We start from the raw sequence: 71597 nt of genomic DNA on the forward strand, positions 1-71597 counted from the left end.
TTATAAATAGCAGGAGTTTTCACACTTTCCATACTTTGGTAGTTTTCTCTAATCTAAAAGAAATAATATTTTGTATTAACCTATATACTTAGAAATTATTACATTTGTTCCATTATAAATTAGACTCGATTACAAGTCGAACCATATAAAGCACTTCTTCTAGTTTAACTTATACAATTTGTGGAAAATTTTCTAATTCAACCTACAAAATTTGCTTTGAGCAGAATTTGCTGTCCCAATTTCTGACCCCTTATCATTTAAAAACTCATATCTTTTTATATTCATTTCAAAATCAGTTTCCATTTGTTTTAAACAAAACTAAACAAGTATAAGAATCCAATAGTATAAGAAACGCCTCATATTACTTTTTATAGAATTTAGAGCAATTTTCCAAAGTTACTCTCCAGACAATATACTTTTGGTTGATTCTTGTATTTTGTGTCTTTAACTTGCTTAACACTTATCAATCCAAATAAACAACATATCCTTTCTTCATAACTTGATAAGTGAGGAGGGAATCCATAAGAAATTCTTTAGCACCTTTAATAATAATAAGAGAATCTTAATAAATTTCGAGTGTCGAATAGATTTTTAGGAATTTCTCAAATTATTCCTCATTAAGAGGCCGATCATCCTCCCACAAATTAGAGGAAAGTCTCTCATATCACTAACTTTTCTAGGGCGATATACTAAGGTCTTCTCTGATCTGTTTGGGTCGATTACAATCTCGATCTTATTTTTATCATTATCAACTTTCTTATCTTTAATCTTAGCTTCATCTTGAAACTCAAAATTGATCGTTCGTGATGATCTTTTTGCTTTACATCTAATTTAAGAACAAATTATTTTATGTTAATAAAAATCAACATCATTCATCAAATTACTTAATCACACTAGATTAGTAACACGGACATCCTAGTGACATGTACACACTTTTTGATACTTTTTAACTTCGGTTTAGGCCAAGAATCGGCTAAACCTGCAGCTTTGATACCTATAAATGTAACAACATTAACTCATATATGTACCCGTATACGAGTTAAAGATGTCACACCAATAGTATAAAACATTTACTATTTGAAAACCAGTAAAATTTTGTTTCTTTAAAATCTTAAAATGCATTTCTTTATTTTAAAACTAATAATCACACAACCACCATAATTTAATATATAAAAACATAATTTAATATTGTACTATTCATTTATATTACTAATAGTACTTAATATTATCTATTTTAAAACAATTCTAGATATTATGTTACAAACAGTTATATAACTATTATATATATCATAGCAACTAAAACTTCATTAATATACATGCCACTAAACCAACCATAACCGAAAAGAGAGGAAATCAAATTGTAAGTGAAATAAAAACGAAGGGAAAAGAAAGATGAGAGGGAGAAAAAGGCTTACCCTCTTCGCCGATCACCGGAGAAGCCCAAACGTCATCGGAAACCCAAGCTATCCGAAGGTAAATCTTTATATCTAAGTGTTTTGGTGAGTTTCATGAGTTGAAGGGTTGGTTTTCAGGTTTAGGGGAGAAAGTGGGTCATTTAGGGCTTTTTAACTCGAGCAACGATCACTGTAGATGGTTGATAAAGGCGGCGACACTCAGTGGCCAGAGATATGCTTTATCTCTCGCTTGAGAGAAAATGAAAGAGAGATGAGAAAGGTAAGAGTGAGAGGCTAAGTATGAAAAAAAAACGTGAGTCTAGGGTTAAACTTTTTGTATAAAAGGGGTATTTATATGTCATTCAAAATGACGTAGTATTGGGGGATAGGGTTTTTTGAATTAGTGCTTAGGATAATCGTGCGAGAAGGGCCTCTGATTTTGTAATGTTTTGTTTTGGTCACTAAATGCAAAATTTCATTTATTATGTTTTGAGTTTTAAATTTTGTTATGCTTACAATTCAGTCATTATTTGTTTACATTTATGGTTTGGTTTAATATTTGATCGTACCCTATAATTTGAGATTTATTTCATATTAGTCTGTACCTCTTCTTTAACATAGTTTTGATATTGTTTATAAAATTGGGTTGTTTGGTTTGATTAATTTGCGTTTTGGCCCTTATGTTTATCTCTGAATAAATTGGTTTAATGCTTGATTTAGGCTTTAAATGTACCCCCAAGTTTATTTTAGTCATTGTCATTAGGTTTAATATTTAGGATATGGGGTTTTACTCTCATTTAGTCCTTATTTATATTTATTTTGGTTGGTCATTTTTATTATCATTATGTATTTGCATTATATATATATATATATATATATATATTTACGTATAGTTATATATATATTATTTATTTTTATTTTTTATCTCTTTATCCTACTTTAATTTATAAAACAATGGTATGTGATCATGTTTTAGATTAAATAACCCAACCGTTATTTTTATTAGTCTTTATAATAATATATATATATATATATATGTATTACAGTTTAAAGTAGTATGTTTAATATATGGTTGCAAATATTTAATATTAAATATACATATTGTTATATTTAGGCTATATATTTTATTAAAGGTGGCATTTTTACTTTAATACATATGTATAATATTTTATCAATATGGCTTTTCAATGTTTCAGTATTGATAAAATCTCTAGTTGTTCGACTAACTTATGTAAGAACTCCAAAAATCTAGGGTGTCATTCTAAGGGTTATTCGAATAAAATTGATATTTTTATAGTTATTCGATATTTATTTATATTCTATGTTTATTTTTGAAAAAAGTACATAAGATATGTTTCATTCAAATAAAAGTATTTTTTACTTATCATATAATGAAATTATTTTCATAAAAATAAATATTCACGGTGTTTTTATTTATCTCATTATTTTAGTTTATTTATCATATACTAAAGCATGAGTATCGATAATGAAGGGTCAGTATTGATATCAACGGTCAAGATTTGGGCAAATAGCCCAAATTTTAACGTATTTTTATGTGAGGGACCCAAGAACTCTTATATTTATATACTCGGATAAGACTACAAGTGAGAATCGTAAATTATGAACAAAATAAAACTAGAAACCACATTAATTAGGATGAAATAATAATAACCTTGTTTGACTCTTGGGAAAACGGAAAGGACACCCGACTTACCTTAGTAGATGATGTTAGTTGTGAAGTATAGATTGTCCAGATATCCTTAGGAGGTGCCCAAGGCACTAAGACTAACTATGCCACAAGGCCTCAACACTCGCAAGGGGTGGGTTAGTTGGGTGTCGAATCTGATATAGTAATTTTGGATTCACATCCCCGTAAACTAAAGGGGTAAGTGAACTCCGAGATACAATAATCCCTCAGTCGTACCATGATGTCTACCCTAGAATAGTGTGAGTATGTGTGTATACTTACTTCTGTTATCGATTTGTTAGCATGAGCATTTATGAACACTTTTAGTAGTGAGCTCATCGTTCGGAATTGTGTTTCCGTTCGAAAGTCTATAGGTGGAGCATTCAAGGAGCTGATCACTTTGCAGATATTCCAAACAGTCGAGCAGTTATAGTACGTCTTGAGTCTATCTTATTAGAGGGCACATATAATTCATAGACCTTCTTATACTTAAGTCGTAACTGATCTTAAATACTCGATTGTACTTTTGATATATTTATTTTGGGAGCTCCCCAGTACTCTAAACTTATATTATTTTGTGTGATTTCATGGTTTCTAAATGGTTGTTAATCATTACATTATGGGTGTTTTAAAAGAAAACTTTTGGGTTACCACTCCGGTGGTCATGTGTGACGTTGTAATCAGTAAACTGTGTGTCGTATTGGATTAGGGTGTTGCATTTATTCCCCGTTCTGACATTACATGAGATTTATTCCCCGTTCTGACACTACATGTGATTAATTCCTCGTTCTGACATTGCATGGGTTAATTCCCCGTTTTGTTCTGTTTGGGATCCTCATCAGAGGGCTAAATCCCCATTCTGGTTTTTGTTTATGGTTGGGATCCTCTTTGGAGGGAAAGTTCACATTTTGTTTATCTATGGCGAAAAGTAATGTGCTATTGGTGTTGTATTATGTTGGTTAAATTTTGATTTATTATTACACTTTATTTGTACTATTTTAGAAATACTTCGATACATGTTTTATTGTAGAGGACACAACGGGTTTTACAACTCACTTTTTAGTTTTTGTCCTTTCAAATTACTCAGACACTTAAGACTACGACTGATATTTGGAGGATCGTTAGTAGCCGTTTACTTTCGGACATTGTATGGATTTTTTTTCAGACTTTATGTTATTTATTTTATGTTGATTATATATAGATATTTTTATGGGATTCGGGATTTCTTGTTTTATATGTTTCCTGCGTTAGAATTTGTTTATTTGATTTTGTTACGAACCAATGCTTTTGAACTTGAATTTATTCTTTATTTCTGACGATGCATGTCTTGAATTTGAAAGTTTCGTTGTTTCAATAAATCTGAATAAGAATGTGGTTTCTAAAATTTGGTCGTAACATCCAGGTCATGTCTAGAGGATTACATTTAGATCTTCGCAAAGATTAACTTGAAACTTGGTTCCTATCAATTATTTTTTAATAATAATTGATATTAAAAAAATTATATTCTTAGGAAATAAATAAAATAAGCTTTATTCACCCCTCAATTGAAAAAGCTAGATACTATTGTTGGAATTATTGATCATTAGATATTATCAAACCTTTTCAATTTTATTTGGGTCTTTCTAATAAATTCTTAATTTCGCCGGTATTATCTCCAATAATGCTTTCAAGTTAGTTTAACATGTTAGTTGGTTGGTGGGATGGTGGTCTATTTTACAACCAGATGAGACGATAGTTGAATCAAAGCTAGGATGTTAGCCATTTTTATCTGATTGTTTTAAGAACTCAAGTTCTTATTGACGTCGATAAGCGAGTGACACGAGAAGTTGTTGAAGGTGAAAGTGATAGTATGATTTGAGATTTAGAATTTAGGTATGTTTTTGAACTTAAATTTTATTTTATTATTTTAAATTTATGTGAAAAAAATACAATATCATAATAAAAATATTATTAAAATAGTTTATGTCATTCTAGTGTGATTAAGAAGAATTTCAAAAATTCAATAATTAAATTAAAAATATTTAAATTTTGATAATAAAAATAGGGAAAAAAAATTAATCAAGTGATGAAAGTTATAATCTATCTTAAAAAGTATAATCTTTTGCCGAACAGCTTACGTGTCGGATTCAAATCTGTGAAAAGCAAAAAAAGGAGCATTTATATCTACTTAACTTAAAAGTAGATAAATCGCTGGAGATCTCCATGATATTTTCATTTTGTTTGGTGCCAAATTAACGACCCACAAAGAGCGGTGCAATAATTACAACGATTCATCATCTCCTCCTCAACTTTCTCTTGTATGAGATTCCGCAAAGGAAGTCAAAATAAAAATCTACGTCTTTCCACTCGCTTTGTCCACCGACCATGGCGGCGGTTACCGTAGGCTCGCTTCTCCAGAATCCTACACTTTTGCTTCGTCCCAAATCTAAGACGTTGTTGAAACCGTCTCGCTCATTGGATTCTTCTCGAAATCGGAAGGTTCTTCACTCTCGGAGCTCTTGCTTTTGTAGCTTCAAGCCTAGCCGATCGAGTCATGTCGTCAGAGCCAACTCATCGGAAACAGCTCTTGTTGACAACTTCGATACCTCTTCTTCCGATGACGTCTTGTACAAGGAGACTTTTCCAGTCAAGAGAATTGAAAAGGTTTTCTAATCTTCGGCTTTATTATGTATTTGTTAGTACTTTGAAATGGCGTTGCTTGATATGTTTGGAAAATTTTAAACGTTTGATGTTAGTTTTGTAAGTCCGGCTGATCAGTGACGCTTAATTCAATACACTGTAATAGTTCCTTGGGAAAAGTATAGTTTTCAAGTTGAACATATCTGACTACTCTATTCTAGTCTCAGTGTCTCTTTGGAGAAAAGAAATTACTGGTAATTTGAGCAGAGATCTGGGATTAGGTTTCGGTTTGATTCAATGTTTTCTCTCTTTTTGATTGGCTGTGAATTTCTTTGATTTGAGATGTTAGGTGGAGGGAAATATTTTCATCAGGTTGGATCAATCGAAGAACCAGCAGGATTGGCAGCTTACAGTAGGATGTAGTCTTCCAGGAAAGTGGATACTTCATTGGGGAGTTTCTTATCTTGGCGACAGTGGCAGGTTAGCGTTGATTCTAAGAGTTCCTCGGATGTTTTTGTAGGTTAAGGATTTGAATTTTATTTGTGCACATAAAGATGGAACTTTACTGTTGGGGAGTTTAGTTACCAAAATAGAAGGTATTTAGTACTTTTTGTGTGCTAATAGATTGTCTGCGAATTTTGCAGTGAATGGGATCAACCTCCTAAAAACATGAGACCTCCTGGTTCAGTTCCCATCAGAGTATGCTTTGGCTTCTAATTCTTGTATTTCTGGCTGCCTTTTCATTTTGAACATAACTGCATTAAGTGGAATCTTTTCAGGACTATGCTATCGACACTCCCTTGGAGAAACGGTCTAAAGGAGAGATGTTTCACGAAGTAAAGATTGATTTTAACCCCAACAGTGAAATTGCTGCTATACATTTTGTTCTGAAGGTTTGTATTTCCAATATGAAGTGATCGAGAAAATGCTTTTTCTTTAGATATGCTAATCATCAGTCAAACTTATTATTTGTGGGGTAATATGTTACTGCAGGATGTAGAAACTGGAGCATGGTATCAGCACAGAGGTAGGGATTTTAAGGTGCCTCTGGTGGATTACCTCAAGGATGATGGCAATACAGTTGGAGCAAAAAGAGAGTTTGGTGTATGGTCAGGTTGCTGAAAGTGTTATATGTAGCAGTTTTATTTTGCAAGAATTCCAACTTATTCAAGAAATCGATTTCTTCTATTCATTTAAAAATTCATCAAGGATAACTTTTTCTTATTACCAAATTCCAGTGTGAGCTTTAGTCACCCCTGATATAGACTTAGGGATGGGCATAAGTCGGTTTTCGGCCGACCCGACCCAAAAATTTTACATCCTTCAATTGACCTGACCCGAAAATATATATCCTCCACCCGAACCCAACCTGATTTTTTGAGATAAAATCCGAACCCGATTCAACCCGACCCGAAATAATAATAAAAATATTATTTTTATTCAATAAAAAAGTGATTTAATTGAAAAAATAATATATAGAGGGGTATTATTGTAATTATTCCTAAATATATAAGATAAAATTATATTTTTCCGGGTCGGGTATTTTTCATCCTAAACCCGAATCTGACCCGACCCAAACCTCATTTTTAAAAAAATCCGACCCGTTCGGGTCGGGTTCGGGCCCATGCCCATCCCTAGATATAGTATATATTATAGATCATGAAATTCAGTGGTTTTGAACTGATAATAAACTTTTATTGTAAACTGAAGATGGCTTAATTTACTGAAAAGATGGGTAGGATTAACATCACTAAATCGCTTTATTGTTATATTCCTTGTCTTCTGTATGGTCTGTGACCTGTGCAAACATGAATTATAGTTTGTGTATCAGAGGTTGAATTCCGCCTCGTTCCCTAAAGCCTCCTAGGTGCAGTTACAGGTCAATATAGAATAATGAGTTAAGTGGCTTACATAAGATCCCATCCAAGCCTGATTCTTGGGAGGTGGTTCAGGGTGGGAATACAGTGGAATATTTTCCTACCATATATTTCGTATCCTCTTTGTTCGTTGTTCAGTGATATACTGATACTTTCCCTTGGCTTCTCCTGATCCTAGGTGCTCTACAGCAATTCTCAAATGCGCTACATAAAGCAGAAGCATCACCTCCTGATAGTCCAAACAACGAGTCCAAGGACTCTAAAAGTAACAATAGGCCCCTTGAAGGGTTCTATGTGGAGCAGTCCATTGTAAAAGAAGTTTCTGTTGATAACTTTGTGAGTGTCGCCGTTAGGAAGTCACCTGAAACTGCAAAACTTGTGTTGTATTTGGAAACTGATATACCTGGAGATGTTGTGGTTCACTGGGGCATTTGCAGAGATGATGCTAAAAGATGGGAAATTCCTGCTGCTCCATATCCACCGGAAACAACTCTATTCAAGAACAAGGCTTTACGCACTTTATTGCAGGTGTGAATTGTAACTATATTTCTCATTGAGAACTTAAGCGTAAGCTAAGTTCTTACTACAAATAAATAGTTCCTTCTTGCTAAAACATGCTAAGCATATGCATTCTTGTTGACATGTCAACAAATAATTTTATGCCAATTTCACACTGTTGCTTTGTTTTCCTTTATTACTTGTGATAAATCAAAGCATATAATTTTTTGGGGCACAGATTATAAGATTTTTGTTAGATTATTCCGGAACACATTTCTGTAGTTACAAAAGGATGAAAATATTAGAAGACATCACTAATAGTTTGCGAACATGCTATTTGTCAAGTGTAAATGTCTAAAAGCATCTATTTTCTGTAACCTTGTTATAGGGTTTTGACCAACTTCCCCCCTTTTTGACCCTCTTGATTTAGAAATTTTGTTTTATTCATTTATTGTTCTTACATCAAAATCCTTCTTTTTGCAGACAAAAGCTACAGGAAATAGATCAGGAGCATTATTCACCTTAGATGAAGAGGTTTTTGGATTTCTTTTTGTCCTCAAGCTAGACGATAACACTTGGCTGAATTTTAAAGAAGATGACTTCTATGTTCCCCTCTATGGTAAAAGTAGTGTTCTGGGTCAACATGGCCAATCTGATAGTACAAGTGAAGAAATTTCTAGTAAATCATATACTGATGGTATCATCAATGAGATACGAAACTTGGTTACTGGCCTTAGCACTGAGAAGATTCAGAAGACCCAAACAAAGGAAGCACAAGAAAGCATTCTTCAAGAAATTGAACAGCTAGCTGCAGAAGCATATAGCATCTTCCGGAGCTCCATTGTAACTTATCCAGAGGAAGATGTTTCAGAAACTGATACTGATACAATACAGCCTGCTGTTAAAATATCCACTGGAACAGGTGTAGAAATCAGAGTAATTCTCTGTAATTTCTTATTCTTTTCAATAGGACAAATTGCATATTTATATACAAATCATCTCTCTAAAGTAGGAAACTCTAAGAAAGGAAAGATACTAATCTTAGGAGATATGATCTCTTAAAATAAGAGATTGTAGAATATTTACAGAATCCCTTAATTAAAGGATATTTACAGAATCATATATTTCTATAATTCCTACACTCCCCCTCAAGCTGGAGAATATACATTGTATAATCCCAGCTTGAATAGGAATTTATTGAAAACAGGCTTTGACAAAGCCTCAGTAAGAATGTCTGCAACTTGTTCTTCTGAAGGAATGTATGAAAGTGTGGCTGTCTTTTTGTTAACTTGATCAGCAATAAAATGTCTATCAATCTCAACATGCTTTGTCCGATCATGTTGAACTGGGTTCTTGGTAATTTGAATAGCAGATTGATTATCACACAAAACTTTAAAGTGATCCTCTTGATTAGTGACAAGTTCTTTCAGTAGTTTAAGTATCCAAATTCCTTCGCATATTCCCAATGCTAGTGCTTTGAATTCAGCTTCAGCATTACTTCTTGAAACAACAGATTGTTTCTTACTTCTCCAAGTTATAAGGTTTCCCCAAACAAAGGTGCAGTAGCCACTAGTGGATCTCCTTTCAGTAAGGTCTCCGGCCCAACTAGAATCTGTAAAGATCTTAACAGTTCTGTCTTGTGTCCTCTTAAACATTAAACCGTGCCCTGGAGTTTTGTTCAAGTACTTGAGAATTCTATTTGTTGCTGCCATATGCTCTTCAGTAGAATTAGTCATGTGTTGACTTATCACATTTACAGGAAATGTTATATCTGGCCTTGTCAAGGATAAATAAATTAGTTTCCCAACTAATCTTTGAAATTTCTTTTTGTCTACTAAGGACCCATCTTCTTTGTTAAATTCAAGCTTGCCTCCATTGGTGTATCATTCGACTTACAACCAAGAAAACCAGTTTCTTTGAGTAAATCAAGTACATATTTTCTTTGGTTGATCACAAGTCCTTTTGACCTTGCCACCTCTATTCCTAGGAAATACCTTAGCTTTCCCAAGTCCTTGGTTTCGAATTCCTTATTTAACAACTTCTTCAAATTGCAAATCTCTTCTTCATCATCTCCGGTAAGAATTATGTCGTCCACGTACACAATAATGATAACTTTCTTATTTGTAGAAGTTACCTTGATGAAAAGAGTATGATCGGCGAGGGACTGCTTGTAACCGTTTTGTAGGATGACTTTAGTGAACCTTTCGAACCAAGCTCTGGGTGATTGTTTTAACCCGTATAGAGACTTGTTGAGCTTGCACACCTTGTTACTTCCTTCAACAGACTTTAAGCCAAGTGGCAACTTCATATAGACTTCTTCTTCTAGCTTGCCATTAATAAAAGCGTTTTTTACATTAAGTTTGTGTAATTTCCAATCGCAATTTACAGCCAAACTTAGGAGTACTCGAACAGTATTCAGCTTCGCCACAGGTGTAAAAGTTTCTGTGAAATCTATCCCATATTTTTATGTAAAGCCTCTGGCCACTAGTCTCGCTTTGTATCGTTGGATGCTACCATTGGAGTTATATTTTACAATAAAGATCCATTTACAACCAACAACCTTTTTTCCTTGAGGAAGGTCCGTAACGGTCCAAGTAGCATTTTTCTCTAGTGCACAAATTTCCTCTTCAACAGCCCTTCTCCATTTTGAATCCTTTAGAGCTTCAGCTATGCTTGTGGGAACCTGTTCTTTATCCAAGTTTTCTGTAAATGCTTGAAAAGACGGCATCAATGGATTATAACTAGCAAATTTTTCAATAGAATGCTTGGTGCACTGTCTAACCCCTTTTTTAATAGCAATAGGGAAGTCATCTAGAGTAGGGGAAGTGGACTTACTGATTTCTTCTTCTATTTCGGCAGTTGGACCAAAATCCAATTCTCGGCAAGCATCAGATTGCAAAACAACCTCAGGAATATGTTTTCTTTTCCTTGTATAGAAATGGAGTTGTTTGATTGGTGGTGTTTGTGGAATATTTTGAATGGGAGTAGGTGTATTTTCAGGAAGGGTATTTAAAGTGGGTATGGGTGAAGTAGTGATAGGTACTGCTGGTGGATCAATGGGAGTAGTTACAGGTGACAAATCTATAGGTAAGGACAAAATTGATGGCAATTCTGAAGGTTAAGAATGAAAAGTAGGAGGAGATACCTGATGTGGCTGAAAATCCTTCCATGTCTCCCCCTGAATTTCAGCCTGAGTGAAATAGGAATCCTGCTCATAAAATGTTATATCCATAGTGGTAAAAAATCGTTTGAAGGAGGATGATAGCATTTATACCCTTCTTAAGTGAAGAATACCCAACCAATACACACTTTAATGATTTAGGATCTAACTTGGACTTATTAGGAGCAATGTTTTGGATAAAAACAGTACAACCAAATATTTTAAGTGGAAGAATGGAGGAGATAGATTTAAAATGGGAAAAGTAAATATATATTGAGGTGTTTGAAATTGTAAAACCTTACTAGGATTCGATTAATTAAATATGTAGCAGTTAATAAGGCTTCCCCCCACAAATATTTTGGAACATTAGTGGTAAATAGAAGAGAACGAGTAACTTCAAGGAGGTGTCTATTTTTTCTTTCGGCAATACCTTTTTTGTTGTGGGGTGTCAACACAAGAACTAATCTGAACTATGCTTTTTTCCCTGAAAAACGCACCCAAAGACTTAGCAAAAAATTCACTGCCATTATCAGATTTAAAGAGCTGAATTTTAGACCCAAATTGAGTGAGAACCATGTTATAAAATTGGGTAAAAACACCAGCAGTTTCAAATTTATCTTTTAGCAAATAAGTCCAAGTTATCCTACTGTGATCATCATTGAAAGTGATAAACCACTTACAATTATCAGCATTCTTCACCCGATAAGGGCCCCAAATATCACTGTGGATCAAAGTAAAAGGGTGAGAAGGCTTATATGTAGAAGTAGAATAAGTTGATTTAGTATGTTTGGCAAGAGAGCAAACTTTGCAAGAAAAAGAATTTGGCCTTTTATGAATGAATAGAGTAGGAAAAACTTTTGCAAGATAGTGAAAACTAGGATAACCTAAACGATAGTGCCATAACATAACATTATCAACTTTTTTTAAAGCGGTGAAAGATTTCGAGATTTCGGTTTTAGTAGAGGCAGGAAGAATGTAGAGACCATTCTGCAAGTTGGCTTTATCAATCATCTTTTTCGAGTTCAGTGCCTGCAAAGTACAATCAATATCATTAAAAATTGCAGAGCAGTGCAAGTCGGTGGAAAGTTTACTAACAGAAACGAGATTGCAAGCCAGATTTGGTACGAAGAGGACATTTTTAAGTACAATCTGGTCATTGAGAATAACAATGTCATGTCCTTCTATTTTGCACAAAGAACCATCAGCCATTTTGACAGCTTTACCAAAGTTTGGAAAAAAAATTGCAAAACAAATCCTTATTACCAGTCATATGATCCGTAGCACCAGAATCGAGGATCCAATTAGGGGTCGACTGGGAGGAGAAAAAAAATTTAGCATGAGGTTTACCTTCTGGTTCTTTCATGACCAGATTACCTTCTGATTAAGCAGCAGAACAAGAAAAATTTTCTGGATTCGAAGTGATCTCCGAAGTAGAAGAAGAAGTTGTGGGCATCGTCTAGGTTGGAAAGAAACCGTAACCTAAGCTGATACTATGTAGAAATCATAGTAATTCTCTGTAATTTCTTATTCTTTTCAATAGGACAAATTACATATTTATATACAAATCATCTCTATAAAATAGGAAACTCTAAGAAAGGAAAGATACTAATCCTAGGAGATATGATCCCTTAAAATAAGGGATTGTAAAATATTTATAGAATCCCTTAATTAAAGGATATTTACAGAATCATATATTTCTATAATTCCTACAACAGGCACAGGTTTTGAGATATTGTTGCAAGGTTTCAACTGGGAATCTCATAAATCTGGACGATGGTATTTGGAACTCAAAGAGAGAGCTTCAGAAATATCTTCGCTTGGATTTACTGTGATTTGGCTACCACCACCAACAGAGTCTGTCTCACCTGAAGGATACATGCCAAAGGACTTGTATAATCTAAATTCCAGGTACATATTTCAAGTTTTTACGTTACCAATCTTTCAGGGTAGACCATTTGGTGCTTGGACTAGATCATAGAAGCTGAAACTTGCAAATATGAACTTTCAACTTCTTTTACATAACAAGTACTTTATGATAATTATAACTGAGAATCTCAGATAGGGAAAAAGAGAGATGAAACTGCATTCTTTTATGTTTGCTTCAGTGGCTCATATAACTGCCTTGGTAAAACTAAATTGAGACTTGTGTTACTCTTATTAGTCTAAGATATAGCTTGCGAATACCTATTGGACATCCAGAGATGTAGAAAATCAATAGTTATTGACTTATTTCTTCCATATGAAAGAAAATATATGTTGTGTTGCATGATCCTCAAAGGGATTAAAGCAAAACATTGTGTAATTTTTCTTGATTTATCAGATATGGAACTATTGATGAGCTGATGGAACTTGTGAAGAGCCTCCATGAAGTTGGTCTGAAAGTTCTAGGTGATGTTGTATTGAATCACCGTTGTGCACACTCTAAAAATCAGAATGGAATATGGAATATTTTTGGTGGTCGTCTAAATTGGGATGATCGTGCAGTGGTTGGTGACGATCCTCATTTTCAGGTAACGATGTTTTCTTTTGTTCTGGAAGCTTCGAGAAACATAGGATATTCAATTCAAGTAGTTCATGGATAGCAGATCTTAAATTCCTTAGTAAGCCGACTGATTTGTTGCCCAAGTTCCTATACGGCTTATGCATAATTTTGATTGTTATAGGCAAACATTGTTCAGCTAGCTTCATGCCAGTGTTTATGCTTTTTCTTCAAATTTTCGATCCAAACCTGAAGAATATTTCTTATTTTATGCTTGAGATGTTGCAATTTCTTATACAGGGGCGGGGCAACAAAAGTAGTGGAGATAATTTCCATGCTGCTCCAAACATTGATCATTCCCAAGAGTTTGTGAGGAAGGATCTCAAAGAATGGCTTGGCTGGCTGAGGTTAAAATTTAATTTAATTTCTTTCTACTATCTGACATGCATGAAAGGATTCCTAAAGTGTGTATTTTCTTAGTTTGATCATGATTTTGCCTTCTGTTCTTCCCTGTCAAAAGTTATGCAGTGGAAACAGATGGATATATGCTGAATATTTGGTTCAACTCTATTGATAACGTTGTCTTGTCTTGTGTCAAATCTTACTTAAAACCCTGTATATTGAGAATAGAAGATATACAATATAGGCATCATGAAATATTTACATATAATTTGCAGCTACTATGGATTGTGCTGTTTGCTCATATAATTCTATAGGCCGCCAATAGGATGATTACATAAATGAACTAGAAACACGGTTGCAGTTAATATTAATTAGTATTTATCCTTTGTTTCTAATTCAATACATTTCCCAAGAGAAACAAGGTGTACTGATGGAAAATTCCTCTGTACACAAGCAAGATGCAAAATAGTGGTTCTTTGTCACAAGTTTTCAGTCGAATCCTCCATATTTGAGAATTTACACCATCTCCTTTTTCAAAAAAGAAAAAAAGAGAAGAAAGTTTCTTTGTTCTCACTGTATGGCCTATTTTTACAAAAGGTTTGTGAAAAGAAGAAAAGTATCTTTTTCAGATGATGGATTCTCTTGGCATAGCTATTAATAGTCGTCTTGCATCAAAATGAAAATTCCTCTGTACACAAGCAAGATGCAAAATAGTGGTTCTTTGTCACAAGTTTTCAGTCGAATCCTCCATATTTGAGAATTTACACCATCTCCTTTTTCAAAAAAGAAAAAAAGAGAAGAAAGTTTCTTTGTTCTCACTGTATGGCCTATTTTTACAAAAGGTTTGTGAAAAGAAGAAAAGTATCTTTTTCAGATGATGGATTCTCTTGGCATAGCTATTAATAGTCGTCTTGCATCAAAATGACATTCCGTTGAGGTATTTGATTGTTTCAATTGCTTAATCTTAGGTTCTACTTTTTGGTTATTCTTCCCATATTTTACACTTCAACTATTTGAACTCCACCCGTCCCCCTTCAATGAACAAGTCATCTTCTGTTTCTTTGAAGAATATTTCTTGCTTCATGTTTCTTTGTAATGCATATGTCTGCTGCATGAGTTTATTGATTTGATATTTTGCTGTCATTTTGTGACATGCAGACAAGAAATTGGTTATGATGGATGGAGGCTGGATTTTGTCAGAGGATTTTGGGGTGGTTATGTCAAGGACTACTTGGATGCAAGTGAACCTTACTTTGCTGTTGGTGAATACTGGGATTCTCTTAGTTACACATATGGTGAAATGGACCACAACCAAGATGCCCATAGGCAGAGAATCATTGACTGGATTAATGCTACTAATGGAACTGCTGGTGCATTTGATGTCACAACCAAGGGAATTCTTCATTCAGTAAGTTTTCTTTCAAATTTCTTCTGTAGAATTTTAGTGAAAGAAAAATTACAACCTTGTTTATATTGGTTGGTGTTGCTGCTCTGCCTACAAATTGAGAACTCCATTTGGTGTTTCCAGGTGTATTGCACCTAGCTTTTATGGCATGCATGTTTTCTTGTTATCTTTTGCATCATTCAAATTTTTAAGAGGTCGAGGATTTGATTTTTTTACTTCTCTAACTAGCCCTTCCTCTTGGTCAATTCTCTTTGGCAATTATTTCTAATAATTTATTTCCTAAAGTAGTAAGGCAAATGTTATATTTACGGATAATTGTTTCCCTCAGGCTCTGGAAAGATGTGAATATTGGAGATTATCAGATCAGAAAGGGAAGCCTCCTGGGGTTGTTGGATGGTGGCCGTCTCGTGCAGTTACCTTCATAGAGAATCATGACACTGGTTCTACCCAGGTTGAATCTCACTCAAATGTCTTTCACTCGAACCATTTCTTTTCTTTTTTTGCCAACTGAAGTAATCCAAATGATGCATGCAAAATCAAGTGCATGTTATAATAACACTTCCACTGAAACTGAGGCATGAAATTGTTGGAGTTCTTTCTTTCTTTTTCGTTCTCATGTACAAAAATTAATTTTCTTTAGGTTTCAGTTGAACTTTACTGAATTCAAACATTTTATGGAAGAAAGCAGTGTTTACACGATGAGTCCTATGAATTTCTTAATTGATCCTAAATGATTCTTCTTTGTAAAATGCTTGAAGTAAGTCATTGTTACTTCTTTAAGTCCAAGGTAAGTCCAATTCACTTTTAATATTAAGTCAGACTGGAGAGTACTCGTCATAATATATGGTTGATTCATATATGTTCACTGCAATTTTATTTTGGAGAAAGAACCTTGAAGTTCAAACTTTGAGGAGAGATTGATTTTTCCCTTCTTATCCATTAATCCTTTGTTTTTGCAACCCTCCTGAAGGGTCATTGGAAGTTTCCAGGTGGAAAAGAAATGCAAGGATATGCTTATATCTTGACTCATCCAGGAACACCGGCTGTGTTCTACGATCACATTTTCTCTCATTATCGATCTGAAATGGCTGCCCTTATCTCTATCAGGAACAGAAACCAAATCCATTGCCGGAGTAAGGTGAGTATCATAAACTAAGGTTTATGTGGGAAGCGTTTCCTTATAAATTACTATTCTTTTATACTTGAGAACTAACACAATCTGATCTTTATAAAGAGAAAATTTTGGAAAGTAAACATAAACATTGTTTATTAGAATTCTAGTGTACGGTTTGTGAAAAACAGGAAACCTTTCCCAGACTGATTCGAGTGCTTCTAACTTGCTTATTCAGATTGCATGAATCCAATTGATTTCGGTTTTTCCAACTTATATGTGCTGTAAATTTGCTACCTAACTGCAATCATTTGTGCTGAGTTTAGCCAGTTGTTTTTCTAACTTCATTTTGTGAAATATATGGCAGATTAAAATTGTCAAGGCAGAGAGAGATGTGTATGCAGCCATCATCGACGAAAAAGTCACGATGAAGATCGGACCAGGTCATTATGAGCCTCCGAGTGGTCCCCAAAGATGTTCTGTAGCCCTTGAAGGGAAAGATTACAAGGTTTGGGAAGCATCTTAACTGTAAACCATGAGCATTATTTATTTTTCCAGGTGTATATAACCTATATGGATGTCGATCATCGAGTAGAAAATGTATTGTTGAGTTTGTTCGGGATAGCGGTGAGGGGTCGGCCCTCACTGATTATTTGGCATTGTTGTACCATTTTTTACTCCTACATACGTTGGGGTTGCCCCCCCCGGGGGGGGGGGGGCGTATTGATTAAAGGCATGCCTAGACAAGGTGACTATTGAAGCCAGTGATATCGTAGGAAACATTATCCTTTATATAAACAGGATATGTATTTTAAGAACATATTGTATTCATGTTATTTTGTAATGAAATAAAAACTATACTATTATTCAACATGATGGTTTATACAGATTTAATTATTTATTTTCTTTTAAGGATTTGAATTTGATTAGTTGTATTAGGAGGAATATGTATATCATCAATAAATTTTATTGTTAAAAATAAAATAAAATTTTAGATATTATTCATTAATTATCTTAGAATAATTAAAATTGATATTTATAATATAAGAACAATCGCACCCTGGAAAATATTTGTTTTGGACCGCTTGTGTCCACAGGCTTTGTTAATGAAAGTAATACGCGGGCATCTTTTTCACAATTCTAAAGAACATTCTAGAAAAAAAAGTGATTAAATTAATCTTTTTCATACATAATAAAAAATTACACGTAGGAATATTCATGCATGTCGTAGTTTCGCTATCAACTTGGCAGTAAGGGCCCCATCCAAATAAAATAATAAAAAGATATTGGCTGGCTGGCTTCTTCCCATATGTAATGAAGTAAGGGGATGTAAGATAGTAAGCTGCCCCCAACATCAGATTGAGAGCAGTTTTCGTAGAAGACCTCCGAATTATGAATTGTCTGTCCAGCTCAGTTGGTAGAGCGCAAGGCTCTTAACCTTGTGGTTGTGGGATCGAGTCCCACGATAGGCAATTCATAATGCTAGAGGTCTCTCACAGAAGCTGTTCTCAACCTGACGTTAGGAGCAGCCTGCTATCCTACCTCTCCTTACCCCATTACATATGGAAATAAGGTCAGCTAATAAAAGGATATTTGAATTGTTATAGAAAAATTTTCCATTAAAAAAATAAAAAAATATAGATATGAAAGGGACTGACCTTTAGTTGAGCTAATCCTTCGTCTGTCTTCTCAAAGCATAAAATAAACTATAACTCATTTGATTATATGTTTTAGTTATAAATAAATTATTTTCTTTAAAAGTTATAAATATTCAACTTAGTTAAAATATTATTATAAATAAGTATTAAAAAATAAATATTATATAAAATAATAATGTGATTTGGTATAATAATAATCTTTTAATTTTTTATATTTTATCAATTTAAAATAATCAAATAAATTTAATCATTTATATTAGAAATCTTATTAATTTAATCTTTATTCTTTTAAATTATTTATTCTTTATCTTATAAATGTTATAATTATTTTATTATTTTTCATATAATAACAATTTAACTATAATTTATTATTTATTTATAAATTAATATAGTTATTAAACTACTATCTTTATAAAAATAAATTGATAACTTTTTAAATTATTTTGAATTAAAATTTATTTGATAAAACTTTGTAATTTTAAATTTTAAAATTGCTATTATATAAAGGTTACATAGATATTTGTTTTAATTTTAATAATTTATGATTAACTTATAATAGTTTTTTAATTAAATAATTTGTATATAAGTGTTTTAAAATTATAACTCATTTATTATCGAATACAAGTATGCATTTTATTTTTTAATGTTATAATTATAAAAAAAAACTGAAATCTTCATTTTTGGAATCAATTGGCTTATATAATTGCCAAGAAAAGAACTTTTTTTAATTTTGAGAAAATGATTCTCTGATAAAATTTTCCGTTTGTTTCCTGAGCAAATATCGGGAAGGAAAACACTTTTTTTTTCCTGTTGTTAACTCGTTTGTGATTGTTAAGCTTTCTTTTGGAGAAACCTGGTTATCTTGCTGCGTTTACTCTGTATGAAAGTCTTTTTGTTCCCTTTTCTTGTTCTTTGATTTCTATTTCTAGAATTAGATTTTGTTCTTTTTGGCTTGTTTTTCTTCAATTTTGCTTAGATTTGTGTATGATAATTACATATCTAAGGAAAATTCTAGGTTTGATCGCTAAGATTTGTTGATGCTTCTATTATCGTTGTTGTTCTAGTTATGGATCTTGGTGGTTTATTAGATTTGTGTTTTTAGCTTATTTTCATGGCGATTTAACCTTTCTATGCGTAGATTCTCCCGGTTTTTTATGCTAGGTGTTAATTTGTTCTGATTAGAAATGATTGAATTACAATCTTAGTTTCATGTTTAATGTGTTGTGATTTGCTGAATCACCGTCTTGAACAGAATATAAAAGCAAAATTGTTCTTTCTGTCATCTTTGGTCTTTTTTCTCTCAATTACTTTGTCTGTAAGCAATTTACTACCTTTTTCTGTATGATTAGCATTTAAATTGATGTTTCCAAGTTGTGAATGTTTAATTAGAACCGTGGGATGTTTAACTAGAGTTTACGGGATTGGAATGAGTTGCTTCTTGTTGTGTTGCCCTTGACTTAGTGGTCCTTTCATCCTTTGCATGCACCTTAAAGTCAATATTGAGGTTTGAATGTCGGTCTACATATAAAGTTATAGAATTTATGTTCAAAACTTGGTTTACTTGTAGAAGTCTGATTTTAGTCTGGTTTGGTTTCTTTTAATGTTAAATTTGATTTTTATAATTCAATTTTTTTTTCATTTTTGTATTGATTCTGGATTGGCTTCCTTTAAACCTACAGGAGGAGGTGAGGATGTCGACCCCTGCGAGGAAGAGATTGATGAGGGATTTTAAGAGGTTGCAGCAAGATCCTCCTGCTGGAATTAGTGGTGCTCCTCAAGATAACAACATTATGCTCTGGAATGCTGTTATATTTGGGTATAAGATAAAATAAGAATGGACCATAATTTTCTTTTTAGATTAAGATTCAATATAGTGTGCTAATGTCTTGATGGATTTGCAGGCCTGATGACACCCCTTGGGATGGAGGTAAAGTAAATTGTGGTGCATATTTTGGTTTAAAGTATCAATTTGTCTATGGATCTTTGGTTGATTTGTTTAATCGACTCTTTAAAAGATTTCTATGCACACTATATGTTGATATAATCCATCGAATTGGAGACTGTTCGTCAGTAATTCTATACTCCCGTAATGATGTTGCCAATTTCCCATATAGTAATTGGTTAAATGCTTCAAAGGTTGAAGGTTGGATTTGTTTGATGGGGAGTGGCATTTTTAATGGCCTCGTATACTTAATTTTCATGTGAATAGGTGAAGCAGAAGTGGAACAATCTTTTTCATTGACTTGAACCTTAGGAATTTTTTTAATTCAATGGCCTCAAGATTATTATTGTTAAGGATGTTCTTGAGAGGAAGGCCATAGGATCTCTGCGTTAACCTTAAAGCGAGGACGGAAATTGGTCATGCATATTTCTGTTGTGAATTATAATTTGAATAGTAGAATTTAAGTATCATATATGCTTTGGGGAATTATGAGTGGATATTTTTATCACGAAATGCAGGTAAACTGCTAACAACTATAAATTAATATCTGTTTTTATATTTTTGAGTCTTTTAGGTACGTTCAAGCTGACACTTCAGTTCACGGAGGATTATCCAAACAAGCCACCTACGGTTCGTTTTGTATCTCGAATGTTCCATCCAAATAGTAAGCCTCTAGACAAATCCTATTCTTTTTTGCTGGATCCACGTTTTTAGCTTGCATTTTCATTTATAGGTGTAATACATTGGGTGCAACTATAGCAATTTTGCTTTCTCACTTGCCATGCTTTTATTTTTTATTAACTATACCTGTGAATAAGTAGACCTAATACTGAGAAAGTGATTGATACTTGTGCTTTCTGAATGAGTTCCCTAAGTGGGTGTTTATTGTTTAAGGAGTACATGTAGCATTTGTTTATGAATCTGCAAACATTCGCGAATGTGTAGTAAACACAATGCCATCATTTGCTATCTGGTTGTGTCATAGACATCCGTACAACTGAAGTTTTGAAGCTGATTTTGACTTGGCAAATGTACATGTTCAGCTTTAGTTTCTGGTTTCCATCTTTTGATTCTATATTATATTTTATTTTGTTATCATGATATTAAGTTTTATCTATGTGCTTTTCTGTATTTTGGTAATCAACAATTTTGGCTATTCTTGATCTGATCCCCATTTTATCCTGTAAATTTCTCAGTATATGCTGATGGAAGCATCTGTTTGGACATTCTACAAAATCAATGGAGTCCAATTTATGATGTAGCTGCGATACTGACATCTATTCAGGTACCATATAACTTCTTCAGGCTTTAATTTGTGGCTATCTAAGGACCATGGAATAAAATATTATTAATTCCAATTCCACCTGTCATGGTATATGCTTTGAAACCACCTGCCTAATATTGTAAACTTATGGAAGAAGTTTGAAGCAAAAATATCGGTTACCATTGCGAAGCTCTATGGACAACCAGCTTCTCTTATTTTGTTGGAAGATCTATCATTGTAATGATGATATTGGCATATATTTTTTTGTCCTATCATTCATTCATGTGAAGGATCCAGATCTTTAACCATGTACATGCATCATTTATGATATTTCTTAGCATTGACCTTTTGTGCGTATACACAGAGAACGTATAGAAATTGGAGGGAAAAAAAGTGACTTTTCTTGTGAACATGTTGGTCCCTCTAAATTAAGAATCGTTGGTTCTAACCCAGATAGGTTGTTATAAAACTGTGGTATTAATGCATTTAACTTGTATGACACTTATGGTGATCTCTCTCCCAGACTTGTTTTAAAGCCCATCTTATTTTGTGTATGCAGTCATTGCTTTGTGATCCAAATCCAGACTCCCCTGCAAATTCAGAAGCTGCTCGGATGTTTAGTGAGAACAAGCGCGAATACAATAGGAGAGTACGTGAGATTGTCGAGCAGAGTTGGACTGCCGACTAAGATCTCATGTTCGACTCCATAGTAAGAACGAAGCGTGAATACAATAGGAGAGCATGCGAGACTGTCAAGTGGAGTGCGGACTGCTGATTGATAGCTCGAGGTTTGGTTTGTATGGAACAGCAAAAATAGTCCAGTGGCCTGTCTAAATAACATTGAAAACTGAAAATGTGTTGCAAACTATTTTGACTCTATTAGTTGTTTGTCATGAAAATGAACGCTGCTGCTTGGGCAGCACTTTCATCTAATACTCAAAAAGCATAAATAAACCTCAAGTCGGTTAATCAAACATGAAAATTACATTTAAATGAACTTCTTGATGATGGTGATTTGTGTAAATACAAGTGGAACTATCGAGTTTATTATGCTACAGATAAAATTATACTGCTATATGATAATATATATAGGCATAATATTCACTTATACCGTATATAGCTATTCTTTAATTTTATAATGATTTAGGATTTAACAATTTAGGATTATTGTTAAGGTTAAAATTTTGTGCATTCTCATTAATCTCTTTTTTCACATGCAAAAATATTTGTTTTAGTTAGAGTTTCTTAGTTTATTTTTATCAATCGGATTACTCTAAATCAGTGAGAGTTTAAAGAACTCTATACAATTTTGCCTTGTAATAAAAGGACTAGTCCCGAGAAGAGGTTGCATAGAGCTTGCTTAAAAGCGTTGGATCATAAAATCATTTTCACGATTCTAAACAACACAAAAAGAAAATGAAAAAAAAAAAAACGGAAACCAAACCTGTGCCTTCAAATCCTTCATAAAAATTTGTTAATAACTATATCAACTCCTCCGTTAAAAGTTAACGATAAATTATTTAATTAATAATGATAAAATGATCTAATTATAGATAAGAAGTAAGATAAGTATAATTTACTTAAAATAATAATACTAATTGATTTAATGTTCGATTTGCGAGGATGTAAAAATTTACAAATGAACCAGAGACAGGTAGGGATGTAAAAAGCTAATCCGACATGTAAAACTGACTGAAATTGACTAAAGTCAAAATTGTTTATGACCTGAGCGGTGGTGATCCGAAACTGATTCGAGTATGAACTGGTGTTAACTTGAACCGAGTTAGACCTGGAAATTATGGATCTGAACCCAACTTACACCCGATCTGAAAATGACCTAAACTCGAATTGAATTGATAATATGATAACCGAACCCGACCTGTATCCAACTGATATGAACCTGAATCCGAGATTAACCTAGAAAATAACTAGTATTACCTGACCTGTTATCAACCTGACCTGTAATTGACTCAACCTGTAAATAATCCGATTTGTTATTGACCTGATCTGATATTTACCTGACTTGATATTTATCTAACTTATTAGTTGTAATTGATGAAGTTGTGAGATTTTGAATTATTAATATGATTACTTTTAAAAGTTAAAACAAATTTTTAGTTATGATAATTAAATTAATAAATTTATTTTCAATATTAATTATAATCTTTATGTTATAAATTTTAATTATAATCATTAAATTAGTTTCACTAAATAATTTATTTATTGAACATGATTTTATTAGATTATATAAAATTAATTTAAATATTTATAAATTTAATTTATTTTTCATTTAATAATTAATTAATAATTTAAATATATTTTAACATAAAATTTTAAAATATACATATTAGATGAATTTATTTGAGATTGAAAATTATATATATATATATTCAAAGTGAGTGGTGAGAAAAAGTTTGTTTTGTGTGAAATTTTTTGATTTTATTTGGAAATTTATAGGGAAATTGGGAAATTTTGGGAATAGAGGGAAATTAGGAATTTATAGGAAATTGAAAAATTTTGGGAATAGAGGGAAATTGGGAAGATGGAACCAAGTGGGATGAGATAAGTGTCCGATAGATTTTTGGGTTAATTAGGCCCATATGCCTCCAACAATTATCGTTTTTCTACTTTATAAATTGACTTTTGATTTTTAATCATGGTTTAATTGTAAATTTCTTCTTGAATTTTTAATTCGATGCAATTTAATCCTATATACATTCTAATTACTTTTAATTTCCCTTCTTTCTTTAACGTGCATAATTATTAAATATAAATGTTAATTTTATAATCTTTTATTTTAGTCACTTATGTTTAATACACACACACATACATATGTACATACATGCGTATATATACTTATATCATATAGTTTATATACTTATATATTATATACTTATGCTATATAGTTTATATAGTATATAATTTATATATTTTATAGTTTATATGCATAAGTATAATGTACATTATAATATATATAAATGTATTGTATTATCATAACATTCAACATACATATTATATTATTATATAATATATACATTAATATATATTATAATTGTTTCAATTCTTTTCTCAACTTTTGAAATGAATGCAATTCAGTTTATTTTACAAGTTTTCTTCATATATTACAATTATTTTGATTTGACCCTCCTGTGTTGTTTAATTTATTTAAATTTTAATTTGTAATTTCATAGTTGTTCAATTTAGTCTTTAAAATTATATTTTATATATGGAATTGACACATACTTATTTATATTTTTTGTAATTTACTTCATACCCTATAAATCACATAATAAACTTTATTTCAAATTTTATAAATTATATTATTATCTCCAAACCCTATAAACTTTTATTCACCAACTTTTAAATGGATACAATTTTGTCTAATTTTATATTAATTTCAACTTCACATTTTAAAATTATTTTGATTTGACCCTCATCAATGCTTGTTGTTTAATTTATTTTTTTATAATTTCATGTTTGTTCAATTTAGTCCTTCAAATTATATTTTGATCAAAATTGATCCATAATTATTTATATATATATTTTTAATTTAATCTCTAAATCATATTCATTTACAAATTGCAATTCAACGTTTATGAAAAACGAAAAATAATTAATTTAAAAATAAAAAATGATTGACCTGAAGTTAATCAATATTCAGTAAGATCTGACCTGAATTTTGTGTGTCAATGATGTGATCCAATCTGAACGAGATCCGACTGAAGTCCATCCGAACCTGAATATACCTGGTATTGAACTGCTTTGGACCTGAACCGTTTTTACCTAAACTGACATCGATCCGAACTGAAATTAACCTGACCTGAACTCGAACTGAATTTGATGTTAAATCAATCTAAATATGATCCGAATTAATTTGAGTTGAATCCAACACGATCTAAGTCAAACCATTAAATTAACCTGATATGATTTATATTCGATTTTACCTAATCTACAAGATTCGATTAAATTTTGAACAATTACTTGATTTTCCATCCTATAGACAGGTCACCTATATATCGCCTTTTTATTCGGACTTGAAAGGGGCCCACTTTTGAGGGTCAATTTCATATATTTATGTATTTGATTCTCTTGTTTTTATTTCTTACTGAACTTTCTTCTGCTTTTATTTATATTTCTTATGTTAAATTAACTTTTGAGATTGTATAAGGAAAGGCGGATTAATATACGATTAATATATAGTGTTATCGGATACATTAAAAGATATTTGATAAATTCAGTTTAGCGCTACCAGAAATATCGAGTAATAATAATGTAATAGGTGAAAATCATGAAGAAATATTAAAAAATTTGGCAACCGACAAACTTAGCTTATCGGTTTGTGTCGATACTTTATAAAAATATATTGATCCATAACAATATAACATGTAAAAAATGATAAAACCGATCTATAAATGACAAAACAGGTAAAGCACTACCGGATATATTGAAAGTGACGATACTTTATAAAAATATATTGATCTATAACAATATAACAGGTAAAAAAATGACAAAACCGATCTATAAATGACAAAACAGGTAAAGCGCTACCGAATATATTGAAAGTGTCGATACTTTATAAAAATGTATCGATCTATAACAATATAACAGGTAAAAAATGACAAAACCGGTCTATAAATGACAAAACAGGTAAAGCGCTACCAGATATATTGAAACTGTCGATACTTTATAAAAATATATCGATCCATAACAAATATAACAGGTAAAAAAATGACAAAACCGATCTATAAATAACAAAACAGGTAAAGCGCTACCAGATATATTGAAAGTGTCGATACTTTATAAAAATGTATCGATCCATAACAATATAACAGGTAAAAAATTGACAAAACCGATCTATAAATAACAAAACAGGTAAAGCGCTACCGGAAAAGTTGATGGTGTCGATATTTTATTATAAGTATCGACACTTTTGGAATTTAAAAGAGAAGAAGTTACAGCGCTAATAAAGTGCCGATACTTTATAAAAATGTATCGATTCATAACAATATAACATGTAAAAATATGACAAAACCGATATCGAAATGACAAAACCGGTAAAGAGCTACCGGATATGTTGAAAGTGTCGATATTTTATTATAAGTATCGACACTTTTAGAATTTAAAAGAAAAGAAGTTATAGCGTCAATAAAGTGTCGATATTTTATAAAAATGTATCGATCAATAACAATATAACATGTAAAAATATGACAAAATCGATTTCGAAATAACAAAATCGGTAATAAAAAAGTGTGTTTGTGTAGTCATTTTTATTTCAGAATTTTCATTTTTTAATTCAAAAAATTGGATATTTTAAGCAAAACCCAGTAAGAAAAAAACAAAAACTTTGCAGTAACAAAAGAATAACATAAGGAAGCCCACCATGTTATCAGTTTCTCAAAGAACAAAAACCCAGAAACATACATTTATCAATACAAACTTATGATATACTCTTATTATCTCCATAGGATAAAGTTATGTCAATTTTAGTTTTATTTTTTTTGTTAGGATTTTGTGTCATTGAAACTGTTAATTGAAGAACTTAAACTGGTGCATGCATAAGTGTTTATGCATTTATGAAAAGTATCGATCAAAAAATATCGAAATCGATAATTATTATATAACAGGTAAATTTATAATGTAACCGATAAAAATATACTGATTAATTAGTAAATATGTTTACATTATGTATCGACACTCTTTAAATATATGTCGATATTTTTTTCTCAAAATGATAATACAACAAGGTGCACGCATAAAGTGTCGATACATTTAAAATTGTATCAATCCAAAAAACATCAAAACCGATAATTATAATGTAATATGTAAATTTACAATATTACCGATTTAAATATACCTATTTAGTTAAAAAATAATTTAATATAAATATTACCTAATACATTATATAAACGCTATGTAATATATTATTGTAATTATTTTACAAGTCAGACGTTTTTTTAGCAGAAGTTCCCACAAGTTTCTTTTATTTACTGTCAACACTTTATCTTGTTTGAGGAAGCCTATGTTCCGTATTGATCTTCATCCCTAACAGTACATTTTCTTCTTATCGTCTTTATAAGCTTCAAAATTGAAGTTCTCTACAAAAGGGAAAAAAATGAATTTTCCTTTTTCAGATCCCTGAATGTTCACTTTTCTTTTCCAGTTCTCTTTAGTGGCTCTCTTAACTTCTCTTTTCAGCTGCGACGACTTACCAGTGCTTCAAATTTGATGCATTTTCTGGTAAAAGCTTTTTATCTTCTTCTTTACCTTACTCGTTTTTGCCGCCATGCTTGCTTTTGTTTACGGACAAGAAATCTGCTTCTTGTTCCATTTTGGCGTTTTTACTGGCTTTTAGTTATATTATTTAGCTTAACTAGATGTGGAATTTAGTTATGAAGCTTGCTTATTCTTTTTTATTTTACTTTTGAGACCATGAAGGAATCTGAAAAGGAAAGTAAAATTTTGACCTTCGTTTTTAGTGTTTTTCTTCTTCTTCTTCTTCTCTTTTTGGGTGTAGAATTTTTTGGCTTCAAACTTCAGTTGTTGTCTTGTTCATGTTTTTTGTATTTTCTTTAAAGAAAGGTTTTAGTGCTTCATCTTTTATGGTACCTGACAACTAACAAGTTATTGGTATGCAGTGTAATGAAATTTTATCGTCATCAATTGCAAAATGTATTAAGAAATTTAGAACACTGGTTGGTGTTAAATTCTATGTTTTTAATTTTATTTTATTTGCTGCTTACATGCAATTCTGGAATCTGGATAATATCGAGGTTTTGGTTGGATATGATTTTCACAGATTTCCAGGTTTAGCCACTTGTGGATTTTAATTATCTTTTGTTTTAACGAATATGGGAAAATCCCCTGCAAAATGGATCAAGACCTTACTTCTTTGGAAGAAATCTTCAAACTCCAATTTGCCGAAAGGAAAAGATATGCTGGTAAGAAAGTACTCATTATGTTCAAATACTTTATAGGTGTTTCAAGATTGAACATGCTACATATATATATATATATATATATATATATATATATATATATATATATATATATATTTTGAGCAGAATTGTGCACATAAAGGAGAGGTATTGGCTTCCAAAGTAACTTTGTCTGAACTATTAGCGGATCCTCCATCAATTTCGGCACCTATTCTGATCAGTGCTAGTAACTTTGAGGACTCTAAGAAGGGTATACCTACACAATTGCCAAAGAGTGGAACAAATAGTTCGTCTTCACAAGCGGTTGGAAATGATAATGCAATTAGCAACTTTGGCAAACCAGAAGATCCTGAGAGGATTAGGCTTGACCGAGCCGCTGCAAAGGCACAGGCTGCTTTTAGAGGTTATCTGGTAGCGTACTCTCTCTTTAAAGCCAAGGTTACTGTGTCTGTGATAGTTAAAGATCTTGGGGAGTAATAAAATGGCTAAGCCTTTTACTGCTGTAGTTTCATTCAGCCCTTCTGATTATGTTGGAAGCAGCATTACTGTTTATTTTATTTGATTTGGCATTTGGATGGTAACATTGGCCTTTGTCGCTCTGCATCATGCCTTGTGTTAATGTTTGCTTGACCTTATTTTAGGACTACTATCATTCTAAAGTCATGTAGTTTTATTGATGGAAATGTTATTTGTGGAAGGCTTGCGGGGCGTTTCAAACCCTCAAGGGGATCATAAGGCTGCAAGCACTTATCCGCGGTCACTTGGTTAGGCGACAAGCTGTGTCTACTCTGTGCTGTACATGGGGAATTGTTAAGTTCCAGGCATTAGCTCGTGGTCAAAAGGTAAGATGTTCAGATATCGGCATTGAAGTGCAGGAAAAACATCTAAGACTGCCTCAGGTGTTCTTTTTTCTTATAAACCATTGTGTGATGATACAAGTTGTTTGATGCCCTAGTTATGTTCATTGCTTATGTGAAAGTGCTTTAATTATAAAGCATTAGTGCCTATGACATTAAATTATCTTGCTTCTAAGATAAATATCATTTATTCATTTAATCAGGGTTCTAAAACCTCAGATCCATTCAGGATTAGTGCATTTTCTCGGGTGAAGAATTCAACAAACAAGGTGTTTGTTCAGAAGGTATGGTCTTTTTCTTTCCTTTACTTTCCAATACTATGTAAATGTGATCTTCTTTGCTGATTGTGAGTCCATGATGATATTTAGCCTTTAGGACATTTTTCATGCTCCTAACAAATTTCCAGCTTGTGCTTATGCATTCCATCACTTTCAGCTTCTAGCTTCGTCACCTTCTGTGTTTCCTCTGCGACTTCAATATGGTCCAGAGGAACCTAACTCGTTATGGCAGTGGCTTCGACGCTGGACATTTTCACGTTTTTGGGAACCCTCTTCACAAATAATTAGGAGTCTGATATTGAAGTCTCAAACAAAGAGAAGTGTGTGGAAAGTCTCCAATGCGAAAGTAGAAAATGGAGCTTGTTTTACTTCAGAGCATGAAAAACTGAAATGTGGTGTAAGCAAAGTTTCTGGCAACTCAACAGCAGATACAGTTCCAGAGCATCCTCAAAATGAACTCGAGAAGGTTAAGCGCACTTTAAAAAGACTTACCACGAAGGAGGTTTCTAAAAAGTCCGAGGTTGTTAGGGATAAAACAACACAGACTCTGACAAGAACTACTGATGCTTCTGATGTTTCAGAACAGGAATCCGATGAGAAGATGATGAGAGATGTTAGTACACTACTATCAAACCCATCAAAACTTCAGGCAGATATGATATTATCCCAAGAAGACACCTCTCTTGACGAGCCTAGTGTCTCTCCTGCAGTTGACTTGGCACCTGCTGAAAACGATGCTAAAATTGAAAACATGCCGGTACCAGAGGAGTCAAGCTCTAAGGATGAGAAGATCGGTGGTATGAGCTCAAAAAAACTAAACCAATGGAGAGCTTCTTTCCCTGCAAAAACTGGTAATCTAGAAGAAATTGGATTAAACAAAACGCCAAAAGTGCCCAGTTATATGTCACCAACTGAATCTGTGAAAGCTAGGCTTAGGAGTCAAGGCTCTCCAAGGTCTGGTGCTTGGGAAGTGGTCGATAAGAATGGGTTAAACAGGCGATATTCGCTGTCATCTTCAACCAATAGCAATCTAGGTTCACTTTCACCGCGTGCTCAAAGACAAGCTCATGTAGCTGGTAAAGGAGGTAAGCATGAGTTAAGATAGATGTTTTATGCCTCTGCATTTGTGTTGCCATATCAGTACTATCTTGTATGCGGCTTAGTTTACCCTTTTCTTTCAGTAAGACACAGTGGTCCTTCACATCTTTGTACTACATTCATGTCTAGTTAAGCATGATCATGTTGGTTGTTCAAATTTCATATCGGTATTGATTGCTTGGCATTTTCAGATAAGGTGGTCAGAGCGGAGTGGAGGAGGTAATCCTCACACAAGGAAGCGTTTCATGTTCTCTTGCAGTTCAAGGAGTTGATGCAAGTTTCATCACACGTCCATCGAACCAGGAAAATTAACAATCTAATCGTTTGTTTGGTGGGTGCATTTTTAAGTGCACTAGTATTTCGAGGTGTGTAAATTGGCAAATAGTGGTATTAGTTAATTTCCTTTTCACCCTTTTGTATCAGAGTTGAAACATAATTGTAAGCAAGTGTGTTTATCTGCTTTTGTAGGTGTCGATGTTTCCCTTAGAATTCTTAACAAAGTGATTTCTTTTAAAATAAAAATCCATCTTTTAGTCACCATTCTGGTTAATAGTTGCTTTAAACAAAAAGTATCAATTACTTGAGACAAAATTAATAAGATGAAACTCACTTTCACAGGTTATCCAAGAATTACAATGTCTTCACGAGGTACAATATTCGATGAATATTACAGAGAATAGAAGCTACATGACAGACTCAGAGAAGAACGAAAATCAATGGCCAAAGAAAATACAAACCAAGATTAAATCATAGAAAATATCAAGTAAATTCATTCGTAGGAATTTTGGAAATTACAACGTATGATGATTTTTTTGGCTCAGTCAATATGATTTTTTTTAATATAATCATAAAGTCATGACCAAAATAGAATGCCTCGTTAAAATCTTCTCTAAACCTAACAAACCCAAACTCCGTCTAAATTGGCATCTCAAATCGGCAAAGAGGACAGTAGTGACTTCTTTCAACCACTTGTCGATGTAATGATCGGGAAAAGTATGAGAGCACGGTATTCGAGAAGCTGTTGAGCCGACCTCGATTTCCTCGAGACATATGAGGCAGTCTTCGCTCTTCACTCGCCTCTTTTTCCTACTTCGTTGGTATTCATCTTTGTCTTCCACTCGAACCCTTTTCAACATCTTCTTTACCGACGACTCATTCGCCGGAACCATGCAGTTGTTTCCCGCCAATGCCGATTCCGCCAAAGCTCTCCTTAGCGAATCCCTTTCCCGGATGAAGTGTTGAGTAACTTTGTCGATGATCTCAAAGGCAGAACCTCTCGTCCCGTGTTGGAATCACGCTTTCCGAATGTGAGCGCGTGATGGATGATGTTATCAACGATCATGCCAAATTCAAGAGATGTTGGGTCGACTGGAAATCTCCTTAACATGTCGACAATGATATCGCGATCCTGTTTCTTGTGTTTCAAGATACGGAATTGAAGCGAAGAGTTTGTTGAGGGAAGTGAATCAAATATTCAGTAAACCGATGATGTAAACAGTCATGAAGGCAGATTACACTATCGAAGGTGATGGTTACTTCGATTTGAACGGAATGACGGATGGGATATTTTTCTGGTACAGTATGAGCTTGGTAAAGGTCAATCAGGTGTATGCCATCAGGCAGATGAGAGAACGAAGCCATGGAATGGATTAAACTTGAGCAGTAAGTTTTTCTCTGTGTTGGGTTAAATTAATTGTGTGGTATTTATAGAAGTATGTGTGGCGATAAGTGTAATTTATCAACGGTCAACAACATTTTATTGATATATTTTTTAAGTTGAGAGTTTAATTAAATGTAATTTTGATGAAAATGCTCGCTTCAAATCTTTAAAAGGAAATGTAAAAGCTTACATGAAAATATAGAAATAATTCAACATATTTTGATTAATTATATATATATATATATATAAAAGGTTATGATGTAATTTTGTGTTTTCATTTTAATTAAAAAACAATTAAATTCATTACACATATCTTAAACAAATCGTCAATAAATTTAAAATCCATTAAAAATAAAAATATATAAAGTTATTCTAATTTTTTTAAATTTTAAGGATATAAAATTTAAAATATATATTAAAAATTATTATATGAAGTATTAATGTGTTAAGAATTATATAAATTTTAACAAATATATGAAATGTTTTTATTATTATTTCTAGATAGAAAATGTTATTGACTTCTGTATTTGTTCTGATTGTACGTTTGTGAAATGTTTTTCTTTTATTATTTCTACATAGAAAATGGTATTGGCTTTTGTATTTGTTCATCTGATTATACGTTTGGTAATTGATTAACTTAAAAATTTGCTTACATTTTTTATTTTTATTTTCTCTTTTTTTAAAAGAAAAAGGATATAACTAAAAGTGTTTATTAAGTGAGTTGAGACCGCGAGTTGATCATTGCTTTGCTTAGCTCATGCGATATATATATATATATATATATATATATATATATAATATATATATATATATATATAACTCAATAGAACTACGTGTAGGGATTAAGTAATTTATATATCATTGGTTAAAAGCATTTCATTGATATAACTTTTTAAGTTGAGAGTTTAATTAAATAAATAAAAAACCCTACTTACCTTTTTTCCTCTTCTTCTCTATTCTCTTTTTTTTCTTCTCAACTTATGTAACTTTTATTGATCAATCCAATTTCTTCTTCTTTAATTTTGTTCAACTGGCGGCGGTACTGGTTTTGAAGTTGGTTACCGCCCACTGATTGTCTTTTTTCTTTATTTTTTATTTGTTTAACAAAAATAATTATGTCTTTGTGATATGTTCTCTGTCTTTATGGCACATTTATTTCTGCCATTGTGAAACATTTTTCTCTATCTTTTGGTAGCTTACGGTTTTTTGCCGTTGTTTTCGTATATTTTTTCTCAGGGTTGGATTTGACATCGCCACGACTAATCAAGATGACACTTATTTGTTATCATGCTGATCTTCCCTGTTTTGGACCTCGGATTGATTTGGATATGCGTTTTACATTTGTGGATATTTTTTTCACGTCGCTTGACTCTAATTTGTGATTTTTCGGTGGTTTTTAGTAGTTTCATTCCTTTTTGTGGTTCGTTTGCCAATGCAGTCAGTGTAATATCCCGAATCCCGGGTTAGTAGTTCAGGTCAACCCGAAGCCCAAAGTTGAGCCATTGTACCTTATATTATATTAGTTAGACCAAGTTATTGTTAGTGGGCTTGAGTTAGGGCCCAAGAGAGTTAACGAAGGGTGATGAGTAAAATATGAAATAAAAGTAAAGGGGCTAAAAGTTTAGTTTACCTAGAGCTATTTTGGAAGCTGAAAATCCCTCCTTATATTATGTTTTCATCGTGAACAACCCCATTACACAACTCACCAAACACTCTTCCTATCTTTTCATCTTTTTCTCTTCTTCTATCTTCTTTAAGTAAGAATCTCAAAGAAATTCAAGCCTAGTTGGATCCATCCAAGTTAAGATTATTAAACCTCATCCTTCTAGCTTCATTTTGAGCTCCTTTTCACTAGTTTTTATCCATAGAATCAAAAATCAGTTTTGAGAGTTTTGTGGGAATATGTAGATTTTAGCTAAGTTTTGAGTTACAAGGAGTTTGTTTATATGTTATTCAACCCCTAGATGGATTGGTAATCCATTTTCTCATTTTTTTAGTGAAGGAGATAGGAGAAAGCTCAAGAGCTAAAGAAAAATAAAAGTTGAATATTGTGAGTTGAGAAAGTTTCTAGCCATCCAAAAAGCAAGGTAACACCTTTACAACTCTTCTATACTCTTAGTGAGTCATTAGAAGTTCAAAATAGTTTAAATAGCTGAGTTGAGCATGATAAGCATTTCCATGATGAAATTCTTATTTTAGAGTTTTAAATGTGTTTAAAGCCTCTATTATGACCCTTGTTGATCAAATAAAACTTTAAGCATGTTTTGGGACCTCACTAAGGTCTTTGGGATTGAATACATTTTAGTATGTGTTATATGATTTTCTACAGTTAAAGTATCAATACTATTGAGATAATATCAATTCTAGTTCTTCGTTTTGGACAAATTCGTGAGTTTCTGAAAAAAGTATCGATACTCTTTCAAGAGTATCGAAACTTTGGGTCATAGTTTCTAGACTCCCATAAAGTTTCGAAACTAGGCAGAATAAATTGTTTAAAAGTATTGATTCTTATATAAAGTATAAAAACTTTTGCAGTAGTATCGATACTCTTGGGTTAGTATCGATACTTTCAGTCTATTTGGGCAAAAATGTCAGTTTTTAAGGGAATTAGACTTGAGGTACCCCAACACTTCTTTTTATCATCAAATAAGACTACAAGTGGGAGTATTAATGATATTAATTACACTTAGAAACAAGATTTATTACGATGACATAAAAACAACCTTGGACGATGCTCGGGAAATGACCAGGACACTGAGTCTCTTTAGAAAATGCTAGCATTATCGAAAGTATAGATTCAGTCCGAATATATCCTTAGGTAGGGCCGAGGACCTTCTGACTAACTATGTTTACCGAGGCCTTAACACTCCTTAGAAGAAAGGGTGGGTTAGTCAGGGGTATGGTTTCCGATGCAGAGAATTCCGGGGGCCATATCCAGGGTAGACTAGAGGGGTGTGTGAGCTCCGAGATGCAGAACCCTCAGCCGCACCATGATGTCTACCATAACGTAGAGAGTGAGTATTTGAAAATACTCACGAAAGCAATTTTAAAGTAGACTAGCTTGGGTGCAAAGTCCAACACTCAAGTACTGGGCTAGTAGAATATAACAGATAGCAGTAGACTTGATAACTTGAGCATGTCATGGACACTTTTAGGATGGCTAAGTTGTTAGTGTGGCACTAGACTAGTTAGTTCAATGTTTGGAATTTGCTTCCTTACGCAGGTTAGTCGAGGAACAATCCGAGGACTTTTTGACAGCAGTGATCCAAACCCAGCTAGTGCAGAGTACTTCTCGAGTTCATCCTTAGAGGGCATGTATATTTGTAAACCCCGATTTGTATATTTTTGTATGATTCGTAACTCATTTTATACTATGGTTTGTATGTTTTAAACATTTTTTGGGAGCTCCTAATGTAAATATTTTATTTAAATTGTAGTTGACTTTTAGCATGAGTGGTTACAAATAGTCATTTTAAAAGAATTTTTTTATTAGTCACTCCAGTGGTTCCGTGAGGTATTCTGATCGGTCAATTGTGTGTCGTACTAGTTTAGGGTGTTACATTCGGATTTGTTTGTATCATTATTTTGTTCGAGTATTGATTAGATTTTTTAATCTTTTCTTTTTTCGGTCCTTGTGTGATCTAGGTGTCTAATTTTTGTGTCAATGGTTATAGAAAACTGTCCCAATTATAATTTAGTTTACGGTTATGCTTGTAAATCTTCATTATAATTCTAAATATTTTTTATTTTTAATAAAACTAGCGGTTTTCTATCGAAAAAAGTTAAATTTAATTTTAATGAAAATGCTCGGTTGAAATCTTTAAAAAAATTGCAAGACAAAAGTACTTGTTAAGTAAAAAAAATTATTCGCACACAATAAATATATAAAAGCTTACATAAAAATATAAAATAATTGAACATAATTTTTATTAATTTTAGTCATATGTATGTTATGCCTATATTATTCATGCTGTCAAATTTTATGAAATCTTCTGTTGGAAAATAAAATTTCTCTCATATAAAAAAACTACCCATTTCTTGTGAAACAATTTGGTTAGTTTTAAAATTCATTTCGTTACTCATATTTTGATAAATCATCAATAAATTAAGGTTAATTTTGAAAAATTATTATAAATAAAAAAATATATATTTAAATTCTTAATAATATAAAATTGAGAATATATATTTTAAAATTATTACATCAGGTGAATATTTTAAGAATATATATTCTAGTGAAACAGGTCGAATTGGTTTTTTTGCCCTTAAGGTGGATTTGAACAATGCGTATGATAGGGTGGAGTAACACTTTTTATGGGAACTTATGTCACGGATGGGATTTGCACAAGATTGGATCCGTCTTCTCGAACGGTGTGTTTGGTCGATCTCATATGCTATAGTGCTAAATGGGACTGTGGGATACTTTCCTTTCCAAACGAGGCCTTTGCCAAGGTGACACACCTAGTCCGTATTTGTTCTTGATCTGTAGTCAAGGTTTATCCTCTCTGCCCAAGCGTTCGATGGAGTTGGGCACGTTGCAGGGTGTGAAAATCAATAGGTATGCTCCGTCGATCTCACATCTGTTGTTTACGAATGATTCTCTTATTTTTGGTGAAGCTACTGCAAGAGTGGCAGGTGAGGTTAAAAATATTTTACGAATCTATGGGAGTAGCTCGGGTTAAAAAATAAATTTTGAGAAATTGGGGTTATTCTTCAGTTCGAATGTGAGAGATGAGAACCGCTCTGACGTTAGACGTATTTTAGAAGTAGAAAGCTCAGCCAATCCGAAAAAGTACCTTGGCTTGCCAGCTCTAGTTGGACGAAATAGAAGAGGTTCGTTTGCCTATTTTAAAGATAGATTTGTAGCTCAGATGAATACCTGGAGTATCTGGCACAGCTCGCAAGGAGGTAAGGAAATCAATATAAAATCAGTACGTCAAGCTTTGCCTGTCTATGCTGTGAATTGTTTTTTACTTCCTGAGACTCTTTGTGAAGAGTTGGAGGGACTAATGGCCAGGTCTTGGTAGAGGAAATATGCGGGAAAAAGAAGAAGGGGAATTCATTGGTTTAAATGGAAGTCCATGTACGAGTTAAAGGGGAAATGAGGGTTGGGTTTTCGGGATATGGCTAAATTTAATGTGGCTTTATTAGCGAAACAAGCGTGGCGTCTCGCTACCTCCCCTTATTCACTTGTGAACAGAATTTTTCGAGCTAACTACTATCTGGGGACTGATTTTATGCTTGCGAGATTGGGTTCCCATGCCTCGTATAGTTGGCGAAGTATTTGAAGCGCTCGGGGCATTCTGGAAAAAGGGTTACGGTGGCGTGTGGGTACAGGGACAACAATTTCTATCTGGAATGACTTGCCTCCCGGCATTTCCCCCTATTCGGGTATCATCACAACACTCGGAGTTTGTTGAGTGGGTTTCCGATTTGATCCCGGCTCGGGGTAATAATTGGAAAGAGGGGCTAATTAGGAGCATTTTTTAGGCGAGGGAAGTAGATTTGATTCTAAGCATTCCTATTTTCGAGATTGCGGAGGATAAGATTTTTTTTTTGAGCAGAGAAAAGACAGGGATATACTCTATGAGAAGTGGGTATAATTTGCTGTTAGAGAGTTCCCAAGATAAGGTCATTCCAACGAGGAGTTATGCAAAATTTTGGACGAGCGACTGCCAAAGGAAGATCAAGCATCAGGCCTGGCATTTTGTACATAATATAGTACCCACTAAGTGAATTTGTACAAAAAACATGTTGCGACCAACCATTATTGTCTGAGTTGTCCATCTCAACTCGAATCATGTGAGCATGTGGCTCGCGAGTGTCGTGTAGCTCAGGCAGTTTGTGTTAGAAAATTATGAATTAATTAAATAAAGTTGATGGTTTTTATGATAAATGGTGTCACTTGATGAAAATACTTATTAGTAATAAGTTGTCTCTTGGTTTAAAGTTACATTCATTCAATTATACATATTAGCTTTTCAATTAATCATTCATCAAATGATCTTAACTCATCGTCAAAAGGTCAAAACCTTTTGATTAATTTTCTCTTCTCTATAAATAGACTAGTTAATGCACAAATCTTAGAGACACAAGTTACAACATGTAAGTTTAGAACTTTGAAATAGGAAAGTACTTAGAAAAAAATAATTCCAAATTTGCTCTTTCAGGTGATAGAGTAAGACAAGATTGTATTCGATTGATCACTATGATTGTGCTTATTGTTATGATCGCTTGTTCTTGTATTCTGGGATACCGACGTCCAACGTTACTCAAAGCACCGAGGAGATGACATATTTGTTTTATGGAAACTGTTCATACATGCCTCAACAAAACTTCCTCTTCTATTTATCTGACTCTGCTTATTCTCGATTTCATGTCAAAATACGAGTAAACAATTTCATTTCTTTACTTTATTGCTTTATTTATTTTGCTTCGTTTGATTATATAATAAATATTTGGTTATTATTATTATTTTATGTATTGGATTAACCATTTTATCTAACAGTTTGGAGTGAGTTGGGCAGAGTTTCAAATAGCGGTCCGCGACCGCGATAGCGTCCCCGAAGTAGCGGTAGCATTGCCTTCCGATATATCCGCTATGGCTGCAATAACGGTAAACACGAAATGACTGAAAAAGCGACTGCGACATTGACCGTGATTTAAAACCCTGGAGTTGGGTTATTGCTGGCCTGGTAGTGGGAGACTTTGGACTGTAAAAGAATGGCTTTCTTGGTTATTCAATCAGTATCGTAGTGTTAAAACATGGCGAGATTTTGACAACGATTTGGGCAATCCTGTCCTTCAGAAACAATTTCTATCATGAAGGTAAAAGACAATTATGTGGAGAACTCACTTCTTTTATCCGTGCTCATTGCATGGAGTATAGGTTCGTTCACGCCTATGCAAAGCCGTCCGATGTGCTACATGAGATGCAATGGTCTTTGCCTGTGGCTCCAATCGTTAAGGTGAACTTCGATGTTGTCGTAACCGGTTTTCGTCCGGGCACGAAATATTTATTTGGCGGGAAAATTGATGTGAATAAATGGTTTTGAAAATAAATAATTTGGGAGTCGCCATCGGCCTTTTGGGTTAGGTAGGTCGAATACCTAAAAATTATCTTTTAACAGAGTTTTTAAGAAAACATCAGTTAAAAGATGAACTGATCTGCGTTTATAACCAAAAATTCGTTCTTTTTAATAATAAAAAGGGATTCGTGGTCGGTTACGTTTAGGGAATGATTAGCACCCCTACAACGCCCAAAATTAGTACTTTTTAATTATAAATTGTCTCTATTATTATAAATTTAAAAAATTCAAAATATATTTAATTTATAATACTATTATTTCAAAATTATAAAAAATATTTAAAAATATCTGAAAAGGACTTCTAGGTGCCTTAAGACAGCTCTTTTCTTTGATATTTAAATTAAATAATATTTTTTATATATTTTTTTAATTTTAAAATACCAAAATAGGACATCCAGTTGTATTAAGACAGTTCTTTTCTTCGATATTGAAAAATAAATATTAAAATAATTAAAAAAATATTATTTATTATATATTTATGAATACATAATAATAAAAATATTTAAAAATAGACAAGTAAAATTAAAACAATAAAAATACAACTAGAACGATATATTTAAAAGCAGTAAAATAAATGAAAACATTTAAAATAAATGACTAAATTATAGTAAAAGTAAAATTAAAACCTAATTCATAATTAATCAAAATTATAGGGATTATTCATGCTATTTCTTTATTTTATTTATTTAGTGACTAAAATAAAACTATATAAAATTCGGATATTAGATTAAAATAAATTAAAATATAAACTCAGGATTAAAATATTTTTATTAAAATTAAGGGATTAAATATGTTATTTATCCTAAATATTTATAAATACGGTTAAGGGTTAAATATAAAAAAATAAATTTAGAGACCAAATTGAAAGGATTATAAATTTGATTTAGTGACTAAAATGTAAGAATTACAAGTTAGGATGGCTGCGGAAAGGGTTTAACCTTTACCAAATTACACAGATACCCCTCATCAAAACGGCGTCGTTTTGATGAGGGTATTAATACCCAAACGGCCGGCCTCCCTTGGGCTATTGTTTCATTTGTCTGGTTTTGCTTCTCTCTCTACAGAGAGAGAAGCTCTCATTTTCCTTCATCGGAGAAGAGAACCGGTCTCCGTTTCCGGCGACGATCGCCGCTGCCGGCCACCGTCTCCGGTGGCCGGAGATTACCAAACTACCCCAAATTAAAGATATCAACTCCTAAAGGCCAAATCCAACCTCCTTTTACCCTAAATCCCCTTAGATCGACATAGATCTAAGGTTTTTTTACCTTTGACTCTCGACTTTCCGATGGTACGAGGAGGCTCTGATGACTGCAGTTTCCTTGGTAAGTTTCTCTCTTCCCTTCTCTTTCGATATTTGACTGTTGGGTTGTTCTGTGTTGGCTTGCTGTGGCCCCTCTTTGTTTTTGTCTCTCCGTTTTTCTCCTATTCTTCATTCCTCTTTTTTTTTTTTTCAGGTTTGGTGGTGGCTTTTTATAGCCACCACAGTGCTCGGATCGGACCAGTCCCAAGAGGGAAGCTTTGGTGAGTCACCATAGCTATGGTGGTGACTCACCATAGGGCTTCAACGTGTGTGGCTTCATGGCAACGGCGGGCTTAGACATCTGGAAGTGGAGGTGTCGGCAGTGTGACATGGGGCAGAGTGGAGGTTTCTGGCGAGGCGGCTGGAAGCTAGGGTTTGGGCCGGTTTGTAGTTATTATTATTATATTATTATTATTTATTTATTATTTTTTTGATAATAATAATAATATATATAATAATTATAATTATAATAATAATAATAATAAACAAATAAATAAAATGGGTAAAAAAATTAGTATCTTCAGCTGCCCCTCTTTGCTCATTCTTGTGTTAACAAGAATAGGGCAAAGATGAAAAGATAATAAATTTTTTTATCCATTTGGTTTCACTTGATTATGCATGGAGATGTTGAATAACTTCTTCTCTTTCTTTCAAATGAGTTCTTCTCATTATGAACTTTCCGCTGGGGATGATGTTGACCTCTTTCTTTCTTTTTTGTGATAGAGTCATTCAAAAGGTTGAATAAGCTCTTGATGAGTTCTTCTCATTATGAACTTCTTCTTCCTTCTTCAGATGAGTTCTTTTCATTATGAACTTTTTCTGGAAAGGCTGATCCATCAATTGATGAATTCAGGTAAAAGGTTGAACAAATTCTCATTATGAACTTCTTCTTCCTTCTTCAGATGAGTTATTCTCATTATGAACTTTCTCTGGCAAAGCTAATCCATCAAGTGATGGATTCAGGCAAAAGGTTGAACAAATTCTTCTCATTATGAATTTCTTCTTCCTTCTTCAGATGAGTTCTTCTTATTATGAACTTTCTCTGGCAAAGCTAATCCATCAAGTGATGGATTCAGGCAAAAGGTTGAACAAATTCTTCTCATTATGAATTTCTTCTTCCTTCTTCAGATGAGTTCTTCTTATTATGAACTTTCTCTGGCAAAGCTAATCCATCAAGCGATGGATTCAAGCAAAAGGTTGAACAAATTCTTCTTATGAACTTCTTCTTCCTTCTTCAGATGAGTTCTTCTTATTATGAACTTTCTCTGGCAAAGCTAATCCATCAAGTGATGGATTCAGGCAAAAGGTTGAACAAATTCTTCTCATTATGAATTTCTTCTTCCTTCTTCAGAGGAGTTCTTCTTATTATGAACTTTCTCTGGCAAAGCTAATCCATCAAGTGATGGATTCAGGCAAAAGGTTGAACAAATTCTTCTCATTATGAATTTCTTCTTCCTTCTTCAGAGGAGTTCTTCTTATTATGAACTTTCTCTGGCAAAGCTAATCCATCAAGTGATGGATTCAAGCAAAAGGTTGAACAAATTCTTCTCATTATGAATTTCTTCTTCCTTCTTCAGATGAGTTCTTCTTATTATGAACTTTCTCTGGCAAAGCTAATCCATCAAGTGATGTATTCAGGCAAAAGGTTGAACAAATTCTTCTTATGAACTTCTTCTTCCTTCTTCAGAGGAGTTTTTCTCATTATGAACTCGAACTGGAAAAGATAATCCATCAAGTGATAGATTTGAACAAAAGGTTGGACAAATTCTTCTCATTATGAATTTTTTCTTCCTTCTTCAGATGAGTTCTTCTCATTATGAACTCGAACTGGTACTGTTGATCCATTGAATGATGGATTTAAATCTTTGCTAAAATCTTTGAAATTCCTATCAAAATTCAACATGGATAAAATGAATGAAAATGCACATATTTTTGCAAATGCCTAAATATGATGCATGAATGTTGATGCAATCTTCATTTGACTTCAAAATGGTGAACTTGGTTTTCCTCCACTTCATCATTTATTGTCAGGGTCGCCTTTGGATATCAGTGTAGCAATTTATGCTATCAAGCTTGCATTTTTGAAGAACCATCTGATCAACTTGTATCTTTATGTCTTCTTTGCTTCATGAAAGTCTCAGAAGAATTGTTTCATTTGTGGAACTCTTGCCGTAGTCAGAACTATGACTTTGATGCCCCATTTTGTTTTGGATAAAACCAACTTTCTTTGCTTGGAGTTGTGTAGAAATCTGATAAAGCTTTCATCTTTGAAAAGAGAATCTGTCATCTTTAAAAAGGGAATCTATCATCTTTAAAGAGAGAATCTATCATCTTTGAAGAATGTAGATGTAGATATGTTTGACTCAGCAGGGATTAATTAGGAGAGTAGAGTCTGTTCTGATTTGACTCTTGAAACACATCATAAGGAGAATTTATCTCAATTCCTTTCATGTCTCCATATTTAATTGGTTCCCGAACAAAGCAACTTGGACCATATAATATGTCTCCATATTTAACTAGTTTCTTGTGGTTAAAATTTCAGCTCTCTCTGTGGAAAGAAATCTTCATCATATCTCATCTTATAGTCTTGAAGTTGAAGAAGACAAACTTCATCTTGGATCAAAAAATGGAAAACCATATGAACAATATTGGTTCAACACCATAATCACTGGTTCGTAAAACATTTGACAACATATTCATCATCTCATGTGGCTTCTGCTTGGATTGCTGGTCAAGAAAATTCTTTGCACAGTATTTAAAACTTTTGTATGATGTCACAAGACCATTTGAGAACAAAACTCCATGGGGATTCAAGTGTGATGTTGGTATGACCAAAAAGTTGGTCAATTTCTCAAGATATGCTAGTGTTGAATTGAATAGGAGACACTAATTGATCTTGATATCATCTCGGGCAAAGACAAATGTGATACTGATCACGTTTTCTTCTATAATGATCTTTGTAGGAAGTAGAAACACTTCAACTATAGGATCAATGTACAGAAAGATATTCGTGGAATTATTGCTGCTGGGGATGAAACAATCATGATAAAACCAAAATAGATGAAAACTCAGTTTATCTTGGCTAGCAATGATGATCCCAAATAACAACTGGAATAACAGTAATATAAGTGAGAGTCGAGTCTCCCTTTTTCAATGTCATCAAGCAAGCAAAAACTGATGTGAAAAACAGCTTCATAATCTCAATAGTATGGTTGAAACTATTTGCTAGGAATCTCAAAGAAATATGAAATTATCACCGACACACAGAAGGCCAAATTCAATGCTGAGATCTTAAGGAACTGAACCCTGGATCGAGTGGTCTGTCTGGGGATCATCTTTATTCATGCAACCGTAATGTAGTTTATCAAAGAACACACTATCATGTGACACATGGTTAAGAAGATTGGGTATTTGAAAACATACTTGCTGAGTAAACATTTGTTCAATAACATGATCATAATGTAACTGCCTGATGAACGAAGCAATTTTGTATAGTCAGCTCGACTGTCCTTGTTTCAACATTTTCATTCTTCATATCTTTCTGTCTCATTGGAAATATTTTCTTAAATCAATGATCTTTAACACATGATGATATGGGCCTTCAGCATACCCCAACATGGGCTAATACAAGCGTGCAAAATACATCGACATTCTTGATTCTGATTGAAATGGGCTTTTATCATGCACCAACATTTGCTTCTTGTTAATCTGAGCCTTCAAAATGCCCCAACATTTGCTGATACAGATGCTAAAAGTAGACTTAGTCATTACTTCTTGTTGAGATGAGCCTTCAAAATGCCCCACATGGATCTGTCTGAAGGAACCTTTAAAATGCCCCAACATTTGCTGATATAGATGTTAAAAATGTTCTCAACATTATTTCTCTCTGAGATGAGCCTCCAAGAATGCCCAAATATTCATATTGCTGTGAGCCTTCAAAATGCCCCAAGATTCTATTTCTGATTGGAATGGGCCTTCACGATGTCCCACATGGATCTGTCTGAACTGGGCTTTCGAGATGCCCTACATAAAACATTTCTGTCTGAAATGGGCTTTCGAGATGCCCCAATATTTGCTGATGCAGATTCACTCTCAATGTCTGTTTGACTTGAATATCATGATCCCCACGAGGTCTAATTTTGACAATACACTGTTGTAGGTACTTGTGGCTTTATTCGTGCCTCAAATCTGTTTATCTTGAATGCTCTCATTCTGGTGTCACTAAACAGTAGTGTTGTCAAGTAACTGGAGGAATTCTCTTCTTGTTGTCATAGAATTAATAAGTGCTCAATCATTCTGAAAGAAACGTCTGAAATATGTGTCTTCTAAATGAGGTGACCATTTTCTGTATCTGGAGGGATTTAGTCAGATAGTGAAGTAAAAATAGCTTGCTAATCCCAGGCTGACACAGTGGCTTATCATCTTTCAGTGAAGGCCATCTTTGAAATATATTTTTCTGTGGGAGAGAAACCAATTTATGCAAACAGTAATCTGATGCAATGGCAAGACTACATATACAATGATACAAGTTCATCAAAAATCCGCACACATGCAACATGTTGATCCTGATAACAACTCATCTGATTATGAAGCGATCTTTCAGGATGATTTCACAGATATTGATAGTTCTTCTGATATCGAGGAAATCATGAATTCTGATTCTGATGAGGAGAGTAAACTGTTATACTTGACAAAAATGGGATTCTCAGAGGTTGAGGCTTCAATAACCATGGAGAGATGTGGTTCAGATTCATCAATTGCAGAATTGACAGATTTTATATGTGCTGATCATATGGCTAAGGTTACTGATGCACTTCTTATGGTAGAAGATAGGAAGTCATTATGCAATGATCCCAATTACAAGCAAAGGCGAAACTTGGGCTATGATTTGTGGAAAAGGAAGAAGCAGAGGAAGCTTGAAAAGAAGCTTCTTAATGAAGATGATCATGCAGTTCATCTTTCAATTCCAATGATTGATTTTGGAGTTCATACCGAATCAGATCAGATAACTCAAAGAACACTTCCAGAAGATGTTATGAACACATTCCTCTCAAATTCAATGATTGGTTTTACCAAACCAGATCAGATAACTCAAAGAACACTTCCAGAAGATGTTATGAACACATTCCTCTCAAATTCAATGATTGGTTTTACCAAACCAGATCAGATAACTCAAAGAACACTTCCAGAAGATGCTATGAGCACATTATTCTTCCAAATTCAATGATTGGTTTTACCAAACCAGATCAGATAACTCAAAGAACACTTCCAGAAGATGCTATGAGCACATTATTCTTCCAAATTCAATGATTGGTTTTACCAAACCAGATCAGATAACTCAAAGAACACTTCCAGAAGATGCTATGAGCACATTATTCTTCCAAATTCAATGATTGGTTTTACCAAACCAGATCAGATAACTCAAAGAACACTTCCAGAAGATGCTATGAGCACATTATTCTTCCAAATTCAATGATTGGTTTTACCAAACCAGATCAACTAACTCAAAGAACACTTCCAGAAGATGCTATGAGCACATTATTCTTCCAAATTCAATGATTGGTTTTACCAAACCAGATCAGCTAACTCAAAGAACACTTCCAGAAGATGCTATGAGCACATTGCATTTATTCCAGTTAAGGTTTGGACTGGGATATCACAGTACTTATTAGATGTAAAGCCATAATTTGTAGATTTGAAACATTTTCATGCTACTACACTGACAATGACTATATTCATAATTCTGCCAATTAAGAACAGATTTTCTCTTTATTCTGCTTCTTCCATGTGCTGATGTTTTTCCATTGACAAAGAAATGATGGCCTTCTTTTGAGTGTCCAGAAATATGTTCTTAATGAGTGCTGAAAATGGAATCTAGTATGGGTTGGAAAGAATAAAGTTGCTCCACTTGAACCTGATGAGGTGGAAATGCTTCTAGGTTTCCCTAAAAACCATACACGAGGATCTGTATAGAGACATGTTCCATGGTGGTATCAATGTCCTGTCTTTTTTCTCTGGGATCAATGATGCAGAAGTTGCATTTTACTGTCTTGGCATACTTTTGAAAACAGATGTGCAAGAACTGAATGATGATCGGTTGGAGCAATTGATGAGTAGTTTTGTCGATTTTTTGTTTAATTAGTTTGACAATCGAGCTTACTTTCAAAATTAAAATGTTTTCATTTTAAAAAGTTAACGTTGGTTTGGATTTTGTTTTAATTTGTAGTTGGAAGGAAAGATTGACCTATGGCATACTCGACTTCCTGTGAACACACTTAGCAGCGGTCTGCTAGGAAAATCAAGATCGAATTCGATTCTCAATGAGATAATATAATCGGAGTTGGGCTTTTCCAAAACTTAATTTGTTTCTTCTAACGGTAATAGTTATGGTTAGTCCATTCAAGAATCGACTTTCAAAGAGTGACTTGGAAAGATCGATTACCAAAGAGAAAGGCAAGTTACAACAGGTTAGACCTTGTAGACTGTAACTGACATGAATCCTGGAGTAAAAATCCATTTCGATGATCAAACAAAATTGAAACGAAGCTAGCTTGAGGCGATTTTCTCATTATTGTTTCAAATCTCTATTTACGCTTTCTTTTATTTTACTTCAATTTTAATCTTTATTTTCTACTTTTCTTCATCTCTAATTCGCAACCCCCTTTTCTTATTTATTTTCCTTATAGTTTACTGGATTGAAATCGACATAAAATTGCATCAGGAATTTCTAAGTCCTCGTGGATCAACCATTTTCTCCATTTTACTACCTATTTCAATTTATTTTATTTTGAGAAGAGGAATTTATTTGACGAGTAAAATGATACTTGTCAAATTGGCGTCGTATTCGGGGACTTCAGTAAGACCAGTAGAAATCTGGGAGATTTAATACAACTTGACCCGAAGATTGAAGCAAAAGCTCGTAGAACCCACGACCAAACACTTTAACGAAAGAAACAATAGCGAGAACAAAACTAGCAATAATCAGATCTTGATTATACTTTTGAGACATCTATCACTCATTCCCATGAATAATCGGTACCTAACGCCACTCCAGCTACTCCAATCGCAGAGCCAATGCCTTAAGTAGAACCAATGGCAAATCAGACAATCAGAGAGTTAATTCAGGAACCACTCTGCACTGCTTTTCCTAGAGGTTAGACCCCTTTTCAACACAAGATGAGATTTATCCATCTCCTTCCTACCTATCATAGTCTCCCAAATGAAAGTCCACATAAACATATCGCGTAATTCCAATGGTCTGCTCTAGTATGAAGCCTTAGGGAGTATCCGGGGATTAAATCAATCTTAGAGCTTTCCTTTTTTCCTTAGTCGGATCGACTAACGAATGGTTATTTTATTTACCATCGAATTCCATTACTACCTGGGTTGACTTAACACATGTTTTTCTTGACATTTTTTTCCAGTGGCAAAACCAAGTGAATTGAGGAGAAACATTTTGGGAAATTGACAAAACGAAGGAAAGACACTCTACGATTATTGGGAGAGGTTTAAAAAGATACGCAACATGACATGTCTGAACAAACGCTCCTTCAATAGTCATATGAGGGAATGTTTCCTGTAGAAAAGAAAATAGTAGATGTTTCTAGTGGAGGAGCTGTCGTTAACATGACCCCATAAGCAACAAGGATTTTAATTTCCATAATGACGACTAATTCACAACAATTCGACTTCTCTAGTGAACCCAACCGACGGGTTCATGAAGTAAGTGTTGTTTCAATAGAAAGCTAAATAGATAAATTAATTGATATAGTTAATTCAATCATTTTAGGAAAAATTGGAGCAACAAAGGTATGCTAGATTTGTACGATGTCGGATCACCGACGAACTACTGCCCGATGTTACAAAAGGAGTCTAACGTATAAGTAAATGATGTGGGTAAATTTTTGGGACCTCCCTAGTGGCCTTATAAACCATACGATAACACCTTTAATCTGGGATGTAGGGACCATCCCAACTCAGTTATGGGAACAATCAAAGAACAAATCTAAATTATCAAACGAATCCCCTCCGTTTCCTCCTCAACCACCACAAAAGTCTTTGTTATAATCCATTGTTGAGAGACTAGCCTTGTCTCAAGAGAATTTCCAAAATCAAACCCAAGCTCGCTTTCAAGAGCTCGAGAAGCAATTGAGCCAACTGACTCAAACTATGGGATGTCTGGAATCTCAAGGCCGATTGCTGCAACAAATCGAAGCAAATCCTAGAAAGAATTCCAGTGCAATAAATATCTGAAGTGGTATAATCATTTTGCAAGAAATCCTAGAGGAAGATAACGCACCACTAAGTAAGAAGAAAGAAACTAAGACGCTACCTCCACCTAACTCATGTAATAAAACATCTTTATCTCTATTTCACCTTATGAAGCTCCGCCTCCTTTTCCTTCTAGATTAATGAAGCGGGAGAATCAAGCAAAAGAGATTGAGATCCTAGATGTATTTTGAAAAGTAGAAATAAATATTTCACTCCTTGAGGTGATCCGAAAGATTCTAAAATATTATAAATATCTTAAGGACCTCTACACCAACAGAAGACGATTCATAGGAAACGATAAGGTAAATCTGGGCGAAAATGTATCGACAGTTTTCCAACTATGGCTTCCACTGAACTATAAGGACCAAGGTATGTTCGTAATACCTTGTTAGATTAGTAAAGTATTAATTAAGTGTGCCATATGTGATTTGGGAACATTGACCAATGTGTTGCCCCTATATATTTATAACATGATTTCCATCAATCCATGGAAAGAAACGTGGGCCATAATACAACTCTCCGACAGATCAGGTATTTACCCCGAAGCAGTATTAGAAAACATTTTAGTGAAGGTAAATGATTTGATATTTCATACTAATTTTTATATAATTGACATGAAATATTATCGCAACAATACTAGATTTGAAATTGTTCTCGAGTGACATTTCTTAAGTACGATGCACACAAGGATAGATTTCTGAAGTGTGATTTTAACTATGGAATTTGACGGTGAGATCGTCAAATTTGACGTGTACAAAGATATGAAATACTTGGATAGTGTGGAGAGTTTAAATTTTATTGATATTGTGGATCCATTAGTCGAGGAATTTTTAGAAACTAACCTATTTATCGATGTTTGCAGAGAATTGGAAAAAAGAGGATTTTGACGACAAGAACAGGGAGTGAAGAAACTTCTACTATTTCTAATTTTCGGTTAATGTCTTTTAAGTATAAAACTCTTCCATCCATTTTGCATGTACCAAACTTACAGTCGAATTAATTTTTGAAACATTTCAAGAACTCATCTTTTGACCAAAACGATGTATTGTCGTCCACTGTTTCGAACAAGTTTCCAAAGTTAAAAGAGATCCGAAGAAATCCATGAGACTTTTCGATTCTAAAAGGATAAAATGAAGGAATTTTATGATCGTAGACTTTCTCGTAATAAATTTCTCATATGAAATGGAGGAAGCCTCTCGAACAAATAATGTAGTCTGAATCGGGTCACCGAGCTAACGACGTTAAACAAAAGCGCTCTATAGGAGGCAACCCATTTTCTTTTTCGTTTCTTTAATTTGATTCGGTTTTAATTTTTAATTTTTATCATTTTTTATTTTAATTTTTTAATCTTTTAGGTACCCGGTGTTTTTAATCGAACTTAAATGAAGCTAATTGTGATTTTTGTTGTTGTTGAACAGTGGGAAAATTTCAATTCTTGAAGCAGTTGAATCATGTGAGACAGTTACGAACCCCATTTGTCTCATCACTTCTTATTTTAAATTTTAAAACAAACCCCCCTTAAAACTCTTTACCGACCCCACCACATTCCAATACTATCATCTTTTTCTTTTCTTTTCTTTTAAAACATCACCCATTCCCACGTAATTTTCATTTCTTTTTCCAAATCATCCAATCCTCCATTCTTTTTATTTTCCATGGCCCTACACTCGTCAAATTAATTCCCAAAATAATTCTCATTTCCACTCAAACTATTTCCCTTCAACTCTCATCCAGTAGCCGCTCCTCATTCACTGCTTTGATCGTAGCTCGCAAAACACCGAGACTCACACAACCTTGGTTCGAATAAGAAACCCAAAGGTTGACGATTACTTTTCGTCTATTAATCACGAACACCATCACCCATTGTCGAATAAAAAATTTGAGGTAAATAAATGAGCTTATTTTTGTTACTCATTACTGATTGTTTTTTCCCTTTGGCATTGCGGGAAACATTGGCATCGATGTGCACTTCAACGGCTTCTCTTTGAACGGTCAAACCCAATAGAACAACCCCTTTGTCGCTGTCGCCAATGAACATGGGGGAGTATTCTTTACCCTTTCTCTTGCATTTTCTATTTTATTTCTGTATTGAGACAATATGACTTAAGTGAAGGGGTAAACATTTCATGAGAATTTCACCTTACTTGTCTATGACTTTGTTTGATTGTATGTGTTGGTTGACTTAGTGATAACTTGATTGACATTTTTTCGCTTTCGTCGATTATTTTTAGTATGTTATGATTGCTTAAGTTCATGTGATTATTTTGATTATGGACATTCGAGATAGTTGAGTTGCATGAGTAGAAATTTAAGTAAACTTTATTGTAACCTTCTTTGATTTTGTTGATTGAAATTCGCCTAACTTGATGCATGAACACACTTTGGTGAGATTTTGAGCCTTGATGAGCATGTTTTTTAATTTTAATGATTTTATTCTTGCTTGAGTGTGTCGAACTAAATATTGAAAAACTAGAACTTGTAATATGATTCTTGTCGAGATTACACAAAGGAATTTAGTGCTTTGAAATGATCTGGACATTAGAATTCACCCAATTTTTTACTCGAAAAAGAAAGTATGTCCTTTTTCTCCATTAGTTAACCATTTTGATCCTATAACCATTTCTTTGCTTTCACCACATCTCTAAAACCCGAGCCTTTTTGTTTTTCACTCTCTTTCACCCTTGTCGAGACAAAGAGTATGAATTATAGCTTGTGTGTTCTTGTTCCATGAAGAAAAAAACAACATTAAAAAATAATAGAAAAAGGGAAAAAAGAAGAAAAAAATGGTTGTTTGATGACTTTGATGTAAATATTTGGTTGTTTCATTTATCTTGCTTTTTCTCATGGACATGGTTTGATTATTTGAAGAACTCTTTGTCTTGATTATTAACTTCATTTCTAACCTTTTTCCCCATATTTACCTAAGCCTCATTACACCCTTTTTAAAGACCCAATGATCTTTGCATGTTGTTTTTATTAAATAGTGGAGATTTGATTGTATTACAAGCCTAACGGAATTCATGTTTAGTTCTGACTTTGAGCATTCTTGCACCCAAAACACATTGAGTGAATTAAGTGAACCTTTGTGAGGAATTGAGTTAGGTTGAATTAAGATTGATGAATGACCGGACGTTACAATTTTTGTTTGACTTGATCCTACATATGTTATTTCAATTGATTGATATCTTGATTTGGGTAATTATTGTGAACTTGACTTGCATAATTTACTTTGATACGAGACAAAGTTGAGGAAGGTAGGTTGAGTTTTGACTAATTTGATCAAAGCATGCCTGAGGACATGCATGAGACAAGTGAGGGCGAATTTGATGAGCATTTTAAATTGGTACTTTTACTTGTTATTTCTCCCCTTTTGTTAATTTATCACTGTTGATTTGGGTTGTGTTTCATTTATTTTCATGCAGTGAGCTGTTTTCCAAAATTAGGAGCAAAAGGGTGCATTTTGTATTTTTTTTTATTTTATAATTGAGGCTGGAGACAATGGGCACGATGTTGGGCATGACTAGGTCTGGCGTCGCAGTTTCTAGATGGTTCAGTCAGCACAAGGAAGATTCTGGAAGCGGCTTAGTCAACACGATTTGAAGAGATATTTTAGGAAATTTAGTTTCTAAGTTTCAATTTGAAAACATTTGAATTATCTTTGAGATCTAGGATTATATTCATTTTGAATTCCTTCTTATCTTTAGGATTTAGAAGCCTATAAATACCCTCTTAGGGTAAGGCTTGGACATCTTGAATTTTTTTCTTATTATTTTATTTTCGATTTTATAAAGTTTCCTTCTTTATTTTCATTTTTGTTTTTACTTTAAGTTTTTATTGATTTTCACAAAACATGCCAAGTATGATTCGTATCATGCTTAGCTAATTTTTTTTAGCCAAGAGTTAGCAACGACTCAATTCCAAATGTGAGAATTGAAAAACACTTAAGACCCTTCAGATTACATTCTTGATTTTCTGTTTAATTAGTTTGGTAATTGGCCTTACTTTCAAAATTAAAACGCTTTCATTACAAAAAGTCAACATTGGTCTGGATGTTGTTTTAATTTATAGTTGGGAGGAAGGATCGGCTTGTGGCATATTTGACTTCCTGTGAACACACTTAGCGACGGTTCGCTAGGAAAATTGAGATCGGATTCGATTCTCGACGAGACAACATAATCCAAGTCGGGCTTTTCCAAAACTTAATTTGTTTGTTCTAAGGAAAATAGTTGTGGTTAGTCCATTCAAGAATCGACTTTCGAAGAGTGATTTGGGAAGATCGATTACCAAAGAGAAAGACAAGTTACAATGGGTTGGGCCTTGTAGACTGTAACCGTCATGAATCCCAGAGTAAAAATCCATTTTGATATCAAACGAAATTGAAACAAAACTAGCTCGAAGCGTTTTTCTCATTATTGTTTTAAATCTCTATTTACAATTTCTTTTATTTTTCTTCAATTTTAATCTATATTTTCTACTTTTCTTCATCTCTCATTCGCAAACGCCATTTTCTTATTTATTTTTCTTGCAGTTTCCTGTATTGAAATCGATATAAAATTGCATCAGGAATTTCTAAGTCCTCGTGGATTGACCCTTTTCTCCACTATACTACCTATTTCTATTTATTTTATATTGAGAAGAGAAATTTATTTGACGAGTAAAACGACGCTTGACACTTATCTTAGAGAAGAATAACTTAATATCACTATATACTAGTTCCAGATACGTTCATTAGTGCTTAAACAACTAATTTCATTACCATTTTTCTTTCGTTTTAAATTTAAACTCCTTTTCTTTTCAAAAAAAATTCTTTCCTATTTTGTGGGGATTATTGGAAATGCAAAGGGAGTAAGAGTACATATCTCACATTGAAAAGTAAAATGTCTTTGATTAAGTATTTTAAAGGGTGCTTTTCCATTCCTTAGTGAATGTGGTGAAACAAGTCTCTTGTATGCGCGCCGTCACTACCTTCGTTCAGTCGGTTTGGTTAGGTTCGTGGCCGTGGCCGTGGTCGTGGTAAGACAAATATTTAAATTAATGTGTTTATTTGCTGGAATTATCTGTTGATTGATAGAATTATTAGTTGATTGAAATAAAATATGGAATTTAGTGGTGGAGCAACCTATATTTGAGGGTGGGCACATATTCACTCTGAATTCGAATTTTCTTCGATTATTTTTTTATTTTACTGATGGTGTCCACCCATTTAAAAATTTTGTGTTGCTAACATATTTGTGCTCAATCTAAAAAATATTTCCACCGATGAAATTAACCTAGTAAAATACTCAAGTTTAGTCTCTTCCATGGCTTCGTTCTCTCATCTACCCAATGGCATACACCTTATTGACCTTTACCGACCCCATACTATACCAGAAAAATATCGCATTCATCGTTCTGTTAAAATCGAAGTAACCATCACCGTCGAGCGTGTAATCTGTCTTCATGACTGTTTAAACTATCGTTTTATTGAAAGTATGATTCATTTCCCTCAATAAACTCTTCGATTCAATATCCGTATTTTGGAACATCAGAAACAGGGTCACGAGAGCATTGCCGACATGTTAAGAAGATTTCGAGTCAATGCAACATGGCTTGAATATGGCATGGTCGTTGATAACATTATGCATCATGCACTCAAAATCAGAAAGTGTGATTCCAACATGGGACGTGAGATACTTCCCCTAGCGTAGATATTATCGACAAGGTATCACAACAATTCTTCGAGGAAAGGGATTCGCTGAGGAGAGCTTTGACAGAACCGGCACGGCCGGGAAACAATGGCATGGTTCCGGCGAATGAATCGTAGGTAAGGACGATGTTGAAAAAGGTTTGAGTCGAAGACGAAGATGAATCCAAAGGAAGCAGGAAAAAGAGGCGAGTGAAGGGGGAAGACTGCGTCTTATGTCTCGAGGATATGGAGATCAGTTCAACAGCTTCTCGGATGCCTTGCTCTCATAGATTTCACGATCATTGCATCGAGAATTGGTTTAAAGAAAGTCATTACTGTCCTCTTTGCCGATTTGATATGCCAACTTAGACAAAGTTTTATTTGTTTCTTATTCATCAAGATGCACTGCATGAGTATAGTTTGCAAGGATGTGGTTGGGTTTGTTGAGTGTTATTTTGTTTGGTGTAGACATTACCGGAACTTATTTTCTGTATTAGCAGTAGAATGTATTCTTTTCCTCCTTTAGGTTCAGATAGATTTTTAATGAGTTATTTAGTTATTATTTTTCTTTAAGTAATTGCTATTCTTTTTTTTTTTGTTCATCAAGACATTGTACTTCTTGGATAACCTATGAATGTGAATGTTCTACGTATGTTATTACTTCTGTCTCCAGTAATTGATTATTTATGTTTATTTGTTTAAAGCTACCTTTCGTTAAGAATTCTATGGAAAATATCGACACCTACGAAAGCCGAAAACGCACCTGTTTGTCACGATATTGTTATGTTTAAACTGGGATACAAAAGGGAGAGAGGGGATCGAACAATTATACAAACCCAGATTAAAACATGTGCCATTATTTGCCAATTTACACACCTGAAAATACTACTGAACTTCAAAATGGTGTACCAAAGCGAGTCTATGGGTACCACAAACAAGAACCCCTCAATTCCTTTGATAATATGGCACCATGGGTACCTGCAAAATTTAATGTACCAAAGTCATCTAATCATTGATTTTTTTTTTAAGAATAATGCAAGTTGTTTACTTCTGCATAAGAAGATTTTATTATATACCTGCTGATTGAGCAGCATATGAAGTTGAGCAAGAAGCTTATCTCTAATAGAACAAATCTTGGAAACAACATCCCCCATATCCATCCTCTCACTTAGTGAATCAGCGGAACAAATAAGTCCTATTTCGAATATCGAATTCAAACACTGAAGATATCTATCATTTCCCATGTTTCCATTGAGAGTGATGTCTGCGACTATTTCGTGTTTAGCTATCTCTTGAAGAAGAATGGGATCTACAATCTCAATCACTTGTCCAGGAAGAGATGCGTTAACAAAGTTGCGAAGACTTAAACCTTCTTTGAACCTTTCATCAGTCGGCCTTTTCCCCGTAAACATCTCAAGCAAGAGGATGCCATAGCTATACACATCACCTCTTGTCGACAACTTGCCTCCCATGCCATATTCTACCATTATATTTGTCACAAATTACATGTAAAAAAATTGCAAAGGAAAATCTTCTAGATATGTGAAAAAAATTATATTGTATGTTTTGCTTGCAAATAATGGGATAAATGAATAAAGTGAGTTTACCTGGTGGAGCATAACCAATTGTTCCTCTCAATCCAATTGAGCTTGATTGATTAGTAGAGTAGCTAAGTATGTCTGTAGAAAGGATTTTTGATAAACCAAAGTCACTTATATGGCCAATCATTTCCTTATCAAGTAAAATGTTGCTTGGCTTGAGATCACAATGAATAATCGATGTCTCACAACCATTGTGCAGATAATCCAGTGCATGAGCAACATCAATGACCACATTAACTCTTTGGAGAAAGCTCATCTTGCTTGTCGTCTCTGATTCATTCACGTCGATAGATGGATGTAACCAATTCTCCAAGCTTCCATTTTCCATGAACTCGTAAACCAATGCTTTAAAGTCATTGCCTTGGTAATCGACACTTGAAACGGATGTCAACACTTTGACAAGATTTCGATGTCGAATATTCTTTAAGACCTCACATTCAACCAAGAAACTCCTCGAAGCTCCATAATTTAGAAGATTAAGCACTTTTATTGCAACAATTGCTCCACCCTCTTTAAGAATTCCTTTATATACAGAACCAAAACTTCCTGAACCAAGAAAATTCTGCATAGAGAAACCATCTGTGGCCCTTAAGATGCTTTGGTATGATAAGTGCAAAAATGTATTTTCTGCATTGATGGTTGTTGGCATGGGCTCTTTCTTTTTTTTAAACCACAAGATGAGGAGACAAGTGAAAATCAAAGTCACCCCTAAAATCACAAAAATAATTGCAATTCTAAGGGAAGTGTTTGATCTTCTAACTAACGATTTTGAGTTACATTTGGACAAGTTTAACTCTAGGATGCCTCCACAGAGATTATTGTTTCCTTCAACAAATATAGCACTTGCATTCTTAAAGACCCCTTCACTTGGTATCACTCCCTCGAAATTATTGAAAGAAAGATTTAAATAATTTAATACTCTAAAGTTCACAAAAAATTCTGGAATCCCACCTGAAAGATTATTGGCAGATACGTCTAATCCCATAAGGCCCGTCAATGAACTAAAAGATGAAGGAATGGGCCCTTCAAACAAATTTCCATCAACGAACATGTACTCAAGACTTTCGCAGCTACCAAGGCTGCTTGGGAGCAGACCAAATAACCTATTTTGAGAAATATCCAATCTAGCTAGATTTTTCAATTTTTCTACTTCAACAGGAAGTTCACCAGTCAAATAATTTGATGACAAATCTAGTACAATGGACAAGGCTGAGAGTCCAAGTACTTCATGAGGTATTGATCCACTAAGATTGTTATGATCAAGACTTAGTAGGACCAAATTTTGACAATTACTTAGACTTGAAGGAATATTCCCTTGAAGATTATTAAAATCTAAAGCAAATTCAATTAACATCGTTAAATTTCCAATAGAACGGGGAATGGTCCCAGAGAGAAAATTACCACTAGTGAAAAATAACTTGAGCTTATGAAGCCTTCCAATGTCAAAGGGAATCGGACCTGATAGTTGATTTTGTGTTACCCCCAGAGTCTCCAAGTTGAAGAGATTTCCAATTCCATCCGGTATTCTTCCCAATATTTTGTTCCGATCCATTGATAAATAAAAAATAGTGGTAGAAAAATTGCTAATGCATTCAGGAAACATCCCTCCAAAATTATTTTGGGTTATAGATAGAGTTCCTAGTATCGTATTGTTGACCAAAGTGCAGAGAAAGTCCAAGTCACCATCTTTCCCGTATCCCAAATGGTTCTGGAACAAGGATAATCTGAACAGTTTATCTAGCTTTTCTAATGATGGAACATTCCCACTGAGTCTATTGTCAGCAAATTGAAGTACATTCAGATTTGTATCATTAGATATTGAAATCGGGATTTCTCCAGATATCTGATTTCCTCCTACTGAAAAGAACTCAACATATGGCATATTAATTTCTATGTGAGAAGAAAGAGTACCTTGAATCATATTCTCAGTAATATCAAATAATCCAAGGTAGGAGAGATTGAACATTGAAATAGGAACAATACCAGAAATTTCATTTGATGCTACCGTGAAATATGAAAGATTTGTCAGTCGTCCAAGAGCTTCAGGTAGGATCCCAGTCAACTCATTAATCGACAAAGTGAGTTCCTGCAGGGATGACAAGTTCCCGAAAGAAGGCGGGATACTCCCTCTTAAACTGTTGTTGCTAAAACTCATCAGTTTCAGGTTTGACAAGAAACCCAGGGAAGCAGGTATTTCTCCTATTAGCTGGTTGCCTCTCATGTTGACAAATATAAGCTTAGAACAAGCAGATAAATTACAAGGAATTGCATCACTAATGGAGTTATTGGTCATTCTTAATACCTTCAATCTTCTTAAACGACCGATTTCTTGAGGAATTTGACTGTAGAAGCTGTTCCCCGTGAGATTCAACTCTGTGAGAAAGCTCAAATTTCCAATGTATGGGGAAATAGACCCCGAGAGTTTGAGGTATTGCAGTTCCAATTTTGTGACTCTTTGATGCTCACGACCACCGCATGTAACGCCACGCCACTGACAAAAGTGAATGGAACTGTTCCAGGAGTCCATAATCCTGAGCTGATCACCAGTTATCTTGGATTTGAACTGTAGTAAGGCTTGTTGATCAGTGTCGTTTCCTCTAACTACATGGCTTGCTGTTGCTAAACCAAGCAAGTTGAAGCATGAGAGAAGAAATAAAACCACGAAAGAAGACTTCATTTGCTTTCTCGGCAACTCCATCAATCTGAACTTGTTTCTTAGTTGACGAGACTAATCTCATCTCTTGTGCAGAACAAATACTTCTCAAACTCCTGCTCTACCTCTTGTCAACAAATTTAATGTTTTTCAACATTGGGTTGGACTTTTTTGTTCGACTTTAAGCTCCATATTTTTTTCAAGATGCTTGAAAATAACATCAACCGATTATAACGTAATGGATACCCTTGAATGAATGCCATTTGTCGAGATTCTTAAAATTCAGAACTCTAATGTGAATGTAGAATGATTAGCTGTTGAGAATTGCCCTCTTGTCTCTTCCGTTATGTTAAAATAAAATATTAGTTTATTGATCTTCAACGTCACTTTACTATGGCTAGCTAGCAAACCATTTATTAATTAATTGATAACCAAAGTCGTGGCCTGCAATTCTATTGTTCCAGTTTCTTTATAGCTACGTCGCTTATAGATTTTACTAATTTGCATTTCTGGTAGTTTAATGCTTTTGAAATAAGTTTGTCTTTGTTCTTGTTCTACACTTGATCGCTTTAATTAAGAAGCAATTATTTTAAAATGTATTTGGATAAGTTATTTGGCATATAAAATTTGGAGAAAATTAAAGATCATGTTTTTTACTGTGCAAAATACATCTTGGTTTTTCGGAGATATTGTCTACTTGGTCATCTCAATGTTACATGAAATCAGAAAGCACAGTTGCTGAGAATGTAGATAACACAAGGATGCACTCTACGTCCTCTGCAACAAGAACATAAAATCGGATCAGCGAGTCCATCCAAATATGTGGAATGAAACTGAACTTGTCGGACACTGCCCCATGGATCAGCATGTAAGCGAGTCTGTCTGTTAATGCCAGCTCTCCGAAAGAAGCCCGGTTTTAGCACCTGCATGGATCTAAACATATTCCTCCATACAATTCCAAGGAGGGTTTCTCCCCCTAAGCGAGTTTCCAAGACGCCGCACCGTGTTAAGTATTTAACTCACCATAAATTGATAAACATGGATTCAAGATAGATTATATATAACTAATTGATTATGGTTTTGGTTCTTCATTTCTTTGGCCATTGGTCAGATCAAAAGAGCATTTCATAGATTGAACTTGAGTTCAATCTTAGTCCAATAATGGAATGTAATAATAACGATGAACTCCAATAAATAATACATCATTTTGGTGATGATAGAAACTGTTTTAGCTTCTTAAATCATTTATCAAAATTGTTTATTAAGGGAATTACAAGGTGTCTTAGCTTTGCCTAGAGTATGTGACTTTTACCCACAGAGCTTTGGGTTATATTTCCACTTATGATTAACTTATATGCGTTTTACCTTTCTGAGTTATTATTAGGGGTGTTTAATAAGTTGAAGAGTTCGTGAATTATTTGAAATCAATTTGATTAAAATTTGATAAATGTTTGATTTGAGTTAACTCGATTCGATAAGTTTATAAGCAGTTCGTTAATTTTTTTTAAATTTTTTATTAGTTACCTTAAAAAATTATTTCATTTGAAAAAGAAAGTCTAATTACTAATTTGTTAACAGAAAATACGAAAGATACTAAATTACTAATTATTACTAATTTTCTAATAAACAACTAGAAAGATATTAAAGTATTAATTAATAATCATTGATCCACTGGTTATTAATTTAATAGATTTTATATAGTTAAGAAAATAAGATAAAAATTTATGAGTTCAACAAGTAACGAGTCGAGTAACGAGCAACGAGTCAAGTAATAAATTTTTTTAACAAGCATGAGCTGAGCAAAATTTTATCGAGCTTAATAAGCAATGAGTCAAGTCGAATAATTAATTTTTTAAAGAACACGAGTTGAGCAGTGCTTAACTCACTATCGTCTCACATGATAAGCACCCCTAATTATCACCTTTAAAAAAAGAAAGAAAAAAAAATATAAGTAAAATTTTAATTAAAATCAATGCTAAACGCATAAAAATTGAAAAAATATTGCAGTGGAAACGGTGGTTTCAAGCTAACCACAAAAGCTAAGATTTGTAGTTTTTTCATTTTCAATTTTGCATTTAGGATCAAATTATAATTTTACTCTTATTAATGCATGGGCTCCACTTAATTATATATTTACATTTTATTTTAATAATTTAATATTAAAATTCTTAAAAAATAATTTATTACCTAATAATTTATTTTTAATTATTTAAAAATAAATAAAATTCATTACTTATATATTAAAATATTAATAGTGAGTTATTATAAAATATATTTTTATTATAATTAATTATTTATTTTAAAATATTTTTTATATTTTTATTATAGTTTAAGTGATATATTTTATATATCTTAGTTTTAATAAATGTAAATATAATTTAAATTTTATATTTTTTAATTTGAAATATAATGTGTATAATGAATATTTTGTCTTTTTAAACTTACTTTTTTACAATAATTTCAAACAGATAAATACAAAAGACAATAACATTTTCTATGTAAAAATAATAAAGAAAAAGCATTACACAAACGTACAATCAGATGGATAAATACAGAAAATAATAAAATTTTCTACATAAAAATAATAAAGAAAAACATTTCATATATTTGTTAAAATTTATATAATTCCTAACACATTAATACTTCATATAATAATTTTTAATATATATTTAAAATTTTATATCCTTAAAATTTAAAAAATTTAGAATAACTTTATATAATTTTATTTTTAATGGATTTTAAATTTATTATTTATTTATTGACGATTTGGTAAGATATGTGTAATGAATTTATATTTAGTAAGATATGTGTAATGAATTTAATTGTTTTTTAATTAAAATGGAAACAAAAAATTACATCATAAGCTTAAGTATAATACACACACACACATATATATATATATATATATATATATATATATATATATATATGACTAAAATTAATTGAAAATATGTTGAATTATTTCTAAATTTTCATGTAAGCCTTTATACTTTTATTATGTGGGAATAAATTTTAATTGGTTAGACTCAACAAAGTATTTTTGTCTTACAAAGATTTGAAGCGAGCATTTTCATCAAAATTACATTTAATTAAACTCTCAACTTAAAAAATATATCAATAAAATGTTGTTGACCGTTGATAAATTACACTTATCGCCACACATACTTCTATAAATACCACACAATTAATTTAACCCAACACAAAGAAAAACTTTCTGCTCAAGTTTAATCTCTTCCATTCCATTCCATTCCATTCCATTCCATTCCATTCCATTCCATGGCATCGTTCTCTCATCTGCCTGATGGCATACATCTGATTGACCTTTACCAAGCTCATACTGTGATAGTACTAAATTGCGGCCGCAACGGAGCGTATCGGTTTTATTGTAATGGTTTTGAAGGTTACTGCGACGCAATATCGGCACAACGCGACAAGGAAATTTTTAGAATTGATGTATTTTTTAAGAAGAAATCACGCCCGCGAAAGCCGCAATGCAATACGTAACATCTGCAGTATCCGCAATTGCGACATCGCGACCGCAACCGCGACAAATTTCGCAACCACATTTTGATACTATGCAACTGTACCAGAAAAATATCCCATCCGTCATTCCGTTCAAATCAAAGTAATCATCACCTTCGATAGTGTAATCTGCCTTCATGACTGTTTACATCATCGGTTTACTGAATATTTGATTCACTTCCCTCAGCAAACTCTTCGCTTCAATATCCGTATCTTGGAACACGAGAAACAGGGTCGCGATATCATTGCCAACATGTTAAGGAGATTTCCAGTCGACCCAGCATCTCTTGAATTTGGAATGGTCTTTGATAACATCATCCATCACGCGCTCACAATCCGAAAGGGTGATTACAACACGGGACGTGAGGTGCTGCCTTTGAGCGTATATATCATCGACAAAGTTACACAACACTTCATCCAGGAAAGGGATTTGCTAAGGAGAGCTTTGGCGGAATCGGCATTGTCGGGAAACAACTGCATGGTTCAGGCGAATGAGTCGTCGGTAAAGAAGATTTTGAAAAGGGTTCGAGTGGAAGACGAAGATGAATACCAACGAAGTAGGAACAAGCGGCGAGTGAAGGGCGAGGATTGCGTCATATATCTCGAGGAAATCGAGATCGGTTCAACAGCTTCTCGAATGTCTTGCTCTCATACTTTTCACGATCATTGCATCGACAACTGGTTGAAAGAAAGTCACCACTGTCCTCTTTGCCAATTTGAGATGCCAATTTAAACGAAGTTCGGGTTTGTTGGGTGTTATTGTGTTTAGTGTGGACCTTATTGAAACTTATTTCCTGATTGTCGGGTAGAATTCTTTTCCTCCACTTAGGTTTAAAGAGGTTTTTTAACGAGATGTTCTGCTTTGATCATGACTTTATGATTATGTTAACAAAAATCATATTGGCTGAGCGAAAAATCATCATGCGTTGTAATTTCCAAAAACCCTATGAATGAATTTACTTGATTGTTTCTATGATTTAGTCTTGGTTTGTAGTTTCTTTGGCCATTGATTTTCGTTCTTCTCTGAGTCTGCCATGTAATTCATTGAATATTGTACCTCGTGAAGACATTGTAATTCTTGGATAACCTGTGAAAGTGAGTTTTATCTTATTAATTTTGCCTCAAGTAATTGATACTTTTTGTTTAAAGCAACTATTAACCTGAATGGTGACTAAAAGATGGATTTTTTTTTAAAAGAAATCACTTCGTTAAGAATTCTAAGGGAAACATCGACACCTACAAAAGCAGATAAACACACTTGCTTACAATTATGTTTCAACTCTGATACAAAAGGGTGAAAAGGAAATTAACTAATACCACTATTTGCCAATTTACACACCTCGAAATACTAATGCACTTAAAAATGCACCCACCAAACAAATGATTAGATTGTTAATTTTCCTGGTTCGATGGACGTGTGATGAAATTGCATCAACTCCTTGAACTGCAAGAGAACATGAAACTCTTCCTTGTGTGAGGATTACCTCCTCCACTCCGCTCTGACCACCTTATCTGAAAATGCCAAGCAATCAATACCGATATGAAATTTGAACAACCAACATGATCATATTTAACTAGACATGAATGTAGTACAAAGATGCGAAGGACCACTGTGTCTTACTGAAAGAACGGGGTAAACTAAGGCGCATACAAGATAGTACTGATACGGCAACACAAATGCAGAGGCATAAAACATCTATCTTAACTCATGCTTACCTCCTTTACCAGCTACATGAGCTGGTCTTTGAGCACGTGGTGAAAGTGAACCTAGATTGCTTTTGGTTGAAGATTGTCAAGCATTGCAGAAATGCAAAACTTGGAAATTCCAAGAAGAAACAAGAAAATGTTTATTGAATTAACTTGCTTTACACATTACATATGTCTACTACTTATAGCTCAATTATAACAAACTCAAACAACTTAAAAACTCTTAAAAACGTTTCCTAACAACCTTTATATGCAGACTAATTAACATTCATTAGCTGCTTTTTAACCCACATGCATGAGCTGCCTCAACCCACGTGCATGACGTGCATGAGCTACCTGAGAGATCTCAACATTATCTCCACTTCTTCTTTGTAATATCCCAAAATCAGGGTTAGTGACTAAAATGAAATTTTTGAAACTTTGAAGTATGATTTCAAAAGATTGTAAAGTGCATGGACTTATTTGTAAATATTTTTGAGGGATTGTTGGTAATTATTAAATGAAGTAAAGGATAAAATGTCATTTGACAAGGAAGATTTTTATTTTCCTTTATAAGATAAGGAAGCCACGTGGGAAGAGGAAAAAAGGGAGTTCCAGAGTTCTCTTCATCTTTGTTCTTTCTCTCCATCTTGAACCAAGGATGCAAACGTAAGTCCTCTTATTAGTTAATTTCTTGTTGAATTCAAGGTTGGTTTATGATCATTAGATGATAATTAAGCTTAAAGAAAGCTCAAATCATCTTAAAAGCAAATGATGGTGGAGTTAGGAGAGATTAAAGATTAAGAGTTTTCAAATGAAATCTTGGAATATAGTTCATTACTCAAATTGGAAGATAAATTTGACTTGTCATCAACTTAATTAAGAGACATGAAGTGATAGAATTGAATTTAGAACATATTGAAAATTTGGTATGATTCTTATCTTTAAGAATTTGGATGACATATGGGAGATAATAAGGTATTGAAATGATAAAAGTTAGTTAAAATGGTTGTAGTTGAGTTTAGTGGTATAAAAGGAGTTTTACATGAGGAAATTTAATGAAAAGTTGTGGAATATTCGGTTGAAATAGTCTATTATGGGCTGGTGCATCGATGCACTATGAGTGTGTACCGATGCACTAAGATAAATTTTGAAGGTGCATCGATGCATTAAGGGGTGCACCGATGCATGTGAATTTCGAACCTAATTTGTGTACCGATGCATCCATAGTGCATCGATGCACTCCTACAGGAAAAAGTGAATTATAGTTCAATGAATTAGTTTAAGTTATTAGCATCGAATTATAAGGTTTAGGCTTCTAATAATCATCTTGGAAATTATGATTATGTAGATATCGAGCACGAACAAGTTCCAGAACGATCATCAAATTAAGATTCGATCGAAAGAAAGGAAATCATAAAAGTGGATTGGATCTTAGTGAGACCAAGGTGAGTGCATATTAGTTAGTTTATGGTGCTAAATGGAAACAAGACTTGTGACAAGTCTATTTCCTATGTTAGAATGCATGAATATATGTTTATACGTATATGAATGACATGAATTGTATGTATGCATGATTATATGTGTTAACATGCTTTTGAATGTAATGATATGAGAAGTATGTGTTATGTGATGTATATATATGAACATATGTGAAACTGAACTATGTGACTGCATGAGAAAGATATGAGCCATATGGCATGATATATGTGAACATGAGAAAACAAAGTATAAGATATGAGCTATGTGATCCTCTGAGAATATGAAAAGAAGCTATGTGACTACATGTATATGTGAAAGAAGCTATGAGCTTATATGATATGTGATATGAAAGTGTACATGTGAAATGATATAAGTGAAAATGCCCATGTTATATGATACGAGAGCTATAGGTATAGTTGGCATGCTAAGAGTCGAGGGTCAATACGGTCCTTCGGGACATACAGTGATCCTTCGGGATATTTCATAGTGGTCATTCGGGACAAAATTTCATAGCCCCTAGTGGGACCCCTTACGAGCTGTGGTGACAACATAGTGCACAACCTCAATAGACTCACATATCTACAGTTCTCACAGGTGTACATGGGCTAATAAGAGATAACATTGAATACAATGTATGTGATATATATATATATATATATATATGTTTTGTGATATGAATTATATGATATGATATATGTGTGTGTTAATGATTATTGTATATGTTTTAAGATATATGATATGAACATTATAGATCATATAAACGAGAAAATAGAAATATAAATAGTAATAATATGATAATGATAGGAAAGAAGATAATTATATGCATGTATGGATTTGGTATATGAATGGATATATGTTTGGGTATGATGTGATAATAGTAATTGTTCATGCATGATTACAAGTTATAGTTTACATTATATATTTATTGCCTCACTAAGTCATAGACTTACCGTGTAAGTGATTTACACGTAGGTTTCAAGAAGAGTGAAGAGCAATGTGGAACAAGACAGGTTAGTTCTCCTTACTGAAGGTCAGATCAGAAGAGAGGTTAATAATATGTATTTTAATATATAAAGTTCTAGTTGGCATGTATTCAAAAGAATATATTGTATAAGCTTTGAATAATTTTGTAAACATTTTGAATAAGTTATATGTTATAAAAGTTTTAAATTACTCACTATTTTATACAAGTAAATGTTTTGAAAAGCCAATGTGACACCTCGGACTCGTATTCAAGTCAAATACGGGTTGGGGGTGTTACATTCTTTTTTCCTTCTTTAACAAGACAACACTCGCAGTTTTTCTCGAAATTGCTCAACACTGGCTTGGTCAGACCATTGGCCACTTGAAAACCAACAGGTACATAGCTAACTCGAAGCTGACCAACTGCAATATTCTCACGAACAAAGTGAACATCCAATTCAATATGCTTGGATCGGGCATGACACATAGGATTTACACTCAAGGCAACAACACTTGTGTTGTCACACCAAATAACGGGCTCATCCTGAAAAGATATACCAAGACCGCGAAGTAACACAGTAAGCCAAGTAAATTCTACGGCAGAGTCAGCAACACTCCTATACTCAGCTTCTATTATTGAACGAGAGACAATTTTTTGCTTATTTGAATTCCACGCAACCAAACAATATCCAAGGAAAACACAATATCCAGTCATGGACCTGCGATCACTAGCATCACCAGCCCAGTCAGTATCCGAAAAGACTTTGACACATAACCTAGCATCACCATTTGAAAATACCAACCCATAATCCAGTGAACCCACCAAATAACGCAGGATACGTTTGATTGCCACAAAATGAACTTCTCGTGGAGATTACATGAACTGGGCCACTTTATTAACTGCGAACCCTATATCCGGCCTAGCATGACAAACATATAAGAGATCCCCCACAACACTGTGATACTCTCGATCATTAGTCATTAGATCACTATCCTGATCAGCAAGCTTTACAGCAGTAATCATCGGAGTGCACACAAGCGTTTCTTGACTCATGTTAGTTTTCTTCAACAACTTACAGATATATGTATGCTGACTAAGCATCAATCCAATACCAACCCGCTTGACTTCTATTCCCAAAAAATATGACAACTCACCAAGATCTTTAAGTCAAAAACGAGTACTAAGCATATGAACAACCTGATTAACATTTGTAGAAGATGTTACTATGATTATAATATAATCTACACACACTAAAATGTACGTAAAACAATCGTCTTGGAGTCTAATGAATAACGACACATATGCTTTTGATTCAACAAACCCTAGTTCCAAAAAACTGGCTTTAAGCTTTTCATTCCAGTTGTGTGGTGCTTGGCGAAGCCCGTAGAGTGCCTTCTGCAACTTACACACCAGTGGAGTACCATTTGAAGTACACTGTTCAAACCCCGAAGGCTACTGTATATACACCTCTTCGCTCAAATCACTATTTAAGAATGCATTGTTTACATCTATCTATCTCAAGACCCACCCTCTTGCAACAACCATGGTTAAAAGCACATACACCATTGAGAACTTCACAATTGAACTAAACATGTTCTTGAAATCAAGCCCAGGAAATTGAGTGAACCCTTTTGTAACCAATCGAGCCTTGTACCTATGTACAGACCCATCAGGGTTTCATTTAAGTTTAAACAACCACTTGTACCCCACCACATTCCTATCATCAGGTAGGGAAACAAGAATCTACGTGTCATTCTGAATTAATGTCGAATATTCAGCATGAACTGTAGCGGTCCATGGAGCTGACTGAAGAGCTTCATCAATAGTGGATGACACACCATCATCAAAGAATGTAGTGTAAACTTTTGGCTTAAACACCTCACATTTACTACGAGTCAACATAGGGTGACCATTACAAATTTTAGTCCATGCTTTGTCACCAGACAGTGACTAAGCCTTAACAACATTTTCAGGAACTGATTGATCAATATTGGAAACCTCAGGCAAAGAAGCAGACTCATCATCTGGCATGGACCGTATTGAGTAGGGTTCAGGAGTATCTACAGGAAAGTCAGTGACATCTGGTACTTGAATAACACCAGTGTGCAACTTGTTAACATCCACCACTATGTCAAGAGACATGCTTAACTGTGAATCAGTTGCTGACTGTCTGGCAGGCCTATCACCAGCAAATGGGAAATACCATTCATCAAACTTCACATGGCGAGAAACAAATACACACCTATCAGGTGTTAGACAGAGAAATCATTTTTTATGAGGGATAATACCCAAGAACATGCACGCCTGAGACCAAAAATCTAACTTATGGTTTTTGAACGGTCGCAGTGAGGAAAGCATCAACACCAAACACCTTGAGTAAGCCATAATCAACCTTCTTGCTAAACATACACTCAAAATGATACCTTCTAGTTAGGACCTTCGAGGGAAGTCTGTTAACCAAGTGAACAACCATAACCATTGCATATGACCAGTAGCTAATTGGTATGGAAGCTTGAGTGAGCATGACTAGAGTAAGCTCAACTACATGCTTGTGTTTACGTTCCACTACACCATTTTGTTCTGTTGTGTGTGGACATGTAACATGATGAGAAATGCCAGATTCAGTGAGTATACGAGATAATCGACGATATTCACCTCCCTTGTCACTTTGAACGGTCAAAATATTCAGTCCAAATTGTGTTGTCACAAGCTGCTGAAAGAGTTGAAATGCATGAGCGGCTTGAGACTTATCCTTAAGGAGATACAACCATGTGTGTCTAGTGAATGCATAAAAAAATATAACATAATACCTATAGCCATTTGAAACAACAGAAGATGTCCCCCCATAAATCAGTAAATACAAGTTGGAAAGGCGACTCATACACAATAGTTGAATCAAAAAAGGGAAGTTTATGACTCTTTCCCATGTGACAAGCAACACAAATTCCATTAACGTTTTGCTTAACATGTACATCGATCAGTTTGCATATTTGATCAAGGATTCCATGTATAGGATGCCCAAGGCGTCTATGCCATAGGTCATACAAACTATGTGAAGCAACAACATTATTAGCTTAAAAACGAGCACTTGTATTATTAACGTAGTCAACTTGAAATGAATATGGACCATCATTCTCCTGTCCTTGCAGCAACACCTCGCCAGTCTCTTTATCACGAACACAGAAGTGCAATGTATGGAATTCAAAATACACTTCGTTGTCCCTAGCAAGCTTAGAGACCGAGAGAATATTTTTTTGTTATCTTAGGTACATGAAGAAGATCATTAAACATCAATGCTCGAGAAGAATAACATAAAACAGTTTTACCAATAGCTTGAATAGGAAGTGAACCTGTATTACCAACAACAAATTTACATGGACCTGAGAAATCCTTTTGATTAAGAACCTTAGCTGAATTAGAGGTTACATGATGTGTAGCCCCGGAGTCAACCACCCAATGATCCCTTGTACTAGTGGTAACATGGCTCTACAGCTGTGAGGAATAGCAGACCTACGCCTTAGCTTGAGTTTTTGTACAAAACGCGCAATCATCCACACCAATAGGAGCTGACTCTAAACAGGAGTAGTTAATAAATCTTGAATCACCACGAGATGCAGCACGATCAGTTGGTCTACCAGTAAATGTTTGATCAAATCTATACCAACAATCAACAACAAGATGTCCATTTTTCCACACAACTAGCATTGAACACATGGTTAGCCATGGCCACGACCTCCAACTCGACCTTGATCACCAGACCCTGATCGACCAAAGGCACGATCATGAAAGCCATGACCTGCAATTTTCAAACCAGGTCTAATCTGATATATATATATAAGCACTCATTGGGAGGGAATCTTCTTGGGAATCAAACCCAACAAGTTGAGTTTCGGCATCGATCAACATTGAAAAAATCTTATCAAGAGATAAAGCATCTTTCATGGTGGTTATGAACGCAATATACGGCTGATACTCTCGGGGAAGGCCTTTCAATATGCTTGCAACATGCTTGGCCTGAGGAATTGCACTATCACTCGAGTTTAACGTATCACAAACTTATTTGATGCGAGTAAGATACTTACGCATGCTATCACTCCCCTTATTGAGGGACTAAAGCTTGTAGTGAAGGTTAATAACTGCTTTGGTAAATCGGTTTACAAAAAATTGTAGCACCGTACTCCAGACCGCCGTTGTCGTCTCCGCTCCAACAAACTGGGACAACAAATGAGGGCTGATCATGGATAGTAACCAAAAAGCCAGTGTATTGTCTTGTACAACATACTCTTCATGCAACTCATTCGACACTGAGTCACCATGCTCATCTACCACTGTTGTAGGAGGAGGATGAGTAGCTCCAATTAACAACTGTTCTAGTCGATTACTGTGAACAGTCAATACGATTTATTGCTTCCAAAGTAAAAAATTGGATTCATCAAGAATTATTTTCACTTTCTTGTTTGTGAAGGTCTTACCAACAAGAAGATGGCGCAACACACAGAGAAGAAACCTCAGGAACAACTAGCGAATGATACTATGTCAAGCATTGCAGAAATGCAAAACTTGGAAATTCCAAGAATAAACAAGAAAATGTTTATTGAATTAACTTGATTTACACATTTCCTATCTCTACTACTTATAGCTCAATTATAATAAACTCCAACAACTTAACAACTCTTAAAATATACAGACTAATTAACATTCATTAGTTACTTTTTAACCCACATGCATGATGTGCATGAGCTGCCTCAACCCACGTGCATGAGCTACCTGAGATATCTCAACAAAGATGACAGTGAATATCGCATATTTAATCCATTCTTACTGACCACTTTAGAAGCACCAGACATTGGAGAGCCTTGACTCCTAAGCCTAGCTTTCACAGATTCAGTTGGACATATAACTAGGCACTTTTGGTCTTTTTTAAATCCGTTTTCTTCTAGATTACCCGTTTTTGCAGGGAAAGAAGCTCTCCATTGGTTTAGTTTTTTTGAGCTCATACCACCGATCTTCTCATCCTTAGAGCTTGACTCCTCTGATACCGGCA

General features: G+C 33.8%; 6 protein-coding genes across 9 annotated transcripts; 4 read left to right on the top strand and 2 right to left on the bottom strand.

The window, feature by feature from the left end:
* Nucleotides 1-5371: 5371 nt before the first annotated feature.
* LOC120187324 (alpha-amylase 3, chloroplastic-like) lies at nt 5372-17396 on the top strand. Its single transcript, XM_039191061.1, has 14 exons — nt 5372-5724; nt 6050-6180; nt 6345-6399; nt 6480-6593; nt 6694-6814; nt 7756-8105; nt 8559-8997; nt 12951-13143; nt 13556-13745; nt 14015-14121; nt 15275-15524; nt 15850-15972; nt 16492-16659; nt 17000-17396. Exons 1-14 carry the CDS (start codon nt 5446-5448, stop codon nt 17156-17158), a joined length of 2679 nt encoding a protein of 892 aa, XP_039046992.1. The 5' UTR covers nt 5372-5445; the 3' UTR covers nt 17159-17396.
* Nucleotides 17397-19029: 1633 nt separating this feature from the next.
* Nucleotides 19030-22409, top strand: LOC120187326 (ubiquitin-conjugating enzyme E2 2-like). Of its 2 annotated transcripts, XM_039191065.1 has the most exons (6): nt 19030-19168; nt 19970-20106; nt 20192-20217; nt 20807-20896; nt 21429-21517; nt 22056-22409. In XM_039191065.1, exons 2-6 carry the CDS (start codon nt 19982-19984, stop codon nt 22182-22184), a joined length of 459 nt encoding a protein of 152 aa, XP_039046996.1. In that variant the 5' UTR covers nt 19030-19168; nt 19970-19981; the 3' UTR covers nt 22185-22409. The 2 variants fall into 2 exon arrangements, with proteins under 2 accessions (XP_039046996.1, XP_039046997.1); XM_039191066.1 differs by lacking the exon at nt 20807-20896.
* Nucleotides 22410-27482: 5073 nt separating this feature from the next.
* Nucleotides 27483-31088, top strand: LOC120187325 (protein IQ-DOMAIN 31-like). Of its 3 annotated transcripts, none has more exons than XM_039191064.1 (7): nt 27483-27538; nt 28288-28434; nt 28558-28842; nt 29130-29273; nt 29492-29572; nt 29724-30651; nt 30856-31088. In XM_039191064.1, exons 2-7 carry the CDS (start codon nt 28345-28347, stop codon nt 30885-30887), a joined length of 1560 nt encoding a protein of 519 aa, XP_039046995.1. In that variant the 5' UTR covers nt 27483-27538; nt 28288-28344; the 3' UTR covers nt 30888-31088. The 3 variants fall into 3 exon arrangements, with proteins under 3 accessions (XP_039046995.1, XP_039046994.1, XP_039046993.1); XM_039191063.1 differs by lacking the exon at nt 27483-27538 and adding an exon at nt 27592-27733 and having other exon boundaries at nt 28293-28434; nt 30856-31087; XM_039191062.1 differs by lacking the exon at nt 27483-27538 and having other exon boundaries at nt 28152-28434; nt 30856-31087.
* A 24502-nt stretch (nt 31089-55590) lies between these two features.
* On the bottom strand, nt 55591-58773 carry LOC120187392 (probable LRR receptor-like serine/threonine-protein kinase At3g47570). Its single transcript, XM_039191119.1, has 3 exons — nt 56253-58773; nt 55722-56125; nt 55591-55623 (listed from the first exon to the last, which is right to left on the bottom strand). Exons 1-3 carry the CDS (start codon nt 58771-58773, stop codon nt 55591-55593), a joined length of 2958 nt encoding a protein of 985 aa, XP_039047050.1.
* A 3901-nt stretch (nt 58774-62674) lies between these two features.
* LOC120187393 (E3 ubiquitin-protein ligase RDUF1-like) lies at nt 62675-63154 on the top strand. The gene has a single exon (XM_039191120.1). The coding sequence runs from the start codon at nt 62675-62677 to the stop codon at nt 63152-63154; it is 480 nt and encodes a 159-aa protein (XP_039047051.1).
* A 3764-nt stretch (nt 63155-66918) lies between these two features.
* Nucleotides 66919-67606, bottom strand: LOC120187394 (uncharacterized mitochondrial protein AtMg00810-like). The gene is made up of 3 exons (XM_039191121.1): nt 67431-67606; nt 67088-67328; nt 66919-66975 (listed from the first exon to the last, which is right to left on the bottom strand). Exons 1-3 carry the CDS (start codon nt 67604-67606, stop codon nt 66919-66921), a joined length of 474 nt encoding a protein of 157 aa, XP_039047052.1.
* Between the last annotated feature and the right edge of the window lie 3991 nt (nt 67607-71597).

This window comes from Hibiscus syriacus, unplaced genomic scaffold (assembly GCF_006381635.1).
Source record: "Hibiscus syriacus cultivar Baekdansim isolate YM2019G1 unplaced genomic scaffold, ASM638163v2 tig00113725_pilon, whole genome shotgun sequence".
Taxonomy (NCBI): Eukaryota; Viridiplantae; Streptophyta; class Magnoliopsida; order Malvales; family Malvaceae; genus Hibiscus; species Hibiscus syriacus.

Bases quoted from the DNA above. Each gene is read 5' to 3' on its own strand.
- LOC120187394 (XM_039191121.1), bottom strand. From the start codon at position 67,606: ATGAGTCAAGAAACGCTTGTGTGCACTCCGATGATTACTGCTGTAAAG. The intron at 67,329-67,430 runs GTAATCTCCACG...TGGTGATGCTAG, and splicing joins AATAAAGTGGCCCAGTTCAT to GTTATGTGTCAAAGTCTTTT. The intron at 66,976-67,087 runs GTTATTTGGTGT...AGAATATTGCAG, and splicing joins TATCTTTTCAGGATGAGCCC to TTGGTCAGCTTCGAGTTAGC.
- LOC120187325 (XM_039191064.1), top strand. From the start codon at position 28,345: ATGGGAAAATCCCCTGCAAAATGGATCAAGACCTTACTTCTTTGGAAG. The intron at 28,435-28,557 runs GTAAGAAAGTAC...TATTTTGAGCAG, and splicing joins CGAAAGGAAAAGATATGCTG to AATTGTGCACATAAAGGAGA. The intron at 30,652-30,855 runs GTAAGCATGAGT...TGGCATTTTCAG, and splicing joins TCATGTAGCTGGTAAAGGAG to ATAAGGTGGTCAGAGCGGAG.
- LOC120187393 (XM_039191120.1), top strand. From the start codon at position 62,675: ATGTTAAGGAGATTTCCAGTCGACCCAGCATCTCTTGAATTTGGAATG.
- LOC120187324 (XM_039191061.1), top strand. From the start codon at position 5,446: ATGGCGGCGGTTACCGTAGGCTCGCTTCTCCAGAATCCTACACTTTTG. The intron at 6,400-6,479 runs GTATGCTTTGGC...GAATCTTTTCAG, and splicing joins CTGGTTCAGTTCCCATCAGA to GACTATGCTATCGACACTCC. The intron at 8,998-12,950 runs GTGTAGAAATCA...TTCCTACAACAG, and splicing joins TAAAATATCCACTGGAACAG to GCACAGGTTTTGAGATATTG.
- LOC120187326 (XM_039191065.1), top strand. From the start codon at position 19,982: ATGTCGACCCCTGCGAGGAAGAGATTGATGAGGGATTTTAAGAGGTTG. The intron at 20,107-20,191 runs GTATAAGATAAA...ATGGATTTGCAG, and splicing joins TGGAATGCTGTTATATTTGG to GCCTGATGACACCCCTTGGG. The intron at 20,218-20,806 runs GTAAAGTAAATT...TGAGTCTTTTAG, and splicing joins TGACACCCCTTGGGATGGAG to GTACGTTCAAGCTGACACTT.
- LOC120187392 (XM_039191119.1), bottom strand. From the start codon at position 58,773: ATGGACTCCTGGAACAGTTCCATTCACTTTTGTCAGTGGCGTGGCGTT. The intron at 56,126-56,252 runs GTAAACTCACTT...ATATAATGGTAG, and splicing joins AATTGGTTATGCTCCACCAG to AATATGGCATGGGAGGCAAG. The intron at 55,624-55,721 runs GTATATAATAAA...TAAATTTTGCAG, and splicing joins ATATGCTGCTCAATCAGCAG to GTACCCATGGTGCCATATTA.